Below are 72,089 nucleotides of genomic sequence, written 5' to 3' on the forward strand. Positions count from 1 at the left end.
TTCCCCAAATGCCCCTTTACTACAATCTTATTAATTACATTTTTCTCATTGCACAATACTAGACCTAAAATAACCTGTTACCAAGTTGATTCCAGAATATCAGCCTGTACACTATTACTGCATATTTGATTTGCCCAGTCTATATTTAGATTAAAGTCCCCCATGATTACGGTATAACCGTTATTACATGCCTTTCTAATTTCCTGATTTTATACTGTGCCCTACATTACAACTACTGTTTGGGGCACTATAAACAACTCCCACCAATGTTTTCTGGCCCGTGCTGATTCTTAGCTCCACCCAAACTGATTCTACTTCTTGATTTTCAGAGCTAAGATCCTTTCTCTCTACTGTCTTTAGCCCATCCTTTATTATCAGGGTTACCCCTTCTCCTTTTCCATTTTGCCTATCTCTTCTAAAAGTTAAGTATCCTGGAATATTTAGTTCCCAACCTTGGCCACTTTGCAACCATGTCTCCGTCATGGCTATTAGATCAAACCTATTCAGTTCTATCCACGCTATTATTTCATCTATTTTGTTGTGAATGCTTCTCGTACAGATATAGTGCCTTTAGATCAGACTCATTTCTATTCTTCCCTGATGTCACCTTAGTCACTGATGCCTTATTACCTTTGTTAATTTCTCTGTCCCTATCTGACGCACTCTGTTATATTTACCCAAAACTCTATTCTGCTCTGCTCTAGAGCCTTGATATTTTGCGCTGCTTTTAAATTTACTCTTTCCTGAAACCTCTCACTGTGCCCCCGCCCCTCCCCAGTTCATTAGTTTAAAGTCCTGTTTATTGCCCTAGTTATTCAGTTGAGCAGGACACTGGCCCCAGCCCGGTTTAAGTGGAGACTGTCCCAATGGAACAGTTTGCTCTTTCCCCACTACTAGTGCCAGTGTACCATGAACTAAAACCCCTTCCTCCCACACCACTCTTTGAGCCACGCATTTAAACCTCTAATCTGTTTGTCCCGATGCCAATTTGCGTGTGGCTCGGATAACAATCCCGAGATTATTAGCTTTCAGGTTCTGCTCCTTAATTTGGATCTTAGCTCCTCCAACACCCTCAGCAGAACCTCATTCCTTGTTCTACCTATGTCATTGGTTCCTACGTGGACCATGAGAACTGGATCCTCTCCCTCCCACTTCAACTTCTTACCCAGTGCGAGGCGATATCCTTAACAGTGGCACTGGGCGGGCACACAACCTCCGGAACTCCCTGTCACGGCTGCGCAGAGCAGTATATATCCCCATGACTATACTGTCGCCTACCATTACCACATTCCTTTTTACTCCCACCACTTGAATGGCCTCCTGTACTATGGTACTGTGCCATGGGCAGTTTGCACATCCACCCTGCAGTCCTTTTCCTCATGCATAGAGGCAGCAAATACTTCGTACCTGTTGGACAATGTCAAGGGCTGAGGCTCCTCCTTCACTATATCCTGGATCTCCATACCTGCCTTCTGTGCCTGACTAGTGACAAACTCTAAAACACTACTGTGACTGCCTCCTGAAACAAAGTATCCAACTAATTTTCCGCTTCCCTGATGCCCCGCATTGTCTGCACCTTGTACTCCAGCACAACAACTCTGACGGAAGTTCCTCGAGCTACAGACACTTACAGCAGACGTGGGTGCTCAGGATCGCCATGCTCTCCACAAACTCTCACATACTGCTGTTACAGAACACTGCCTGCCCTGCCATGTCTACTGAACCATATTTATTTATTTGATTAGTTAATTAATAATTTATTATTTTAGTTTTATTACTTAATTGCTTTATCTAGTTTAGTTACTAATTTAATAAAGTAGTTATAGTAATTTACAGTTTCTTAGCTACTGTAGAGGCTACAAAATGGTAGTACTCACCAACCAGTCACCTATCTGTAGTCTATTGATGTCTTTATATCCGCTCCTTTAAGCAGGCTCTCCCGATCATCATATCCACCCCTCTCAGCCAATTCTCCCACTCTTTATATCCACTCCTCTCAACAGAGTGTGTCTTTACACCAAAACTGGTTGCCCAGATATCCAGCCCAGTGATAGGGGTTGTTAACACAAGCAGAAACAACGTATGTTATTGAAACCTCCGAAGACACTTGTGAACATGCTGGTGTGTCAGCAGGTGAGATGATCGACTGAATCCCTTCCCACACAGAGCTGGTGAAGAACTTCTCCCCAATGTGAACTGATCGGTGTATCCTTAGATTGGATGCAGAAGTAAATCCCGAGAGTGGGTGAATGGCTTCTCCTCGGTGTGACTGCGTCGATGAATTTCCAGCTGGGAGGGGAAGCTGAATCTCTTCCCACAGTCTCCACATTTCCATGGTTTCTCTGTGGTGCAGGTGTCCTTGTGTCTCTCCAGGTTGGATGGTCAGTTGAAGCCTTGTCCATACACACAACATGTGTACGGTTTCTCCCCGCTGTGAATGGTAAGATGTTTTTTCAGGCTGTGTAACTGGTTAAAGCTCTTTCCATAGTCAGTACACTGGAACACTCTCACTCGGGTGTGTGTGTCTCGGTGCTTTTCCAGGGTCCACTCTAACCCCCACCTTCTCTCTCTCTCACTATTTATGGACACTGATGCAGTAATTGCTCCTCTGACCTTTCTTCTCTTGTCCCTCCTTCACCCAAATACACGGCCCCACACAATCTCCCTCCCCTTACATCCTTACTGTGCTGGCATCCACACCAATCTCCCCATCTGCTCCTTTTTCTCTCCCTGGATCCTGAAACTACTGAGCTCAGACTTACCCTCCTGAGGTCTACAGGCTCTAAAACTGAAGCTTGGTGTCCCTCAGTCCCTACTCCTTGACTTACCTCCCCTTCTCTCCTCCTCTTTCCCCCTTGGTTGCGTTCCACACTCTGAGCCCTGGCCCTTCCCTGGGGATTCTCAGTATGAACAGGGGGGATGTGTGTTGAGACAAGATTTCCCAGCTCTCCTCCTTTAAAGGGACAAGGAGAGGACCAGCTGGGCTGAATGGCGCTGCTTTATGACATCACTGCAGTGCCTAGCAATCAACCTCCCTGAGCCCTGCTCATTATGGGCTGGGTTTAGCTCAGTGCTGCAATAGGAAGGGAAACAGGAGCAGGATTCGACCCGTGTGGAGCCCAGGATTAATGGGGAGAGGTACAGGATCAATTTATAACTGACTGACTGAGAAATGTCATTGTCCCAGACACTCCCTGTCCCTCAGTATCTGTGTCTGGGGGAGAAGCTGATGGGTTTGTGTTAACTTCTTTAGGTGAATCTTTGTGCTCATCAAGATGATGGATGTCAGTAAAGTTCCCTCTACATTGCCCTGGAGTGTTTGATGGGACACTGTAGAGGGAGCTTTACTCCGTATCTAACCCGTGCTGTACCTGTCCTGGGAGTGTTTGATGGGATAGTGTGCTTTATCTGACGGGAGAGAGTTTATGGCAGACACTCGGTGCTCAGAATACCTGGCACTAAAATCCCAAAGATAAGAGGAACCCATCAGTTCCTCCCCGACACAGATCCGGAGGGACAGTGAGTGTCCTGAACATTGTTGTACAGTGTGCTCGATAGTTCCTCCCTGAGTCTGAGCCTTTTGGTGATGATTTGAATTTGATGCCCTCGAGTTACTGACTCACCGACTGGTGGAAATAGTTTTTCCTCATTTACTTGATCACATTCTGAACACTTCCATCAGATCTCCAATTCCCTTTTGTTCTAATGAAAAGAGCCCCAGTTTCTCCAATCTCCGCTGATAACTAAAGGCTCTTGTCCCTGGTATCATCTCAGTGAATCTCTCTGCACCCTCTCCATGGCCTTGACATCCTTCCTGGTGTAAGATCCCCAAAACTTGACACAATATTTTAACTGCAGCCTAACCAATGATTTGTACAGGTTTACATGATCTCTGCCCTTTTGTACTCTGCACTCCTATTTATATTACCTAGGATCACGTGCTTTTTAACCACTTTCTCAACTTACCCTTGCACTTTTATAGGTTGTGTACATGAACCCTTGGAGGTTTTAGAGATATTAACATTGCATGGCTAAAACACATTGACTTAAAATGTCTAACATAATATGTATTATGGGAAAGAGAAGTTTAGCCTGAGTTAGAAACTCAAACAGGCGCTTCACTGCAGACAGGTCGCCACGGCTAATAAGACATTCCAGTCACTGAACCGGGTAGTTGGAAGCTCTAATCAGATCAGGGAAAAGAACAGGGTTTGTCTGGTACTAACCACAATATAAGCTTAAAGCAGTGAGTAATAGAATAGATTAGATTATAATTTGTGATATTTATACCTCTAATTTTGAAATTATAAGGAATAGCATAATTATCAGTAAGCAGGTAGTTTAGCAACATTGAGAACATTTCTGAAGAAAAGTAACTGCTGGGATCCAGAGAAAGTTTCCTTGTAAAGCACAGATTGGAGAAATTCCTGCTGTCTTTTCCTCACTTCCTGCCCAAACCCAGAAGACAAAGAAGAGACTGGTGCCAGAGACGGATCACTGCAGGGTATAAAAGTGAGGGGAGACTAATTAGCAATCTTGTTGTGTGAGGCCCCTTGGGGAAGAGTGACCATAATATGGTAGAATTCATAATTAAGATGGAAAGTGACACAGTTCATTCAGAGACTAGGGTCCTGAACTTAAGGAAAGGTAACTTCGATGGCATGAGATGTGAATTGGCTAGAATAGAGTGGCGAATGATACTAAAAGGGTTGACAGTAGATAGGCAATGGCAAAGATTTAAAGATCACATGGATGAACTTCAACAATTGTACATCCCTGTCTGGAGTAAAAATAAAACTGGGAAGGTGGCTCAACCGTGGCTAACAAGGGAAATTAGGGATAGTGTTAAATCCAAGGAAGAGGCATATAAATTAGCCAGAAGAAGCAGCAAACCCGAGGACTGGGAGAAATTTAGAATTCAGCAGAGGAGGACAAAGGGTTTAATTAGGAGGGGGAAAATAGAGTATGAGAGGAAGCTTGCTGGGAACATAAAAACTGACTGCAAAAGCTGCTATAGATATGTGAAGAGAAAAAGATTAGTGAAGACAAACGTAGGTCACTTGCAGTCAGAATCAGTTGAATTTATAATGGGTAACAAAGAAATGGCAGACCAATTGAACAAATACTTTGGTTCTATCTTCATGAAGGAAGACACATAATGTTCTGGAAATACTAGGGGATCGAGGGTCTAGCAAGAAGGAGGAACTGAAGGAAATCCTTATTAGGCGGGAAATTGTGTTAGGGAAATTGATGCGATTGAAGGCCGATATATCCCCAGGGCCAGATAGTCTGCATTCCAGAGTACTTCAGGAAGTGGCCCTAGAAATAGTGGATGCATTGGTGATCATTTTCCAACAGTCTATCGACTCTGGATCAGTTCCTATAAACTGGAGGGTAGCTAATGTAAAACCACTTTTTAAGAAAGGAGGGAGAGAGAAAATGGGGTATTATAGACCAGTTAGCCTGACATCAGTAGTGGGGAAAATGTTGGAATCAATTGATAAAGATGAAATAGCAGCGCATTTGGAAAGCAGTGACAGGATCGGTCCAAGACAGCATGGATTTATGAAAGGGAAATCATGCTTGGCAAATGTTCTAGAATTTTTTGAGAATGTAACTAGTAGAGTGGACAAGGGCGAACCAGTGGATGTGGTGTATTTGGACTTTCAAAAGGCTTTTGACAAGGTCCCACACAAGAGATTGGTGTGCAAAATTAAAGCACATGATATTGGGGGTAATTTATTGACGTGTATAGAGAACTGGCTGGCAGGCAGGAAGCAGAGAGTCGGGATAAACGGGTCCTTTTCAGAATGGCAGGCAGTGACTAGTGGAGTGCTGCAGGGCTCAGTGCTGGGACCCCAGCTATTTACAATATATATCAATGATTTAGATGAAGGAATTGAGAGTAATATCACTAAACTGGGTGGCGGTGTGAGCTGTGAGGAAGGTGCTAAGAGGCTGCAGGATGACTTGGACAGGTTAGGTGAGTGGGCAAATGCATGGCAGATACAGTATAATGTGGATAAATGTGAGGTTATCCACTTTGGTGGCAAAAACAGGAAGACAGAATATTATCTGAATGGCGGCAGATTAGGAAAAGGGGAGGTGCAACGAGACCTGGGTGTCATGGTACATCAGTCATTGAAAGTTGGCATGCAGGTACAGCAGGCGGTGAAGAAGGCAAATGGCACGTTGGCCTTCATAACTAGGGGATTTGAGTATAGGAGCAGGGAGGTCTTACTGCAGTTGTACTTGGTGAGGCCTTACCTGGAATATTGTGTTCAGTTTTGGTCTCCTAATCTGAGGAAAGACATTCTTGCTATTGAGGGAGTGCAGCGAAGCTTCACCAGACTTATTCCCGGGATGGCAGGACTGACATATGAGGAGAGACTGGATCGACTGGGCCTGTATTCACTGGAGTTTAGAAGAATGAGAGGGGATATCATAGAAACATATAAAATTCTGACGGGACTGGAGAGGTTAGATGCAGGAAGAATGTTCCTGATGTTGGGGGAGCCCAGAACCAGGGGTCACAGTCTAAGGATAAGGGGTAAGCCATTTAGGACTGAGATGAGGAGAAACTTCTTCACTCAGAGAATTGTTAACCTGTGGAATTCTCTTCCGCAGAGAGTTGTTGATGCCAGTTTGTTAGATATATTCAAGATGGAGTTGGATATGGTTCTTACAGCTAAAGGGATCAAGGGGTATGGAGAGAAAGCAGGAAAGGGGTACTGAGGGAATGATCAGCCATGATCTTATTGAATGGTAGTGCAGGCTTGAAGGGACGAATGGCCTACTCCTGCACCTATTTTCTATGTTTCTATGACTGATGTAAGGGGATAGTTGAGACTGGAGACATTGGAGATCTAGCTCAGGGCACCCGAGGTTCCATCCAGTGGGCTGACCTCGTGTCAGTTATTGTGGACACGCGGGATTTGCATGTTTACTCTGATTGATGGATCAATAAGGTACGGTAGAGGACCGAGAATCTGCTCATTTTCTATTTCTTAATAAGGTATTAAAGGTTCTAACACCGGAATCTCAAACCTACTAGTTAATAAGACAAGGCATTTTCTTTCTCACTGCATTGTGTTATTTCCTGCAATAATCCCTGCTGTCTGTCCTGAATGAATCCATTTCACTACCAAATGCTGCAATGTTTGCTCCAGCTCACAGGGTTCCATCTGTTTATAGCCACAACAGGAAACTCTTTTTGGAGTTTATCTGAAAACATAAAACATTAATCCGTGCCACCCGACCTGGATGACACACCAGACATTTACAAGGCCCTTTTTTTCCTTTTTTGTGTTTTTCTTTTTTTGGTTTTTTTTTGGGCACTAAAATCACATTTTTTTTTTCCAGTGCCCCCTATAAAAGGGGAGGGGGACACTAAAAGCACCGGCAATTAAAACAAATTAAACTTTAAAACGTAAAATCAAATTAAAATTTGGTTGCCGGGCGTGATGATGCACTCCTAGCCACAACAGGAAACTCTTTTAGAGTCTACCTGCAAAACATAGAACATTTATCCGTGCCACCCGACCTGGATGACACACCAGACATTTACAAGGCCCTTTTTTTTTGTTTTTTTTTGTTTTTTTTGGGCACTAAAATCAAATTTTTTCCTTTTTCCAGTGCCCCCTATAAAAGGAGAGGGGGACACTAAAAGCACCGGCAATTAAAACAAATTAAACTTTAAAACGTAAAATCAAATTAAAATTTGGTTGCTGGGCGTGATGATGCACTCCAGTCCCTCCGGTGCCCACCTCTCGCGGAAGGCCGGTGGACACCGCGTGCTCCATCTCCAGGGACACCCTGGCTCGGATGTAAGAGCGGAAGAGAGGCAGGCAGTCAGGTTGAACGACTCCCTCGACCGCCCGGTGCCTGGACCGGCTGATGGCACCCTTGGCCGTGCCCAGGAGCAGTCCTACGAGGAGGCCTTCGGACCTACCCGCTCCCCTCCGATAGCCACAACAGGAAGGTCCCGTTTCCTCCTGGAGTGTGAGAGAAATCAGCTTTAACAATGGGGCAGAGTTTCAGCCAATGAGGGAGACCCGGGCTCAGCCCCGCCCACTAGGTGCTGCAAGGCCCGCCCCTCGCACTCTGATTGGTTGGAGGACCAACCGCCCGCACGGTCCTCCAGCCACGCCCTCGCTCTTTCTATTCGTCGGGAGCTTCCGTCAATCACTCGGGCAGTGTGAGCTGAGCATGCGCGAATTGCGAGAGGCGGAGCGGCGACAGCGGGTGAGAGTTCGGTGGGTGGAGGGAGAGGGTTAATAAATCCCGGGAGGCCTCGGCCTTAACACACACCGTGTGCGGGTCTCAGGCCCCGAACAAGAACCTGCGGCTCCGGCCTTTCACCGAGCGGGGCCCCCGGGGAGCAGCTGCGGGTCTTTCTCCCGGTGACAGGCCCGGGGGACGGCCGCCATCTTGGGAGGCTGAGGGGGCAGTAGGGCGCATGCGCGGCCTTTCCCTGGGCCAGGAACCAGGAGCAGAGAATGTTGTGAATTTCTATCCTGGACTCTCAGTCAGGGCTTTTGTGAACTGCTGTTCCAGGCTGTGAGAGAAGGGGGGCAGCATTTACAGGCCGCTAACTCACACCCAACATCACATCCAGGTCTGACACACTCACTCCATTCATCAGGGACCCAATATCATCGGCCTTTCAATGTGGAAGGACAAATGTTTGTCTGTTCTGTCTATGGGAAAAGATTTCAAACTTCAGTGTGACTGGAAAAGCACTGAGACACACACACACCTGAGTGAGAGTGTTCCTGTGGAAAGAGCTTTAATCAGTTACACAGCCTGAAAAACCGCACCATTCACAGTGGGGAGAGACCGTATACGTGTTCTGTGTGTGGACGAGGCTTCGACTGATCATCCAAACTGGAGAGACACAAGGACACCTGCACAATGGAGAAACCGTAGAAATGTGGGGACTGTGGGAAGAGATTCAATTACCCGTGTGCTGGAAACTCATCGACACCTTCACACCGGGGAAAGGCCATTCAGTTGCTCTCACTGTCTAAAGACTTTCAAAGAATCATCGAACCTGCTGAAACACCAGCAAATTCATGCTAGTAAGAGGCTGTTCGCCTGTGCAGTGTGTGGGAAGGGATATTGTCAATCCAACCACCTGCTGGCACACCAGCGAGTTCACACTCCGGAGAGATTGTTTAGGAGCTCTCACTGCAAAGACATTTGCTCACTCGTCAAACATATTGAAACACCAGCAAGTGCACACCAGGGAGAGGACGTTCACCTACTCTGTATGTGGGAAGGATTCACTCGTTCATCTAACCTGCTGACACACAACGAGTTCACACTGGGAAAAGGCCATTCTCAGGCTTCGTGTGTGGGATGAGATTCACTCATTCATCCAAAGTCAGGACACTCCAGCTTGTTCACACTGAAAAGAGACCATTTAAATGTTCTGATGTTGAGAAGTGCTTTAAAATCACACAGGATCTGTTGACACACCAGCGAATTCACACTGGGGAGCCGTTCACCTGCCCCAAGTGTGCAAAGGGATTCACTAATTTATCCAACCTGCTGAGGCACCAGCGAGTTCACAAGTGAGTACAGGGGTTGGATTCTGCTGTTATTGTTGCTGTTAATCATATCCAGGACTGAACCATGTTCATTCTGGTTGTTGAGGCTTGCTAAAGCTGCTGTTAGTAATCCTATAACTGGGCTGGAGTTTAATCCGTATCAACGTAAAATAAATGAGCTTTGTGTCCCACACATGCAGTGTGTCGGGTCCTTGATGTCTCGACAATAAGATGAGCTGATTGAGCATTTGTTACAAACTGTGTGGAATCTATCTGAGAACTGAGTTTCCACAACTTTTTAAAGGATGGATCTACAAGATGTCCAAATCTGACAGGACAGAAAATTGTATTATATCACATGGGCCACTTCAACCATCCAGGGTAATGAGTCCCTGTAATACTGTATTTAATCTGTTATTGTCACGGGGCAAAGCAGCATTGTTACTTTATTATCAATTTAGTCAAACTCAATGGTCAATCCAATCTCCAAAGTGAAACGTCTCCTGAAAGCTGACGGTGTTGGCTGTTCTGCAGCTTATTTCTCAGCGAGCGAGTCAGAATCAGCAGCTTTAACAACAGCCCATGTTTCACAAAGGGACACCTCACCAGACCAAAGGACATTGGTGGAGTTTAATGGGCTGTCTGTGTCACTGGGCTACAGGAGGCTATTTTTAACAGAAGGAAAGCTGGTCACAGCAAACAGACAGTTTAACAGACTGTCCAGGGTTCACTCTAACCCCCACCTTCTCTCTCTCACTATTTATGGACACTGCTGCAGTAATTGCTCCTCTGACCTTTCCTCTCTTGTCCCTCCGACACCCGAATACATGGCCCCACACAATCTCCCTCCCCCTATATCCTCACTGTGCTGGAATCCACACCAGACTCCCCATCTGCTTCTTATTCTCTCCCTGGATCATAAAACTACTGAACTCGGTCTTCCCCTCCTGAAGTCTACAGGCTCTAAAACTGAAGCTTGGTGGCCCTCAGTCCCTACTCCTTGATTTACCTCCCCTTCGCTCCTCCTCTTTCCCCCTTGGTTGTGTTCCACGCTCTGGGCCCTGGCCCTTTCCCGGGGATTCTCAGTATGAACAGGGGGATGTGTGTTGAGACATGATGTCCCACCTCTCCACCTTTAAAGGGACAAGGAGAGGACCCGCTGGGCTGAATGGCCCTGCTTTATAACACCATGGCAGTGCCGAGCAGCTAACCTCCCTGAGCCCTGCTCATTATGGGCTGGGTTGAGCTCAGTGCTGTTACAGGAAGAGAAACAGGAGCAGGATTCGACCCGTGTGAAGCCCAAGATTAATGGGGAGAGGTACAGGATCAATTTATACCTTATTGAGTGAGAAATGTAATTCTCCCGGACACTCCCTGTCCCTCAGTATCTGTGTCGGGAAGAGACCGATGGGTTCACTCTGTATTTAACCCGTGCTGTGTCCGACTGGAGAGTGTTTGATGCTGGCACAGGGTGCTCAGCTCGATGAGCACAACATTTAACCCAAAGCTGATCAGATAAACCATCAGCTTCTCCCCTGGACACAGGTCCTGAAGGACAGGGAGTGTCTCTAATTTGGCAGGTGTCCTTGATCAAATTTAAACACCTCACTCACACATTCTTTTTCTTTTATTCGTTCATGGAATGTTGTCATTGCCTCTCGTCTCTCATTCATTCTTAAATCCAGAGCATATAGGCCTAGTCTGCTCAATCCTCATAGGATAACCTCCCCATCCCAGAAATCAGTCTGGTGAACCTTCATTGCACTCCCTCTGTGGCAAGTTTATCCTTCCTTGGGTAAGGAGACCAAAACTGTACACAATACTCCAGGTGCGGTCTCAACAGGGCCCGATATAATTGCAATAAGATGTCCTTACTCTTGTACTCAAATCCTTTTGTAATAAAGGCCAACATACCCCTGGCTGGGTTCAGTTCTACACTCACTGGTTCTCCTCCCCTGAAGGTGCTGACTCTGACTGGGCTCAGTTCTACACGCACTGGTTCCCCTCCCTATCCTCTCCTGAAGGTGCTGTCTCTGGCTGGGTTCAGTTCTACACTCTCTGGTTCCTTTCCCTCTCCCTCCCCTGAAGGTGCTGTCTCTGGCTGGGTTCTGTTCTACACTCACTGGTCCCTCTCCCTCTCCCTCTCCCTCCCCTGAAGGTGCTGACTCTGGCTGGGTTCAGTTCTACACTCACTGGTACCCCTCCCTCTCTCTCCCCTGAAGGTGCTGACTCTGGCTGGGTTCAGTTCAACACTCACTGTTTCCCCTCCTTAAAGACATCTTTACTCTTGTATTGCAATTATATAGGGCCCTGGTGAGACCACACCTGGAGTATTGTGTATAGTTTAGGTCTCTTTACCTAAGGAAGGATATACTTGGCATAGGGGGAGTACAATGAAGATTCACCAGACTGATACCTGGGATGGGGGGATTGTCCTCTGAGGGGCGATTGAATAGATTAGGCCTATATTCTCCAGAGTTTAGAAGAATGAGAGGTGATCTCATTGAAACATACAAAATTCTTCCAGGGCTTGACAGGGTTGATGCAGGGAGGATGTTTCCTCTGGCTGGAGAATCTAGAACCAGGGGTCACAGTCTCAGAATAAGGGGTCTGCCATTTAGGACTGAGATGAGGAGAAACTTCTTAACTCAGTTGGTGGCGAATCGTTGGAATTCTCTACCCCAGAGGGCTGTAGATGCTCAGTTGTTGAGTATTTTCAAGACCGACATCGATAGATCTTTGGACATGGGGAATCAAGGGATATGGGGATAGTGCAGGAAAGTGTTGAGGTAGAAGATCAGCCCTGAACTTATTTAATTGCGCAGCAGGCTCGAGGGACTGATTGGCCCACTCCTGCTTTTATTTCTCATACTGAAATCCTCTTGTAATAAAGGCCAACATACTATTTCCTTTCCTAATTGCTTGCTGTACCTGCATGTTACCGTTCAGTGATTCGTTTACAGTGACACACAGGTCCCTCTGAACACCAACATTTCCCAATCTCTCATTATTTTTCTATTTTTCCTATCAAAGTGGATAACTTCACATTTCCCTACATTTATATTCCATTTTACATGTTCTTGTCCACTCACTTAGCCTGTCTATATCTCCTTGCAGCCTATTTGCATCCTCCTCACAATTTACATTCCCACCTATCTTTATATCATTAGCAAGCATGGAAAAATTACATTTGGTCCCGTCATCCAAAACATTGAGAGAGATTGTAATTAGCTGAGGCCCAAGCACCAATCCTTCTGGTACCCCACTAGTTAAAGCCTGCCAACCCAAAAATAACCCGTTTCTTCCTACTTTCTGTTTTTTGTTCGTTAACCAATCCTAAATCCATGTCCAATCCCATGAGCCCTAATTTTGTTTCATAATCTCTTGTGTGGCACCTTATCGAATGCCTTCTGAAACTCCAAATACACCACATCCATTGGTTCCCCCTTTATCTGTTCCACCAGTTACAACCTCAGAAAACGCTCACAGATTTATCAAATAAGATTTCCCTTTCATAAATCCATGTTGACTCTGCCCAATTCTATTATCACTTCCTAAGTGCCCTGTTACCATATCCTGAATAATAAATTCTAGCATTTTCCCTACTACTGATGTCAGGCTAACTGGTCTGTAGTTCCCATATTTTCTCTCTTCCTCCTTTCTTAAATAGTGGGGTTACATTGGCTACTGATGTCAGGACTACCCGACAGCACAGGTTAGATGCCGAGTAAATCTCCCTCTACCCTGTCCCAAACACTCCAGGCAGGTGTACCACATTTCCTCCATTGCAAATAGTAACTACACTTCAAAAGTACTTCATTGTTTCTAAAGTACTTTGAGAGGACCTGAAGGTGGTTCCTGCCTTCTTCACAGCACGGATTAGACACAGAGTAAAGCTTCCTCTATGTGGTTCCATTTAAAACCTCCCAGGCCAGGTACAGCCCGGGTTAGATACAGAGTAAAGTCCCCTCTGCACTGTCCCATCAAACACACCCAGGACAGGTACAGCCCGGGTTAGATACAGAGTAAAGTCCCCTCAACACTGTCCCATCAAACACACCCAGGACAGGTACAGCCCGGGTTAGATACAGAGTAAAGTCCCCTCTGCACTGTCCCATCAAACACACCCAGGACAGGTACAGCCCGGGTTAGATACAGAGTAAAGTCCCCTCTACACTGTCCCATCAAACACACCCAGGGCTGGTGAACCACATTTCCTATATTACAATAGTAACTACGCGTCAAAAGTACTTCATTGATTGTAAAGCACTTTGAGAGGACCTGAAGGCAGGAAAGTCATTATAGAAATGCAAGTTCCTGCCTTCTTCACAGCATGGGTTAGATACAGAATAAAGCTCCCTCTATATTGTCCCATCAAAGAGTCACTGGGCCGGTACAGCATGGTTTAAATACAATGTAATTTCTCCCTCTACACTGTCCCGTCAAACATTACCAGGGCAGGTTCAGCACAGGTTAGGTATGGAGTACATCTCCTTCTACACTGTCTTAAACAATCCCAGGGCAGGTACGGCAAGGGTTAGATACAGTGTAAAGTTCCGTCTACACTGCCCCATCATCGAAACATAGAAAATAGGTGCAGGAGTAGGCCACCGGCCCTTCAAGCCTCACCACCATTCAATAAGATCATGGCTGATCATTCCTTCAGTACCCCGTTCCTGCTTTCTCTCCATACCCCTCTACACTGTCCCATCAAACACTCCCAGGACAGGTACAGCACGGATTAGATACAGAGTAAAGCTCTCTCTAAGCTATCCCATCAAACACTCCCAGGCCAGGTATCGTACAAGTTAGGTACAGAGTAAAACTCCTTCTTGAATGTCCCATCAATCACTCCCAGGGCAGGTATAGCATGGTTCAGATTCAGAGTATATCTCTCTCGAGGAGGTAACCAGGAGGGTCGATGGGGGCAGTGTGTATGATGTAGTGTATATGGATTTTAGCAAAGCTTTTGATAAGGTCCCACGTGGCAGACTGGTCACAAAAGTAAAAGCCCATGGGGTCCAGCACAAAGTGGCAAGTTGGATCCAAAATTGGCTCAGAGGCAGGAAGCAAAGAGTAATGGTTTATGGGTGTTTTTGTGACTGGAAGGATGTTTCCAGTGGGGTTCCGCAGGACTTTGTGCTAGGTCGCTTGCTTTTTGTGATATACATTAATGATCGAGATTTGAATATAGGGGGTATGATTAAGAAGTTTGCAGAAGATACTAAAATCGGCTGTGCGGTTGATGCTGCAGTACTCAGCTTTCTTCTTCATTAAGATGTCAAACAAATTTGGCAGATGGAGTATAATGTGGGAAAATGTGAGGTTATCCACTTCGGCAGAAATAATAGAAAAGCAAATTATAATTTAAATGGAGAAAAGTTGTAAAGTGCTGCAGTACGGAGAGACCTGGGGGTCCTTGTGCATGAAACACAAAAAGTTAGTATGCAGGTACAGTAAGTAATCAGGAAGGCAAATGGAATGTTGGCCTTTATTGCAAGGGGTATAGAGTTCAAAAGCAGAGAGGTCCTGCTACAACTGTACAGGGTATTGGTGAGGCCACACCTGGAGTACTGCGTAGAGTTTTGGTTTCTATATTTAAGGAAGGATATACTTGCATTGGAGGCTGTTCAGAGAAGGTTCCCATTGGTTGATTCTGGAGATGAGGGGGTTGACTTATGAGGATAGGCTGAGTAGGTTGGGCCTATACACATTGTAGTTCAGAAGAATGAGAGGTGATCTTATTGAAACATAAGATAATGAGGGGGCTCGACAAGGTGGATACAGAGAGGATATTTCCACTCATCGGGGAAACAAAAACTAGGGGACATAGTCTCAGAATAAGGGGCCGCCCATTTAAAACTGAGATGAGGAGAACTTTCTTCTCTGAGGGTTGTAAATCTGTGGAATTCTCTGCCCCAGAGAGCAGTGGAGGCTGGGTCATTGAATATTTTTAAGGCAGAGATAGACAGATTTTTCAGCGATAAGGGTGTAAAGGGATATGGGGAGCGGGCATAGAAGTGGAGCAGGCTCGAGGGGCCAAATGGCCTACTCCTCATATTTCTTATGTTCTTATGTTAACTGGTCAAGTGGGCAGAACAGTGGCAAATGGCATTTAGTCCAGAGAAGTGTGAGGTAATGCATTTGGGGAGGGCTAACAAGGAAAGGGAATACACCTTAAATGGTAGGGCACTGAGAAGTGTAGAGGAACAAAGTGACCTTGGAGTGTATGTCCACAGATCCCTGAAGGTAGCAGGCCAGGTGGATAAGGTGGTTAAGTAGGAATACGGAATGCTTACCTTTATTAGCCGACACATAGAATACAAGAGCAGGGGGTTTATACTTGTACTGTATAAAACACTGGTTAGGCCACAGTTAGAGTACTACGTGCAGTTCTGGTCAACGCATTACAGGAAGAATGTGATTGCATTGGAGAGGGTACAGAGGAGATTTACGAGGATGTTGCCGGGAGTGGAGAATCTTAGCTATAAGGACAGATTGGATAGGCTGGATTTGTTTTCCTTGGAACAGAGGAGGCTGAGAGGAGACCTCATTGAGGTGTATAAAATTATGAGGGGCAGGGAAAGTACAGGTTAGATACAGAGTAATTTCTCTCTCTCACTGTCCCATCACAGGGTCACGAGCCAGTTACAGCTTGGGTTAGATACAGAGTAATTCTCCCTCTACACGAACCCATCAAACACTCCCAGGCCAGGTACAGCACGGGTTCGATACAGAGTAAAACTCCCTCTACGCTATACCTTCAAACAGGGAAAGTATGTGTTAGATACAGAGTAATTTCTCTCTCTTCACTGTCCCATCAAAGAGTCAAGGGCCAGTTACAGCTTGGGTTAGATAGAGTGTAAAGCTCCCTCTACACTGTCCTATCAAACACTCCCAGGGCAGGTACAGCTCAGGTTAGATACACAGTAAGGCTCCCTCTACACTGTCTCAGGTCAGTAACAGCATGGGTTACATACAGAGTAAAGCTCCCTCTACACTGTCCCATCAAACACTCCCAGGGCAGGTACAGCACGGGTTACAGGTTAAAGCTCCCTCTACGCTGTCTCACTGTATATTCCCAAGGCAGGTACAGCACATCAGTAAGACAAAGATCCTCCACCAGCCTGTCCTCGCCGCACAGCACTGCCCCCCAGACATCAAGATCTACGGCGCGGCCCTGGACAACGTCCCTTATCTCGGGAGTCTCCTATCAACAAGAGCAGGCATTGACGACGAGATCCAGCACTGCCTCCAGTACAGCCTTCGGCCGCCTGAGGAAAAGAGAGTGCTTGAAGACCAGGCCCTCAAAACTGTCACCAAGCTCATGGTCTACAGGGTCGTAGTAATACCCGCCCTCCTGTATGGCTCAGAGACGTGGACCATGTACAGTAGACACCTCAAGTGGCTGGAGAAATACCACCAACGATGTCTCCAAGATCCTACAAATCCCCTGGGAGGACAGACGCACAAACATTAGCGTTCTCGACCAGGTCAACATCCCCAGCATCGAAGCACTGACCACACTTGATCAGCTCCACTGGGCAGGTCACCTAGTTCGCATGTAACCCCACTTTTTAAAAAAGGAGGGAGAGACAAAACAGGGAATTATAGACCGGTCAGCCTGACATCGGTAGTGGGTAAAATGATGGAATCAATTATTAAGGATGTCATAGCAGTGCATTTGGAAAGAGTTGACATGATAGGTCCAAGTCAGCATGGATTTGTGAAAGGGAAAGCATGCTTGACAAATCTTCTGGAATTTTTTGAGGATGTTTCAAGTAGAGTGGACAAGGGAGAACCCGTGGATGTGGTATATTTGGACTTTCAGAAGGCTTTCGACAAGGTCCCACACAAGAGATTAATGTGCAAAGTTAAAGCACATGGGATTGGGGGTAGTGTGCTGACATGGATTGAGAACTGGTTGTCAGACAGGAAGAAAAGAGTAGGAGTAAATGGGGACGTTTCAGAATGGCAGGCAGTGACTAGTGGGGTACCGCAAGGTTCTATGCTGGGGCCCCAGCTGTTTACACTGTGCATTAATGATTTAGACGAGGGGATTAAATGTAGTATCTCCAAATTTGCGGATGACACTAAGTTGGGTGGCAGCGTGAGCTGCGAGGAGGATGCTTTGAGGCTGCAGAGCAACTTGGATAGGTTAGGTGAGTGGGCAAATCCATGGCAGATGAAGTATAATGTGGATGAATGTGAGGTTATCCACTTTGGTGGTAAAAACAGAGAGACAGACTATTATCTGAATGGTGACAGATTAGGAAAAGGGGAGGTGCAACGAGACCCGAGTGTCATGGTACATCAGTCATTGAAGGTTGGCATGCAGGTACAGCAGGCGGTTAAGAAAGCAAATGGCATGTTGGCCTTCATAGCGAGGGGATTTGAGTACAGGGGCAGGTGGGTGTTGCTCCAGTTGTACAGGGTCTTGGTGAGGCCACACCTGGAGTATTGTGTACAGTTTTGGTCTCCTAACCTGAGGAAGGACATTCTTGCTATTGAGGGAGTGCAGCGAAGGTTCACCAAACTGATTCCCGGGATGGTGGGACTGACCTATCAAGAAAGACTGGATCAACTGGGCTTGTATTCACTGGAGTTCAGAAGAATGAGAGGGGACCTCATAGAAACGTTTAAAATTCTGATGGGTTTAGACAGGTTAGATGCAGGAAGAATGTTCCCAATGTTGGGGAAGTCCAGAACCAGGGGTCACAGTCTAAGGATAAGGGGTAAGCCATTTAGGACCGAGATGAGGAGAAACCTCTTCACCCAGAGAGTGGTGAACCTGTGGAATTCTCTACCACAGAAAGTTGTTGAGGCCAATTCACTAAATATATTCAAAAGGGAGTTAGATGAAGTCCTTACTACTAGGGGGATCAAGGGGTATGGCGAGAAAGCAGGAATGGGGTACTGAAGTTGCATGTTCAGCCATGAACTCATTGAATGGCGGTGCAGACTGGAAGGGCCGAATGGCCTACTCCTGCACCTATTTTCTATGTTTCTATGCTAGACACGAGATTCCCAAAGCAAGCGCTCTACCCGGAACTCGTCCACGGCAAACGAACCAATGGCGGGCAGAGGAAAGGTTACAAGGACACCCTCAAAGCCTCCCTGATAAAGTGCGACATCCCCACTGACACCTGGGTTTCCCTGGCTAAAGACCACCCGAAGTGGAGGAAGTGCATCCGGGAGGGCACTGAGCTCCTCAAGTTTCGTAGCCGAGAGCATGCAGAAACCAAGCGCAGGCAGCGGAAAGAGTGTGCGGCAAACCAGGCTCCCTGCCCACTCTTCCCCTCAACCACTGTCTGTCCCGCCTGTGACAGAGACTGTGGTCCTCGTATTGGACTGTACAGCCACCTAAGAACCCATGCTAAGAGTGGAAGCAAGTCGTCCTCGATTCTGAGGGACTGCCCATAATGATGATGATGACAGCACAAATTAGATACACAGTAAATCTCCCTCTATATTGCCCATTAAACAATCCTAGGGCAGGTACAGCACGGGTTAGATACAGACTAAATCTCCCTCTACATTGCCCGTAAACAGACCAAGGGCAGGTACAGCACGGGTTAGATCATCATGTCATCATCACAGGCAGTCCCTCGGAGTCGAGGATGAACTGCTTCCACACTAAAAATGAGTTCTCAGGTGACTGAAGCGTCCAATGCGGGACCTACAGTACCTGTCACAGATGGGGCAGAGGGTGGTTGAAGAATGGGTGGGTGGGGTGCCTGGGTTGCCCTGCGCTCCTTCCACTGTCAATGCTTGGCTTCAGCTTGCTCTCGGCGAAGAAACTCGAGGTGTTCAGCGCCTTCCTAGATGCCAGTTACAGCGTGGGTTAGATACAGAGTAAAGCTCCCTCTCCACTGTCCCATCAAACACTCCTATGGCAGGTACAGCATGGGTTAGTTGCAGAGTAAAGCTCCCTCTACACTGTCCCATCAAACACTCCTATGGCAGGTACAGCATGGGTTAGTTGCAGAGTAAAGCTCCCTCTACACTGTCCCATCAAACACTCCTAGGGCAGGTACAGCATGGGCTAGTTGCAGAGTAAAGCTCCCTCTACACTGTCCCAACAAACACTCCTAGGGCAGGTACAGCATAATTTAGATAAAGGGTAAATCTCTCTCTAAACAGCCCAGTGAAGCACTCTCGGGGGTTCCACCAGACATTCCCAGGCCAGGCACAACATGAGTTAGATACAGAGTAAAGCACCCTCTACACTGTCCCATCCAACACTCCCAGGTACAGCAAGTGATCAGGAAGGCAAATGGAATGTTGGCCTTTATTGCAAGGGGATGGAGTATAAAAGTAGGGAAGTCCTGCTACAACTGTAAGACCACACCGATAATACTGCGTACAGTTTTGGTCTCCTTATTTAAGGAGGGATATACTTGGAGGCAGTTCAGAGAAGGTTAGCGAGGTTGATTCCTGAGATGAAGGGGTTGTCACATGAAGAAAGGTTGAGCAGGTTCAGCCTATATGCATTGGAGTTTAGAAGAATGAGAGATGATCTTTTTAAAACGTATAAGATTCTGAGAGGGCTTGACAGGGTCGATACAGAGAGGATGTTTCCCCTCGTGGGGGAATCTAACACTAGGGGGCATAGTTTCAGAATAAGGGGTCGCTCATTTAAAAGGGAAATAAGGAGGAATTCCTTCTCTGAGGGTCATGAATCTTTGGAATTCTCTGCCTCAGAGAGCTGTGGAGGCTGGATCATTGAATGTATTTAAGGTGGAAATAGACAGATTTTTGAAAGATAAGGGAGTGAAGGGTTATGAGGAGCGGGTGGGGAAGTGGAGTTGAGGCCAGGATCAGATCAGCCATGATCTTATTGAATGGCGGAGCAGGCTCGAGGGGCCAAGTGGCTGACTCCTGCTCTTACTTCTTATGAGACTGGCACCAGTACTGGGACAGGAGGGAGCTGTATCGTTGGGACAGGCTGGGACCAAGATCCGAGCGGAAAGGGTAATTAGGGAGGTAAAAGGACTTTACACTACTAGAAATCATAGTTTAAATATAAAAAAGGGAAAAGAGCAGAGTTCACTCACAAACCGTGATATAGATTCTCCGGGTGAAGGGAATACTACAATAACTGAAGTAGTTGCAGTATGGGTGACAAATAAGAAAGGTGTTAAGTTAAACGGAGAGAGAAAGACAGCTTCAGGGCAGAGGGACAGGTTAGGATCTCTTGCCCAAATAGAGTTTTATATACTAACGACAGAGTACAAGAAATAAATGGTGTGAATTGGAGGCTCAAACACAGCGTAGAGGGTACGACATGGCTGCAAGCTGGTCACGGTTGAGAGTTACATATTCCAGGTTATAAGGTCTTTAGAAAGGATAGGGAAACTGGAAGAGATGGGGGGAATATCTTTATTGATTAAAGGTACTATTGCAACATGAGAGAGAGAGGATATTGGTGCGGGGGAAGCACTCAGCGGATACTCTCTGGTTAGAATTGAGGAATAAGAGGGATTCAAGTGGTGGGAGAAAACACAAGGTGTCTCTTTATACAGAGTGTGTCCTTCTTACACCTGATTCAGGTTCAAGGGCTGGAGGTGAACACAGGGAAGGGAACAAGCAACGGGACAATGGGAAGAAACCACACCCAGGGGGCAATGTTTGGGAATTCCAGGGGCAGTGCAGACACACCCGGAAATATCCCGGGGCAGTGAAAGCCCACTGGGCCCCAGCACATGCTCAGGGGAAAACCCCGGGAAAGGGCAAATTTAAACAGGTTTGCAGGCGTGATGCTCTATTCAAACACGGAAGGTGGGAGAGATTACAGAGAATTTACAGCACAGAAACAGGCCATTCGGCCCATCTGGTCTATGCTGGTGTTTCTGCTCCACACAAGCCTCTTCCCACCCCACTTCATCTAACCCTATCAGTATAGCCTTTTATTCCTTTCTCCCTCTCATGTTTATCTAGCTTCCCTTTAAACTATGCATCTATGCTACTTGCCTCAACTCCTCCACATTCTTAGCACTCTCTGGGTAAAGACATTTCTTCCGAGTTCCCTATTGGATTTATTAGTGACTATCTTATATTTATGACCCCTAGTTTTGGATTCCCCCACAAGTGGAAACATCTTCTCTACGTCTACCCTATCGAACCCCTTCATAATCTTAAAGATCTCCATCAGGTCACCCCTCAGCCGTCTCCCAGCTTGTTCAGCCTTTCCTGATTATAATCTCTCGGTTCTGGTATCATCCTTGTGAATCTTTTGTTGCATTTTCCCCACTGCCTCTCTTGCCTTTTTGTGATACAGAGACCAGAGCTGTGCACAGTGTATCTGCGCAGTGCCCTTTTAAAATCTCCCGAGAGCTGAGTTTGCCTCCAGGTGTTATCTAATTAGTCACTTTGTTTCCGGTGTGTTTGGGCAGATTGTGTGGATAAAACAGTGTTTGGCCTGTCGGTATTGCCGAGATTTTACAATGAACTGCAGATGGAAGGAATGCGTCACAAGGCAAGCTTCTGCTTGTCAGGGGAGGGTTGACTAGAACTAGCAACTCACTAAAAGAAGCAACGAAAGGGCTGTGGGGCACACACTAAGTCCAGTAACTGAAAGTGATTAACAGACTGGGTTTTGTGTTCAGTGATCCCGGGCATGTTACCGATACCTTCCCTGGATACCAAAGCTCTGGAAGGTATGGGGAGCTGGGACTTGTCCATGAGAGTAACCGAAGATATCAAAACTGAAATAGTCTAGAGTTAGAAAGGAGAAAATGCCCAAAAATGGAAGAGTCAGTAAGAGGACATTAATTAGTCTCCTCTTATCTCGTGTTTAAAGGAAAACTGATTTATTTGACATTTGAACAGAATATTAAACTAGCCCAGCTATAAAAGTTATTAACATCAGTAGAAACAAACTCCAACTGCCAGAATAAACATGGTTCAGTCCTGGATGTGATTAACAGCAGAATGCAACCCCTGCAGTCACCTGTGAACTCACTGTTGGATCAGAAGGCGGGATGATCGAGTGAATCCCTTCGCACACACTGAGCAGGTGAACGGCCTCTCCCAGTGTGAACTCGCTGGTGGTTCCGCAGATCTTGTGATCTTTTAAAGTTCTTTTCACAGTCAGAACATTTAAACGGTCTATTATCACGGTGAACTCGCCTGTGTTCAGTGAGGTAGGATGACTGAGTGAATCCCTTCCGACACACAGAGCAGGTGAACATCCTCTCCCCAGTGTGAACTCACTGGTGTCAGCATCATCATAGGCAGTTCCTCGAAACGAGGATGACTTGCTTCCATGCCAAAAAAAGGATGAGTTCACAGGTGTTTTAATGAAGCACCCGAACTACATCCTTAAGGGTGGGAGATGCCTGTGCGTGGATTTTTTTAACGTGTGGTGGCTGTTGCACACCAGCCACAACATGGGCTTGACAGCTAGGTCTTGTTCCAGTGACAAGGATTACCCAAGACGACTGGAGACCAGCTCTGCTGCACGGACCTCGTGTGTGCACGTATCGCAGTATGGGCTGGCCCGCGCTGCCCCTGGCCCCGAACTCACTCCTCCCCTGGGCCCCGATCACATCCCTCTACAGTCTCTTGCCGCTCCTTCACCCCGACCTCGCCGCTCCTGTTGTATCTGCCCACGCTCCAATCACTGACCTGGACCTTGATGATGTCACTCTTCGCTGCCGTCGCCCTCCTGCACCAGCTCGCACTGCTCCCTGGAGTTGTATGGTGCACAATGAGGGTTGATGACTGCCTGAAGCTCTTCCCACAGTGCGAGCACCTGAATGATCTTTTATCAGTGTGAATAAGCTGGTGTTTACTCAGCTCATCTGAGCATTTAAAAGCTCTTTCCCCAGTGTGAACTCGCTGGTATTTCCGCAAGGTGGATAACTGAGTGAATCTCTTCCCACACACGGAGCAGGTGAACCGCCTCACCCCAGTGTGAGTGTGTTGGTGTGCAAGCAGATTATTTCTGCTTTTAAAGCTCTTCTCACAGTCAGAGCATTTAAAAAGTCTCTTACCAGTGTGAACTCGCTGGTGTTCATTGAGGTGGATAACTGAGTGAATCCCTTCTCACACACGGGGCAGGTGAACAGCCTCTCCCCAGTATAGTGTGTTGGTGTGCCAGCAGATTATTTCTGCTTTTAAAGCTCTTCTCACAGTCACAGCATTTAAAAAGTCTCTTATCAGTGTGAACTCACTTGTGTTCAGTGAGGTGAAATGGCCGAGTGAATCCCTTCTCACACACGGGGCAGGTGAACGGCCTCTCCCCAGTGTGACTGCGTCAATGAATTTCCAGATCAGACAGATAATTGAATCTCTTCCCACATTCCCACGGTTTCTCCGTGGTGCGGGTGTCCTTGTGTCTTTCCAGGTTGGACGATCAGTTGAAGCCTCGTCCACACACACAAGTGTACAGTGTCTCCCCGCTGTGAATGGAACAATGTTTTTTCAGGCTGTGTAACTGGTTAAAGCTCTTTCCACAGTCAATGCACTGGAATACTCTCACTCGGATGTGTGTGTCTCAGTGCTTTATCAGTCACACTGATGTTTGAAATCTTTTCCCACAGACAGAACAGACAATCAATTGTCCTTTCACGTTCAAAGGCCGATGATATTCAGGTCCTGGTGAATCGAGTGACTGTCAGATGTTGACGTGATGTTTGGGTTAAGATTCCCGTCTGTAAATCCTCTCCTAACACTCTGTAAAAGGATTCTACAAAAGTCAGCACTGTAAGTACAGGACAGAAATTCGGAACAGACAATTCTAGTTGCTATGGAACATTCTTTCCTCTCTTGTTCCCCTCAAGCTGTAAATCCCTGTCCCACAAACTCTCCCTCCTCCCTGTGCTGAAATCCAGACCCATCGCACATCTCCAACATTTCTTTCCTCCACTCCCAGTTTTCTCTCTCCCTCTGCTCTGGTTGGGTTCAGTTTTACACCCGCTGTGTGCAGAGTGAGAATAAAATCGATCAGTCAATGATTTTCTCTCCTGGTCACTGGAACCCTGAAGCCCCGCCCACTCGCTGCTCCTGCACCAAGATGGCCGCGCATGCGCCGTGCTGCACGGGGAATCATTCTGTCTTTCCTCCACCAAGATGCCGGCGCGTAACCCGGGCCTTTCACCGAGAAAAGGCCTCACAGCCGCCGTCTGGCAGAACACAGATCGGGCCGCTGGATCACATTTGAGCCCTTAGGCCGTTCTCCGGCTTTATAAACTGTGCGGCGCGGCCTACCCGCAGTTTATTAATCTCCCAACCCTGCTCCCGCCAAACTTCTCTATTATAAATAAAAACAGGAAATACTCAGCAGGTCAGGCAGCATCTGTGGAGAGAGAATCAGATTTAATAGACAGATCTTGTCTAACCAACTTCTTAAACCTTTTTAGATAATCCAAGTTATCTAGTGGGGCATATCCCAAATTAAATGGAGCATTGTACCTGGACATCCAAAGGCCTTTGATAAAGTATTGCTTGAGAGACTTCTTTACAAACTAAGGTCAGTAGTTTACATGGTGAAATGTCATCTTGATTAATTACTGTCGATGTGAAGCTAGGTTGCAAAGGGAGAATACTGAGTGGGTTACCCCAGGGGTCCATGCTGGAAATCCCTTCCGGTCTTGGTCGACAAAAGTGACCTTGACTCATAATCATAATATAAAAGTTAAATTTGGAGACGACACCAAGTTAGGAAAGAATGTGAATTCAGATGAGGCAACTAGGATCTTACAAAGGGAGTTTTCAAAGAATGAAATGGCAGATGAAACTCTATAGAAAAAAGCTCATCAGGGAAAAATAGAAATGTGTGTGAAAGAACTCGACAAGTGGGAAGGGTGTTAGTTGAGTCACCACTCATCAATCCTAAAAGGTGTGGCTCATCAATAAACAAAGGAAGCAGCATGTTGGATCATATTGTCAAATCAGTTCAATTCCAATACCCAGAGGTAATGCCGAAGCTGCCTGGTCACATTACACTTGGTATGCTGCATGTAGTCCTGGTCACCGGGATATTCTGGGAGCCATCCAGGTCTTACTGGAAATTGAGACGAAAGCAACAAGCTCCGATCCATGGTGTTAGAGGGAAGAGTTATGATGTACACAAGAGTGTAATCAGTCAAATAATGACATCGAGCCAAAGAAGGAGACATTAGGACAGGTGACCAAAAGCTTGGTCAAAGATCTAAGGGCCTCGGCAATTGAAGATACAGCCGGAAATGGTGGAGCGAGGGAAGTGGGAGTTGCACAAGAGGCCGGAGTTAGAGGAGCGCAGGGTCCCAGAGGGTTGCAAGGCTGGAGGATGAGAATTTTAAAGGCTGAAGCCACCAAAATAGAAAGCAGTCTCCCCAGAGAATGTGACTCAGTATTAATAGGAAGGATGTTACTTTAACTACTAAAGGTGCAGAAAGGTGTGCCATTGTCCATGTGTCAGTCTGTGGCTCAGTTGGTAACACCCTTGCCTGAGTCAGAAGGGTTGTTGGTTTTAGTCCTACTCCAGAGATGTCAGCACAAAAATCTAGGCTGAGGGAGCGCTGGACTGTCGGAGGTACCAATAAGACGTTAAACTGAGGTCCCATGTGCTTGCTCAGGTGGAGGTAAAAGATCTACTTCGAAGAAGAGCAGGGGAGTTATCAGAATATAAGAAATAGGAGCAGGAGTGGGCCGTACGGCCCCTCGGGTCTGCTCCACCATTCAACAAGATCATGGCTGATCCATCATGGACTCAGCTCCACTTCCTTGCCCGCTCTCCATAACCCTTTATTCCCTTAACGTTTAAGAAACTGTCTATTTCTGACTTAAATTTATTCAATGTTCCAGCTTCCACAGCTCTCTGAGGCAGCGAATTCCACAAATCCACAACCCTTTGAGAGAAGAAATTTCTCCTCATCTCAGTTTTAAATGGACGGCCCCTTATTCTAAGATCATGTCCTCTAGTTCTAGTCTCCCCTATCAGTGGAAACATCCTCTCTGCATCCACCCTGTCAAGCCCCCTCATAATCTTATACGTTTCAATAAGATCACCTCTCATTCTTCTCAATTCCAGTGAGGTAGAGACTCAACCTACTCAACCTTTCCTCATAAATCAACCCCCACATCTCCGGAATCAACCTAGTGAACCTTCTCTGAACTGCCTCCAAAGCAAGTATATCCCTGTGTCCTGGCCAAAACTTTGATTAGCCTGCTCCTATTTGTTATGTTTTTATGTTCTTATTCATCCATCAATCAACATCACTAAATAAACATTATCTGGCCATCATCACATTGCTGTTAATGGGATCTTGTTGTGCATAAAATGACTGCCGCGTTTCTTACATTACAACTGTGACTACACTTCAAAAAGTACTTCCTTGGCTGTAAAGCATTTGGGACGTCCAGATGGTTGTGAAAGGTGCTCTATAAATGCAAGTCTTTCCTTCTCTAAATATCACAAACAGATGCATAGTGAGGGAAACCAATCTCTGTACCTTAAACTAACAGCAACATGGGACGAGGGAAATGAATGACCTTTAAACGCCTGGTCCACTTGGCATTGAGTGTCTGAAACTCCGAATAGGAACTCCAGGGAAACACAATGCAGAAAATGGCGTATGCTCTTACCAGAGTGCTCCGTACATTGGAATACGCCCTATCTCCATCAGCAGGGGGGCAGCACGCAGGCTCGGGAAGGGCTGGTCCCCAGGGACTGCCTTCCTGCAGGGAGCATGCCCGGTGCGGCTCCGGGAGACTGAGCGGAGCGAGCGCGGCCTCAGCAACACCGAGTGTGGGTCTCAGGCCCCGAGTCAGAGCCGGCGGACGTGTGGCCAGGGCCCCGATACCAGGAAACCCCGGGGGAAGCGAGAGCCTCCCCCACACAAGGACAACAACAAGTTGCATTTATACAGCAGGCCCAGCAATTCTGGGCCGCCACTATCGGGGTGGGCGCTGGATGTGGCAGTCAGTGTCGGGTCTCCTGTGTGGGTCTGTTTGTTGCATCAGTTTGAGCTGGAGTGGGGATGGAGGAGAAGCTGCTGGGTTTAACCCCCAGTATTTCTGGGCCCAGTGGGACCAACAATTCCCCATGTGGGACTGTCGGGGGTGTTGGGTTCTGGGGGAGATTAGATTGTTAAACAGACACTGTCCACACAATATAAAAGAGTATTGTTTTTGGAACAAGTATTTCTGTTGAGACCTTTAGTCCATTTTACATATATACAGATTTTCAAAATTCATTCGATGTGGGCATATATTGCCAATTCCCAGTTTCCCGTTGAGAAGGTGATGGTGAGCCACCACCTCGAACCGCTGCAGTCCATGTGCTGAACGTGCTCCCACAATGAATTTTTCGAGGAGGGTAGGTGAGGGCAGTGCGTATAATATAGTGTATGTGCTTTTTAGCAAAGCTTTTGATAAGGTCCCACATGGCAGACTGGTCACGAAAGTAATAGCCCATGAGATCCAGGCAGACTGGTCACGAAAGTAATAGCCCATGGAATCCAGGGCGAAGTGGCAAGTTACGTCCAAAATTGGCTCAGAGGCAAGAAGCAAAGGATTATGGTTGATGGGTGTTTTTTTGACTGGACGGCTGTATCCAGTGGCGTTCCGCAGGGCTCAGTGCTGGGTTCCTTGCTTTTTATGGTATATATCAATGACTTGCACTTAAATGTTGGAGGTATGATTAAGAAGTTTGCAGATGATACAAAAATAGGCTGTGTGGTTGATAATGAAGAAGAAAGCTGCGGATTGCAAGAAGATATCAATGTACTGGTCAGGTGGGCGGAACAGGGACAAATGGAATTCAATCCAGATACGTGTGAGGTAACGCATTTGGGGAGGTCTAACAAGGCAAGGGGATACACATTAAATGGTACGACACTGAAAAGTGTAAAGGAACAAAGGGACCTTGGAGTGCATGTCCACAGATTCCTGAAGGGAGCAGGCCAGGTAGATAAGGTGGTTAAAAAGGCATATGGAATACTTACCTTTATTAATCGAAGCATGGAATACAAGAGCAAGGAGGTTATGCTTGAACTGTAAAAAACACTGGCTAGGCTGCAGCTGGAGTACTATGTGCAGTTCTGGTCACCACATTACAGGAAAGATGTAATTGCACTGGAAAGGTGCAGAGGAGATTTACAAGAATGTTGCGTAGACTGGAGAATTTTGGTTATGAGGAAAGATTGGAGATGCTGGGTCTGTTTTCTTTGGAACAAAGGAGGCTGAGGGGAGACCTGAATGAGGTGTATAAAATTATGAGGGGCCTGGATAGAGTCAATAGGAAGGACCTGTTTCCCTTGGCAGAGGGGTCAACAACCAGGGGGCACAGATTTAAAGTAATTGGGGGGAGGTATAGAGGAGATACGAGAGCAAATTTCTTTACTGTGGTCTGGAACTCGCTGCCTGAAAGGGTGGTAGAGGCAGAAACCCCACCACATTTAAAAAATAATTGGATGTGCACTTAAAGCTGGAAAGTGGGATTAGGCTGGATAGCTCTTGTTTGGCCGGCATGGACACGATGGGCCGAAATGGCCTCCTTCCGTGCTGTAAATTTCTGTGATTCTATGAATGTCAGGAAAGGAGTTCCAGGACTTTCACCCAGTGACGATGAAGGAAAAACGATATATATCCATGTCAGGGTGGTGTGAGACAGAGAGGGGAACTTGGTGGTGATGGTTTTTCCATGCACCTGCTGTCCTGGTCCATCCATCTGGAGGTCGCAGGTTTTGGAGGTTCTGTCAAAGTTCTGGTAAAGTTGCAGATGTATAAAATCCCTCCATTTTGCCCCGCCCACCTCGCTCTCCCCTCCCATAGAGACCAGAGTCTTGTGTAGACCCAGACCGGGTGGTAGGTTCCCTTCCCTGAAGGACATTAGTGACCAGTAGGGTATTAATGACAATACAGCAGCTTTCATGGTCACTTTTTATTGATGCCAGCCGCACAAATAACCAGATTAGTTCAGCTCAATTTCACAACCTGCCTTTGTGTTTTTCTCTCTCACCCTCCCCTTTTCCTGTTTGTAATTCATTTTACAGTGTGTTAAAATGGGAGGATTTGTAGACTGGAAGCTCAAACCAAACATCACATCAAGATCTAATAGAGTCATTTGATTAATCAGGACCAGAATATCATCGGCATTTGAATATAGAAGCAGAAAGCACCGTTCACAGTGGGGGAAAACTACGCGTGTTCTGTGTGTGGACAAGGCTTCAGCCGATCTTTCAATCTCGAAATACACAAGCGCAGTCACACCATGGAGAGGCCGTTCACCTGCTCCGTGTGTGGGAAGGGATTCACTCAGTCATCCCAACTGCTGATACACCAGCGAGTTCACACTGGGGAGAGGCCATTCATCTGCTCCACGTGTGGGAAGGGGTTCACTCGGTCATCCGACCTGCTGAAACATCAGCGAGTTCACACTGGGGAGAGACCATTCACCTGCTCTGAGTGTGGGAAGGGATTCACTCAGTCATCCACCCTGCTGACACACCAGCGAGTTCACACTGGGGAGAGGCCGTTCACCTGCTCTGAGTGTGGGAAGGGATTCACTCGGTCATCCAACCTGCTGACACATCATCAAGTCCACACCGGTGAGAAGCCGTTCACCTGCCCTGAGTGTGGAAAGGGATTCACTCAGTCTTCCACCCTGCTGAGACACCAGCGAGTTCACATTGGGGAGAGACCATTCACCTGCTCCGAGTGTGGGAAGGGATTCTCTAACTCATTCAACCTGCTAGCACACCAGCGAGTTCACACTGGGGAGAGGCCGTTCACCTGCTCTGAGTGTGGCATGGGATTTACTCGGTCATCACATCTGCTAAGACACCAGCGAGTTCACACTGGCGAGAGGCCGTTCACCTGCTCTATGTGTGGGAAGGCATTCACTCAGTCATTCACCTTGCTGAGACACCAGCGAGTTCACAAGTGATGCAAGATTTGGATTCTGCTTATTGCTGCTGTTAATCACATCCCGGACTGAATCGTGTTCATTCTGTCAGTTGGAGTTTTTTTCTGCTGATGTTAATAACCCCTATAACTGGGCTGGAGTTTAATATTTTGATATTTCAAATAACACAGTGTGGATATTTGATGTCTCCAAGATAAGAGGAGACTAATTGATGTCCTGTTACCGACTGCTCCATTTTTGGGCCTTTTCTCCTTTCTAACTCGAGATTATTTCAGTTCTCAGACCTTCAGTTACTCTCAGGGAAAAGTCCCACTTCCCCATACCTTCCAGAGTGCCTCTCCTAGCCTTGGTATCCAGCGAAGGTATCGGTAACACGCCCGGGATCACTGAACACAAAACCCAGTCTGTTAATCACTTTCAGCGACTGGGCTTAGCGTGTGTCCCACAGCATCTCTCACCTTCGATGTGTGAATAGAGCATCACGCCTGCAAACCTGGTTTCAATTTAAATTTGAATCAATTCAGGAAGTGTCTCCGTTTCTGTCTCTGTTTATATTACACTAGACCATGACTCTGTTTATATTACACTAGACCCTGTCTTATAGAAACACAGAAAATAGATGCAGGAGTAGGCCATTCGGCCCTTCGAGCCTGCACCACCATTCAATATGATCATGGCTGATCATGCAACTTCAGTACCCCATTCCTGCTTTCTCTCCATACCCCTTGATCCCTTTAGCCGTAAGAGCCACATCTAACTCTCTTTTGAATATATCTAATGAACTGGCCTCAACAACTTTCTGTGGTAGAGAATTCCACAGGTTCACAATTCTCTGAGTGAAGAAGTTTCTCCTCATCTCGGTCCTAAATGGCTTACTCCTTATCCTTCGACAGTGACCCCTGGTTCTGGACTTCCCCAACATCGGACACATTCTTCCTGCATCTAACCTGTCCAATCCCGTCAGAATTTTATATGTTTCTATGAGATCCCCTCTCATTCTTCTAAATTCCAGTGAATATAAGCCTAGTCGATCCAGTCTTTCTTCATATGTCAGTCCTGCCATCCCGGGAATCAGTTTGGTGAACCTTCGCTGCACTCCCTCAATAGCAAGAATGTCCTTCCTCAGATTAGGAGACCAAAACTGTGCACAATATTCCAGGTGAGGCCTCACCAAGGCCCTGAACAACTGTAGTAAGACCTCCCTGCTCCTATACTCAATTCCCCTAGCTATGAAGGCCAACATGCCATTTGCCTTCTTCACCACCTGCTGTACCCGCCAACTTTCAATGACTGATGTACCATGACACCCAGGTCTCGTTGCACCTCCCCTTTTCGTAATCTGTCACCATTCAGATAAAATTCTGTCTTCATGTTTTTGCCACCAAAGTGGATAATCTCACATTTATCTACACTATACTACATCTGCCATGCATTTGCCCACTCACCTAATCTGTCCAAGTCACTCTGTAGCCTCTTAGCATCCTCCTCACAGCTCACACTGCCAGCCAGCTTAGTGTCATCTGCAAACTTGGAGATATTACATTCAATTCCTTCGTCTAAATCATTAATATATATTGTAAATAGCTGGGGTCCCAGCACTGAACCTTGTGGCACCGCACTAGTCACTACCTGCCATTCTGAAAAGGACCCGTTTATTCCTACTCTTTGCTTCCTGTCTGCCAACCAGTTCTCTATCCACGTCAATATATTACCCCCAATACCATGTGCTTTCATTTTTGCACACCAATCTCTTGTGTGGGGCCTTGTCAAAAGCCTTTTGAAATTTTAAATACACCACATCCACTGATTCTCCCTTGTCCACTCTACTAGTTACATCCTCAAAAAATTCTAGAAGATTTGTCAAGCATGATTTCCCTTTCATAAATGCATGCTGACTTGGACCGATCCTGTCACTGCTTTCCAAATGCGCTGCTTTTACATCTTTAATAATTGATTCCAACATTTTCCCCACTACCAATGTCAGGCTAACCGGTCTATAATTCCCTGTTTTCTCTCTCCCTCCTTTTAAAAAAAAAAAGTGGTGTTACATTAGCTACCCCCCCAATCCATTGGAACTGATCCAGAGTCTATAGAATGTTGGAAAATGACCACCGCTGCATCCACTATTTCTAGGGCTACTTCCTTAAGTACTCTGGGATGCAGACTATCTGGCCCTGGGGATTTATCGGCCTTTAATCCCATCAATTTCCCTAACACAATTTCCTGACTAATAAGGATTTCCTTCAGTTCCTCCTTCTTGCTAGACCCTCGGTCCACTAGTATTTCCGGAATGTTGGTTTGTGTCTTCCTTAATGAAGACACAACCAAAGTATTTGTTCAACTGGTCTGCCAATTCTTTGTTCCCCATTATAAATTCACCTTATTCTGACTGCAAGGGACCTACATTTGTCTTCACTTATCTTTTTCTCTTCACATATCTATCGATGCTTTTGCAATCAGTTTTTATGTTCCCTGCAAGCTTACTCTCATGCTCTATTTTACCCCTCCTAATTAAATCCTTTGTCCTTCTCTGCTGAATTCTAAATTTCTCCCAGTCCTCAGGTTTGCTGCTTTTTCTGGCCAATTTATATGCCTCTTCCTTGGATTTAACACTATCCCTAATTTCCCTTGTTAGCGACAATTGGGCCACCTTCCCCGTTTTATTTTTACGCCAGACAGGGATGTACAATTGTTGAAGTTCATCCATGTGATCTTTAAATGTCTGCCATTGCCTATCCACCGTCAACCCTTTAAGTATCATTTGCCAGTCTACCCTAACCAATTCATGTCTCATACCATCAAAGTTACCTTTCTTTAAGTTCAGGACTCTAATCTCTGAATTAACTGTGTCACTCTCCATCTTAATGAAGAATTCTACCATATTATGGTCATTCTTCCCTAAAGGGCCTCGCAAACAAGATTGCTAATTAATCCTCTCTTATTACACAACACCCAGTCTTGGATGGCCAGCTCTCTAGTTGGTTCCTCGACATATTGGTCTCGAAAACCATCCCTTATACACTCCAGGAAATAATCCTCCACCGTATTGCTACCAATTTGGTCAGCCCAATCTATATGTAGATTAAAATCACCCGTGATAACTGCTGTACCTTTGTTGCACGCGTCCCTAATTTCCTGTTTGATGCTGTCCCCAACCTCATTACTACTGTTTGGTGGTTTGTTCACAACTCCCACTAGCGTTTTCAGCCCTTTGGTGTTCCGCAGCTCTACCCATACAGATTCCACATCATCCAAGCTAATGTCCATCCTTACTATTGCATTAATCTCCTCTTTAACCAGCAACGCTACCCCACCTCCTTTTCCTTTCTGTCTATCCTTCCTGAATATTGAATACCCCTGGATTTTGAGTTCCCAGCCTTAGTCACCTTGGAGCCATGTCTCCATACTCCCAATTACATCATATCCATTAACAGCTGTCTATGCAGTTAATTCATCCACCTTATTACGAATGCTAAATGCATTGAGACACAGAGCTTTCAGACTTGTTTTTTTTGTTTATATTACACTAGACCCTGTCTCTGTTTATATTACACTAGACCCTGTCTCTGTTTATATTACACTAGACCCTGTCTCTGTTTATATTACACTAGACCCTGTCTCTGTTTATATTACACTAGACCCTGTCTCTGTTTATATTACACTAGACCCTGTCCCTGTTTATATTACACTAGACTCTGTCTCTGTTTATATTACACGAGACCCTGTCTCTGTTTATATTACACTAGACCTTGTCTCTCCATGCAGTCCTGATGGAGTGCTGCACTGTCAGAGCTACTCTTTCCATTGAGAAGATAAGCCAAGGCCCCGCCTGGCCCCTCAGGTGAACATAAACATGCCATGGCATGATTTTGAAGAAGAGCAGGGGGATTGGTCCCCATGTTTGGGCCAATAATTATCCCTCAACCAACAACACTAACACAAGAAATAGGAGCAGGAGTAGGCCATTTGACCCCTCGAACCTGCTCCGCTGTTTAATAAGATGATGGGTGATCTAATCATGGACTCAGTTCCATTTCCCTGTCTGCTCCCCGTAACCCTTTATTCCCTTATCACTCAAAAATCTGTCTATCCCCGCCTTAAATATATTCAAAGACCCAACCTCCACAGCTCTCCCAGGCAGAGAATTCCACAGATTTACAACCCTCTGAGAAGAAATTCCTCCTCATCTCGGTTTTAAATGGGCAGCCTCTTATTCTGAGACTATGAGCCCTAGTTCTAGATTCCCCCTATGAGTGGAAATATCCTCATTGCATCCACCTTGTCAAGCCCCCTCATTATTTTATATTTTCGATAAGATCACCTCTCATTCTTCTGAACTCCAATGAGTATAGACCCAACCTACTCAAACTATCTTAATAAGTCAACCCCCTCATTTCAGGAATCAACCTAGTGAACCTTTTTTGAACAGCCTCCAATTCAAGTATATCCTTTCTTAAATACGGAGACCAAAACCGCACACAGTACTCCAGGTGTGGCCTCACCAATATCCCGTGCAGTTGTAGCAGGACTTCTCTGCTTTTATACTCTATCCCCCTTGCAATAAAGGCCTTGCTGTATACAACCAGCGCCTCACTGCTAACCTGATGACCCTTGATGACCCCGAGATGCAGAATGCCCACAGCGCTTGGTCTGCCATCCAGGCCACCATAACCAGTGCCTGAGAAGAGACGCTCGGTCACTCAACCAGGAAACACCAGGATTGGCTTGATGAGAATGACTAGGAGATCCAAGAGGTAATAAATCGCAAGTGCAGGGCATTTCTGAACCTAAAACAACAACCCAACTCGGAAGCAGCAAAGCAGCATTGCAGACGGCTTAAGGCCGATGTCCAACAAAAAACCCGCGAGCTCAAGAACAGATGGTAGGCGGAGAAAGCACAGGAGATTCAGCAGCTGGCCAACAGCCATGATGTGCAAGAATTCTTCACCGCAGTCGAGGCTACCTACTGCCCATGCATCCAAGGCCCCACCCCACTGCTGGCCAGGAATGGGGAGATACTCATCAAGGACACCGAGGCAGTCAGGATCCACTTCGAAGATCTCCTTAACCGACACTGTCTTTGACTTGAGTGTCCCCGCAGCATGCTACCCCCCACCATCTCAGCAAAACCCCAGCCCTGCACGTGGTAGAAAAGGCCATGCACCAGCTCAAGGACAACAAGGCAACGGGAGCGGATGGAATCCCCACTGCGGCACTAAAGTATGGCGGAGAGGCACTATTGGCATGAATGCATGACTTCATCTCTCTCATCTGGAAGGAGGAGAGCATGCCGGGAGATCTCAGAGATGCAGTAATCGTGACCATCTTTAAAAAAAGGGGACAAGTCTGACTGCGGCAACTACTGAGGAATCTCCCTTTTATCAGCCACTGGGAAAGTTATCGCTAGAGTCCTCCTCAACCGTCTTCTTCCTGTGGCTGAGGAGCTCCTCCTGGAGTCACAATGTGGATTTCATCCATTACGGGATACAATGGACATGATCTTTACGGCGCGACAGCTGCAAGAAAAATGCAGGAAACAGCACCAATCCTTGTACATGTCCCTCTTTGACCTTACAAAAGCCTTTGACACTGTCAACTGCGAGGGACTATAGAGTGTCCTCCTCCGTTTCGGCTGTCCCCAAAAGTTTGTCACCATCCTCCACCTGCTCCACGACAACATGCAAGCTGTGATCCTGACCAATGAATCCAATACAGACCCAATCCACGTCCAGACCGGGGTCAAACAGGGCTGCGACATCGATCTTTCTCGCTGTCATGCTCCACCTCACACTCAACAAGCTCCCCGCTGGAGTGGAACTAAACTCCAGAACCAGTGGGAACCTATTCAACCGTCAGCGTCTCCAGACCAGATCCCAGACCATCCCAACCTCTATCGTCGAACTACAGTATGCGAATGATGCTTGCATCTGCGCACATTCAGAGACTGAACTCCAAGTCATAGTCAACATCTTCACTGAGGCGTACGACAGCATGGGCCTTACACTAAACATCTGTAAGACAAAGGTCCTCCACCAACCTGACCCCACCACACAGCACTGCCCCCCAGCCATCAAGATCCACGGCGTGGATAACGTGGGCCACTTTCCATACCTCGGGAGCCTATTATCAGCAAGGGCAGACATCAACGACGAGGTTCAACACCGCCTCCAGTGCGCCAGTGCAGCCTTCGGCTGCCTGAGAGAGTGTTCGAAGATCAGGCCCTCAAATCTGCCACCAAGCTCATGGTCTACAGGACTGTAGTGATATACGCCCTCCTGTATGGCTCAGCGACGTGGACCATGTACAGTATCGCTGGAGAAATACCACCAAGTATGTCTCCGCAAGATCCTGCAAATCCCCTGTGAGGACAGATGCACCAATGTCAGCGTCCTCGATCAGGCCAACATTCCCAGCATCGAAGCACTAACCACACTCGACCAGCTCCGTTGGGCGGGCCACGTTGTTCGCATGCCTGACACAAGACTCCCAAAGCAAGCGCTCTACTTGGAAATCATACACGGCAAGCGAGCCCCAGGTGGGCAGAGGAAATGTTTCAAGGGCACCCTCAAAGCCTCCTTGATAAAATGCAACATCCCCACTGACACCTGGGAATCGCTGGCCAAAGACCACCCTAATTGGAGGAAGTGCATCCGGGAGGGCGCTGAGTACCTCGAGTCTCATCACCGAGAGCATGCAGAAAGCAAGCACAGGCAGCGGAAAGAGTGTGCGGCAAACCAGTCCCACACACCCTTTCCTTCAACGACTGTCTGTCCCACCTGTGACAGAGACTGTAATTCCCATATTAGACTGTTCAGTCACCTAAGAACTCGCTTTTAGGGTGGAAGCAAGTCTTCCTCGATTTTGAGGGACTGCCTATGAGAGTGATTATGACCCTGTGCAGTTATAGCAGGACTTCTCTGCTTTTATACTCTATCCATCTTGCAATAAAGGCAAAGATTCCATTTGCCTTCCTGATTACTTGCTGTACCTGCATACTAACTTTTTGTGTTTCATGCACAAGGACCCCCTCTGTACTGAAGCACCTTGCAATTTTTCTCCAATTAAATTATAATTTGCTTTTCTATTTTTTCTGACAAAGTGGATAACCTCACATTTTCCTACATTATACTCCATCTGCCAATTTTTTGCTCACTCACTTAACCTGTCTATATCCCTTTGCTGATTTTTTGTGTCCTCACAATTTGCTTTCCCACCCATCTTTGTGTCATCAGCAAACTTGGTAACATTACATTCGGTCCCTTCATCCAAGTCATTAATATAGATTGTAAATAGTTGAGGTCCCAGCACCGATCCCTGTGTCCACTAGTCACTGTTTGCCAACCGGAAAATGACCCATTTATCCTGATTCTCTGTTTTCTGTTAGTTAGCCCATCCTCTATCCATGCTAATATATTACCCCCAACCTGGTGAACTTTTATTTTGTGCAGTAACCTTTTATGTGGCACTTTATCAATGCCTTCTGGAAATCCAAATATACCACATCCACTGGCTCTCCCTTATCTACCCTGCTCGTTCCATCCTTGAAGAACTCCAGCAAATTTGTCAAACATGATTTCCCTTTTGTAAAACCATGCTGACTCTGCTTGATTGAATTATGCTTTTCCAAATGTCCTGCTACTGCTTCCTTAATAGCGGACTCCAACATTTTCCCAACGACAGATTTTAGGCTAACCGGTCTATAGTTTCCTGCTTTCTGTCTGCCTCTTTTTTTAAACAGGGGCGTTACATTTGTGGTTTTCCAATCTGCTGGGACCTCCCCAGATTCCAGGGAATTTTGGTAAATTACAACCAATGCATCCACTATCTCTGCAGCCACTTCTTTAAGGACCCTAGGATGCAAGCCATCAGGTCCAGGGGATTTGTCCGCTTTTAATCCCATTATTTCACCGAGTACTACTTCTTCAGTGATAGTGATTGTATTAAGTTCCTCCCTCCCTATAACCCCTTGATTATCCGCTATTGGGATGCTTCTAGTGTCTTGTACGTGAAGACCGATACAAAAGATTTGTTCAAAATGTCTGCCATTTCCTTGTTCCCCATTATTAATTCCCCAGTCTCATCCTCTAGGGGACCAACATTTACTGCTCATTCATCACATTGCTGATTGTTGGATATTGTGCCCAATATGGCTGCCGCATTTCCTACATTACAACAGTGACTACATTTCAAAGAACTTCATTGGCTGTGCAGCACTTTGTGACCTCTCAGGTGGTGAAAGGCGCTATAGAAATGCAAGACTTTCCTTCCTTCTTATTGATGGATGAGATTTGTTTGGAATGATGCTCGAATGATGCATTTCCATGCCTAAGAAGGAGAAATATGACGCACATGGAGAGAAACAGACACACAACAATGTGCTCCACACACAATGAATGGCTTTGAAATGTTACTAATCAACAAAAGGGGCAGTCAGGTTTTTGACAGGGCAGTGAAATAAATGAGTTTGCGATGGTTGAGAGAATGATGTTAATCGGGATGTGTGAATAAGTCCTTTCCCTTCCTCTAATGGTACCACAGAATCTTAGTAGTTCACTGCACAGAAAGAGGCCAATAGGCCCATCATCCGTGCTGGATCTGTGCTGGAAGAAACTAAAGCTAATTGCACTGGTCCGCTCTCTCCGCATAGCTCTGTATCATCCTTGCCTTGTTCCAATGGTCCCTTAAAAGATGTAATGGTCTATGTCACAAAACTGCAACCTAACTCACTTCACCTCTCTTCTCTTTCTGTCTCAGACAGTACCTAACTCACTTAAATCCTTCTATTTTCTGATCTCCCTCTTTGGGAGAAATAACAGTTTTACTTCCCTTCATTTCTCCCAGTGATAAACCCTCAGTCCGTCTCCTCCTTAGTGAACGTGTGAAAACTCAAATATTCTTTAAAATGAGAATTGGGAATAGTCATATTGAGATGCTGAGTTCTTGGTGCTGTCAGGGTGAGGCCTGTGTGTGGGTCTTGGTGCTGTCAGGGTGAGACCTGTGTGTGGGTCTTGGTGCTGTCAGGGTGAGACCTGTGTGTGGGTCTTGGTGCTGTCAGGGTGAGGCCTGTATGTGGGTCCTGGTGCTGTCAGGGTGAGGCCTGTGTATGTGGGTCTTGGTGCTGTCAAGGTGAGGCCTGTGTGTGGGTCTTGATGCTGTCAGGGTGAGGCTGCCCTCACAGACAGGAAGCCTGTTCATGGCGATAACATCAAACTGACGCCTGCTATTTCATTCTCAGGCAACACGACTTCCTGCTGCCGGCTCCAAACCGCATCTATTTATGAAGCCCAGAAAGATGAAAAAGAATGAAATAAAGAGACTTAAAAGTGAAGGAGACACAAGGTGATGAGAGACAGAAAATAAATCCAGGGACCACAATCTGGTGGAAACATCTGAGAAGGCGGCCTGTATCTGGCCACACATTGTGGTGACATTTGTAAATGAGCCTATTGTTTGTGTTTGGAGTCTCCATTCCCGGACAGGACTGGCGCTGTGTGTGGATCAATCACTCAGCTCCCTCTGCTCTCTGAAGCCGGGAGATGGGAGTTTGCTCCCTGTCAGTTTATATGAGGATATTTTTTTTTATGCAACAAGTTGTGATCTGGATTGCACTGCCAGAAAGGGTGGTGGAAGCAGATTCAATAATAACTTTCAGAAGAGAATTGTATATTGACTTGACTGAAAAATAACTGACAGTGCTATGGGGAATGATCAGGGCAGTGGGGTAATTGGATTTTCCTTTCACAGAGCCAGTACAGGCACGATGGGCCGAATGGCCTCCTTCTGTGATGTATCATTCTGTCTCTCACCACCTTGTGTCACCTTCCCTTTTAAGTCTCTTTCCCTATTTATTTCACTCTTTTTCATCTTTCTGGGCTTCATAAATAGAGGCAGAGACTGCAACATTGGACAGAATACACCAGCTGGGGCCTAATCTGTGAATTATAAAGCTTTAGCAATAACATCCTTGCTTCAGTATGAAAACAGTGGGCAAAATAAACAGGTATTTACTCTCAGTAGAGTTTCTGTCCCTTCTGGAGAAGGCAATGAACTGTCTATTTTAACACCAGAACCTCCCTTTGTTGCAGTGACACTAAAAACCCAGGGAGTAATTTCCACCTTCACTCCCGGGCAGTAATCCTGCCCCAGGATCAATGACCTGGAATCTGCTAAAGGGTCCGGGGCCTTACTTAGGGCCTGAACAGGGCTCACGGCAACTTTCAGCTTTCAGTCCGCTTCAGCCCCTTTATTGTTACACCAGACCTCGCTTCTGTTGTTACCACTTCCCCATGTTATTCTTCAACCAGATCCCATTTCCACTCTTGTAACACTACACACCCTCCTGGTTAATATTACACCAACCACACATCTATTGTATAGGAACAGGAAGAGCCTGTTCAGCCCATCGAGCCTGTTCCGCCAATCAATAAGATCATAGCTGATCTGTTCCATAACTCCATCTATCCTCCTTGGCTTCATATCCCTTAATCCCTTGACTAGCAAAAATCTATCACTCTCAGATTTAAAATGATTGATTGAGTATCTACGGCTTTCTGTGAGGGAGTTGCACGCTTCTACCATATCATCATAGGCAGTCCCTCGGAATCGAGGAAGACTTGCTTCCACTCTTAAAATGAGTTCTTAGGTGGCTGAACAGTCCAATACGAGAACCACAGTCCCTGTCACAGGTGGGACAGATAGCCGTTGAGGAAAAGGGTGGGTGGGACTGGTTTGCCGCACGCTCTTTCCGCTGCCTGCGCTTGTTTTCTGAATGCTCTCGGCGATGAGACTCAAGGTGCTCAGCGCCCTCCTGGATGCACTTCCTCTACTTAGGGCGGTCTTGGGCCAGGGACTCCCAGGTGTCAGTGGGGATGTTGAACTTTATCAGGGAGGCTTTGAGGGTGTCCTTGTAACGTCTCCTCTGCCCACCTTTGGCTTGTTTGCCGTGAAGGAGTTCCGAGTAGAGCGCTTGCTTTGGGAGTCTCGTGTCTGGCATGTGGACGATGTGGCCTGCCCAGCGGAACTGATCAAGTGTGGTCAGTACATCAATGCTGGGGATGTTGGCCTGGTCGAGGACGCTAATGTTGGTGCGTCTGTCCTCCCAGTGGATTTGTAGGATCTTGCGGAGACATCGTTGGTGGTATTTCTCCAGCGACTTGAAGCTTCTACCACCCTTGGTATGAATAAGTGTTCCCTAACTTCTCCCCTGAATGACCAGGCTCTGATTTTAAGGCTAGGTCCCCTTGTTCTAGACTCTCCCACCAACAGAAAAGGTTTCTCTCTGCCCTATCAATTCCTTTCAAAATGCTAAAAATCTCCGTCAAACCACCTTCTATATTCCAGAGAATACAAGCCAACCACACATCTATAGTTATTGGACAAACAGAAAGACTTGCATTTGTACAACACCTATCATAACCTCTGCACCTTTACAACTATTTTTGTTGTAAATATTAATCAAGTGACCCCTGATTAAAGGGGGGTAGAGGCACTAAAACCGACAAAATAAACCAATTGAACTTTGGACGGTAAACTTAAATCAAATTAAAATTTGGTTGCCGGGGGTGATGATGCACTCCAGTGCCCACCTCTTGCGGAAGGCTGTAAGCATACCGGTGGACACCGCATGCTCCATCTCCAGGGACACCCTGGCTCGGATGTAACCACGGAAGAGAGGCTGAACGACTCCCTCGACCACCCGCTGCCTGGACCGGTTGATGGCCACGCCCAGCAGCAGTCCTACGAGGAGGCCCTGCGACCTACCCACTCCCCTCCGCACAGGGTGCCCAAAGATCAGGAGTGTGGGACTGAAGTGCAACCAGAATTTGAGGAGCAGCCCCTTCAAATATTGGCAGAGGGGCTGCAACCAACATTGTACATTAACATGGAATGTCCGCACCTTTACATCCAATGAAGTGAAGTCACTGTTGTAATGTAGAAACTTAGCAGATATTTTTTTTCCACAGTAAGATCACACAAAGGGCAATGTGAGATGACAAGATAATCAGTTTTTAGTTAATTTGGGTGCAGGGTAAATGGACGCAGAGGAGGCCTTGGTTCAACATCTCATCGGAAAGATGACACTAGTGCAGCACACCCTCAGCACTCAGGGAGTGTCGGCCTAGGTTATGGGCTCGGGACTCTGGATGGGAATTGAACCCACGATCCTCTGACCCAGGGGCGAGAGTGCTACCACTGAGCCAAGGCTGACACAAACTGTTCCCTGTTCCCATTACACTAGACCGTGCCTGTGTTATTACACTAACCCCACCCATTCATACTGCAGTGGGCCTTCACTCTGTTATTAGACACTCGGCAAACAATTTGCAGTTATAACAATAGGCCCTGATTTGCACGTACTATAAGATGAAACCCAATCTTTGTTTTGTTGCACTAGATCCAGCATTGTGTTCAGTGTAACACTCGAGTCTGCCTGTTATTCATCATAGGCGGTCCCTCGAACGAGGATGCCTTGCTTCCACAAGAGTTCACAGATGTTTGAATGAAGGACCCGATATTCCAGTCCTGAACTCCAATTGAAGGGTGGGAGATGTCTGTGCGTGGATTTTTTTTAATGTGTGGTGACCATTGCACATCAGCTACCACACGGGCTTAACAGAGCTAAGCCTTTATCCAGTGACAAGGATTGAACCAGGGCGACTGGAGACCTGAACATAACAATAGTTATAATAATAGAGGCATGCACTAGAACTGGAATAACAGGGGCAGGTTATTTTTCAATCAAAGCAGAAGCCGTGTCTAGTGGAACAATTCCAGAGACACTTCTGAGCCCTGTACCCTCATTCGTCGCACCATTATTATTGGATCAAGCACTGTCTATGTTACTCTCACAGTGAGCCATGCATTTGCTGTTATTACTCTGGACCCTGTCTCTGCTTTTGTTGTATGAGACCCTGTCTCTGGAATTGTTCCACTAGACACGGCTTCTGCTTGGATTGTAAAATAACCTGCCCCTGTTATTCCAGTTCTAGTACACGCCTCTATTATTATAACTATTGTTATGTTCAGAATAACTCCACAAGACAGTATACTGTAAGCTCAAAATGGTGTGACCTTAGTCTCTTTAATAAAACTCCAGAGTGCCAAAGCAGCATGGCAGACAACCTTTTATACTTGCTTGCACGAGGTGTGCAGGTGATCCTTGGGCTCCAACAGGTGCGCCCTCTGGTGGCAAGTCTTACACAATTATAAAGTTTACAGACATAACAATTATAGATCTTGTCTCTGTTGTATTCAATAGAGTATGTTTCTGGTATTGCTAAAGCAGACCCGGCTTCTGTTAGTGTTTCACCTCTTTCTTTTATTATTACACAAAATATCGTTTCTTTTATTATCTCACCAAGATTGGTTTCTTCTCATTTTACGCTGAGCCCAGTCTCAGTTATTACTGCACTAGACCATTCCCAAAAATGTTGGAAGTAGTTGGGGAGGAAACAGTGAAGGTAGCAGTCAAGAAAAGAAGACTGGAGACAGAAATAGAGAAATACTCTGGAGAGTGGCAAGTGTTTCATTCCTTTCCAAACAAAGGACATAATAAGTCAGAGAATTACAGATTTATTAACCTCACATCAGGTGTAGGTACATTTTCATTTCTACCATCACTTGCACCAACCATCCCACACTGGAGGTAAATAAGAACCTATGAACATAAGAAATAGGAGCAGGAGTAGGCCACACAGCCCCTCGAGCCTGCTCCGCCATTTAATACAATCATGGAAGATCTGATCATTGACTCGGGTTCACTTCCCTGCCCGCTCTCCATAACCCCTTATTCCCTTTTCATTTAAGAAACTCTCTAATTCTGTCTTAAGTTTATTCAATGTCCCAGCTTCCACAGCACTCTGAGGGAGCGAATTCTACAGATTCACAACCCTCCGAGAGAAGAAATTTCTCCTCATCTCAGTTTTAAATGGGGGGACCCTTATTCTAAGATCATGCCCCTTAGTTCTAGTCTCCCCTGTCAGTGGAAACATCCTCTCTGCATCCACCTTGTCAAGCCCCCTCATAATCTTATATGTTTCGATAAGATCAGCTCTCATTCTTCTGAATTCCAATGAGCAGAGGCCCAATTTACTCAACCATCCCTCATAAGTCAACCCTCTCATCTCCGGAATCAACCTTGTGAACCTTCTTCGAACTGCCTCCAAATCAAATATATCCTTTCGTAAATATGGAAACCAAAACTGCATGCAGTATTCCAGGTGTGGCCTCACCAATACCCTGTACAACTGCAGCAAGACTTCCCTGATTTTATACTCCATCCCCTTTGCAATAAAGGCCAAGATTCCACTGGCCTTTCTGATCACTTGCTGTACCTGGATAATAACCTTTTGTGTTTAATGCACAAGTACCCCCAGGTTCCACTGTATTGCAGCACTTTGCAATCTTTCTCCATTTAAATAATAATTTGCTCTTTGATTTTTTTTCTGCCAAAGTGCATGACCTCACACTTTCCAACATTATACTCCATCTACCAAATTTTTGCCCACTCACTTAGCCTGTTTATGTCCTTTTGCAGATTTTTCGTCTCCTCCTCACACATTGCTTTTCCTCCCATCTTTGTATCATCAGCAAACTTGGCTACGTTACACTTGGTCACTTCCTCCAAGTCGTCAATATAGATTGTAAATAGTTGGGGTCCCAGCACTGATCCCTATGGCACCCCACTGGTTACTGCTTGCCAACCCGAGAATGAACCATTTATCCCTACTCTCTGTTTTCTGTTCATTAGCCAATCCTCTATCCATGCTAATATATTACTCCCAACCCTCTGAACTTTTATCTTGTGCAGTAACCTTTTATGTGGCGCCTTGTTAAATGCCTTCTGGAAGTCCAAATATACCACATCCACTGGTTCCCCTAACAGACTCGAGGGACTGAATGGCCTCCCCCTGTTCCTTATGTAACAGACTCGAGGGACTGAATGGCCTCCCCCTGTTCCTTATGTAACAGGCTCATGGGACTGAATGGCCTCCTCCTGTTCCTTATGTAACAGGCTCGTGGGACTGAATGACCTCCTCCTGTTCCAATGTAACAGACTCGAGGGACTGAATGGTCTCCTGTTCCTTATGTAACAGACTCAAGGGACTGAATGGCCTGCCCCTGTTCCTTATATAACAGGCTCGAGGGACTGAATGGCCTGCCCCTGTTCCTTATGTAACAGGCTCAAGGGATTGAATGGACTCCTCCTGTTCCTTATGTAACAGGCTCAAGGGATTGAATGGTCTCCCCTGTTCCTTATGTAACAGACTCGAGGGACTGAATGGCCTCCTCCTGTTCCTTATGTAACAGGCTCGAAGGGATGATTTGCCTCCAGGTTCCATGTGCTGAAAGGCCTCCTCAAGTTCCCAGATCCAGGGACTGTTCTTCCCCATTGTTTTGGAAATAGCATCGGGCAGTAAACAGGAGCTCAATGCTTCTTGCCCACCAGCTCTCTGATCGGGCTCCTCGCGCTGATTATGTTTTCTCATCTCGCTCAAACGTCCCAAAATATTACTTTCTTTTCCATCACCTCTAGAGTTATTACCCAAGTTTGCATCAAGCAAATCGTGATCTCACCAGTAACAGCACTTTCCCGACGGTTATCCACGAGGATGCTTCTGACATTTTCTTCTGTGTAATTGTTAACTACCGTAAGTAACTGAAAAGCTTAATTTCTACAGCAACAGCAAACACTTGCATTTATGACAGATACAGAATGAATCCCTCACTCACTCATCATCATCATAGGCAGTCCCTCGGAATCGAGGAAGACTTGCTTCCATTCCTGAAGTGAGTTCTTTGGTGGCTGAATAGTCCGATGTGAGAGCCACAGACTGTCACGGGTGGGACAGACAGTCGTTGAGGGAAGGGGTGGGTGGGACTGGTTTGCCGCACGCTCCTTCCGCTGCCTGCACTTGACCTCTTCACACTCTCGGTGTTGAGACTCGAAGTGCTCTACGTCCTCCCGGTGAACTTTCTCCACTTAGGGTGATCTTTGGCCAGGGACTTCCAGATGTCAGTGATGATGTCACACATTATCAGGGAGGCTTTGAGGGTGTCCTTGTAAGGTTTCCGTTGCACACCTTTGGCTCGTTTGCCGTGAAGGAGTTCCGTATGGGGCACTTGTTTTGGGAGTCCCGTGTCTGGCGTGCGAACTATGTGGCCTGCCCAGCGAAGCTGATTGAGTGTGGTCAGTGCTTCAATGCTGGGGATGTTAGCCTGGACAAGGACACTGATGTTGGTACATCTGGCCTCCCAGGGGATTTGCAGGATCTTGCGGCGACATCGTTGGTGATATATCTCCAGCGACTTGATGTGTCTTCTGTACATCGTCCATGACTCTGAACCATACAGAAGGGCAGGTATTACTACAGCCAAGTAGACCATGAGCTTGGTGGTAGGTTTGAGGGCTTGGTCTTCGAACACTCTTTTCCTCAGGCGGCCGAAGCCTGCACTGGTGCACTGGAGACGATGTTGAATCTCCACATCAATTTCTGCTTTTGTTGATGAGAGGCTCCCGAGGTATGGGAAATGGTCCACGTTGTCGAGATCCACTTAGATCCACTCGTTCACTGTACCCCTGACTGACAGAGATAGAATGAATCCCACACTCACTCACTGTACCCCTGACTGTCAGATACAGAATAAAACCCACACTCACTCACTGTACCCCTGACTGACAGATACAGAGTGAATTCCACACTCACTCACTGTACCCCTGACTGTCAGATACAGAATAAAACCCACACTCGCTCACTGTACCCCTGACTGTCAGATACAGAGTGAATTCCACACTCACTCACTGTACCCCTGACTGACAGATACAGAATAAATCCCACACTCACTCACTGTACCACTGACAGATATGGTTCATGTAATGTACTAATAGCTCGTCTCAATTCCAAATATTTCTGAATCGCATTCGTCCAATATAATGTGAAAAACTATTGTCTGTTGGGATCGTCTCTGATCTATAAATTTCACAGATATAGGATAAAACACACTCTCACATACCAGAAACTGACAGATACAGAATGAATCCCTCACTCACTCACTGTATCCCTGACTGTCAGATACAGAGTGAATTCCACACTCACTCACTGTATCCCTGACTGTCAGATACAGAGTGAATTCCACACTCACTCACTGTACGCCTGACTGACAGAGACAGAATGAATCCTTCACTCACTCACTGTATCCCTGACAGATATGGTTTATATAATGTACTAATAGCTCGTCTCTATTCCAAATATTTCTGAATCGCATTCGTCCAATATAATGTGAAAAACTATTGTCTGTTGGGGTCGTCTCTGATCTGTAAATTTCACAGATATAGGATAAAACACACTCTCACATACCAGAAACTGACAGATACAGAATAAATCCCGCACTCACATACCAGAAACTGACAGGCACAGAATAAATCCCGCACTCACTTACCCCAGAATGAGAGATACAAAATAAAACACACACTCACATACCAGAAACTGACAGGTACAGAGGAAACACCCACTCACTTACCCCAGAATGAGAGATACAGAATAAAACACACACTCACATACCAGAAGCTGACAGGTACAGAGGAAACACACACTCACTCACCCCAGATTGAGAGATACAGAATGAATCCCACATTCACATAGCACAAACTGACATATAAAGGTAAAAATCCACACGCAGATACCAGAAACTGACACCCCACACATCTACCACAAACTGATGGTACAGAAAAAAAACACAATCACATCCCAGAAACTGACAGGTACATATTAATTCCTACACTCACACAGCAGTAACTGACAAGTACAAAATAAAACCCACATTCACATAGCAGAAACTGACAGGTACAGAATGCAATCCACACTTAGATAACAGAAAGTGACCGATTCAGATTAAAAATACAGTCACATATCAGAAACTGACAGGTGCCGATTAAACCCCATACTCCCATACCGGAATCTGACAGGTACAGAATAAAATCCATACTCCGATCCGAAAAACTGACAGATACTGGTCAATATCCAACACTCACATACCAGAAGCTGACAATCTAGTTTAAAGTACACACTGAAGTACCAGAAACTGACAGGTACAGAATAAAACCCACACTCATATATCAGAAACTGACAGGTACAGAATAAAACCCACACTCACATATCAAAACTTGACAGGTACACAATAAATCCCAACTCACATAGCAGAGACTGACAGGTACAGAATAAATCTCACATTCACTTCACAAAAACTGACAGGTAGAGTATGAAACCCACACCCATGTATCTGAACAATAATATGCAAGTAAAACCCATACACCCCTGTCGGAAACTGACAGGGAAACACACGCCAGAGGCTGACGGAATGAGTAAAACAGTTTAGGCACTCGTACTCCAGTGTCAGGCTCACACAATCGTTTTTTCAGTTATTCGGATAATAACTAACATGTTCTCAAGGTGGCCCATTAAATTAGTGCTAAAAGCAACTTGTGAAATAATCCTATTTTTGCTAATTTAATTTGTGACAAAAAGATGGTCTGAGCATGCGCTAAATACATGCTGCTCCTCCCCTCCCCACACAGTGTTTAAACCGACGGGAAGGGCCCATGTGAGCTCCCCTCCCCCAGCTCTGTCAGTCGCTGCCGTTTCCTCTGTGCTGGGCTGATGATCATTTAACTCAGATATCCCAGGCCCGAGTAAGGGAGCAAACAGCAGCCTCCTTACAGCAGCTCATCGCATTGGGACTGTGTCCGCAGATGGGCTTTGAGTCGGGGTAAGTTCAGCGGCAGTCGGGGGCTGTTTGTAAGAGGTGGAGTGGAGCAGGAACTAGTTCTGGAACATGGAGTGAGTGGGGGAAGGGGGAGCCCATTCTCGGGCTGTGTGTACGGTGTAAGGTAACAGAGAAAGTAAATCACCTCGCTCTTTCAAATCATTGCTGCTTTCTTTCCCCAAATCAGTAATGAATGTTCCTGATTCAGTTCCAATTTCAGTGTCTGTTGTTCTTGGACATTGAACAGTGGAAACACAGCCTGAGAGTGAGGATGTGAGGAGTTTCACAAAGTGCATCTATTGCAGGCACCAGAAGAGGAATGTGACAGGAGACATTTCAAAAATGGGTTATTTTGTTTTGGTGAGTTGAATTCTCCAGAATCGTGTTGAAGGTGATCGAGAGATACATTGTCGCCCCCTCAGAAACATCAGGATTCGGTCACTGTGACATTCTGTTAATGACACAGGCCCTTAACTCAGTTCCAATAGACTGAGAACAATTGTTGTACAGCCCAGGTAGCTGTGGTTATATTCCAGGAAGCGATTCAGAATTTTACAGGTAATCCCATGGGAGTGGGAGATATAAACCTGGACTGTGCCAATCGGGTGTTCCCATTCATGGACCAGTGCTGGGTTTGGGTTGTGTCTGGATGCTGATAACTTACTATAGAACCGTCCTACACACCTGGTGTGGTGAATCTGAGTGTTGTTGTACTGCAGTGAGGTCAGACAATGTCACTGTTTGTATCACGGATTCCTCTCTCCAGATACTTTACTTTATTATAAACATATACTTTCATTACAACTTTATTTTTATATTCTCTCCATCACCTGTCCATATCATAACTAATAGTGTTTTCCTATTATTATTCTCAGAGCAAAATACTTCACCAAGCCAGAATAAATGTGATCTTTCCTCCACCCGGAACACAAGGAACAGTGCAGGCAGCTCCTTCTCACACACAGTAAGTACATTATCACTCACAGAGCGCAGAGACACAGAACTGACCTCAATCATATTGTCACAGGCAGCAGAAGCTGTCAGTCCCACAGTAATCCAAATTTCCAGAGTTATGTTATGAATCCCACAGTCACTTGGAGCAGTACAATAATGTGTTGTTTCAAAGTCCAATCATATTGCACTGAACGGCAGATCCAATTTCACTCCCTTACTCACACACATGAACAGATAGACACTGACACAGTGTCAATCCATATTGATGTCTGTACAATGACTCTCAAACCCAACAGCTAACATACAAGAGAAGAGAAATGGACGAAATGGATTGAACCAAAACTCCTCCTGAGACAGTCATCGATAATCGCAAACTATCATCCGCCTACAGCAGGTGGAGAAGGAACTAAATCCAACAGTTACACAGAGCAAGAATAGCTCAGTACAAGAGACTGTCAATTACATAATGAATCTCACATTCACACACATCACCAGTCTAACAGATACATAATCAATCCCACACTCACATATCACCAGTCTAACAGATACATAATCAATCCCACACTCACACACAGTACCAGAGACTGAGAGAAACATAATGATACACTCGGACACATTGAATGACAGATTGAGAGAGAATCACAATCACCTCCAGTATCTGAGATTGACTGACTGACTGATAGTGAAACCCACATTCCCATACCAGGCCCTTACAGCTACAGACAAATACTCACACTCACATTCCAGAGACCGATAGATAGAGTAATACCCACACTCATATTCCAGAGACCGATAGATACAGAATAAAACCCACATTCACATATCAGAAAATGACAGGGACTGTGTAAATCTGACACTCACATACCAGAGAATGAAAGATACAGAATGAAACCCACACTCACTTACCAGTAATTGACAGGTACAGAGTGAAAACCTCTCTTCCATACCATAAACTTACAGGTATAAAGGAAAAGCCACACTCGCTAACCAGAGACTGACAGATACAGAATAAATACTACACTCACTGGTGGGCATAGTCTACAGGCCCCCTAACAGTAGCTACACTGTTGGATGGAGTATAAATCAAGAAATAATGGAGGCTTGTAAAAAAGGAACGGGAATAATCATGGGCAATTTTAATCTTCATATTGATTGAACAAATCAAATAGGCCAAGGTAGCCTTGAGGAAGAGTTCATCGTGTGTATCCGGGATAGTTTCCTTGAACAGTACGTTGCGGAACCAACTAGGGAGCAGGCTTAGATCTGGTACTGTGTAATGAGAACATAAAAACATAAGAAATAGGAGCAGGAGTAGGCCATTTGGCCCCTCGACCCTGCTCCGCCATTTAGTAAGCACATGTCTGATCTGATCATAGACTCACCTCCACTTCCCTGCCCGCTCCTCATAACCCTTTATTCCCTTATCACTCAAATATCTGTCTATCTCCGCCTTAAATATATTAAATGGCCCAGCCGCCACAGCTCCCTGGGGCAGAGAATTCCACAGATCTACAACCACATGAGAGAATAAATTCCTCCTCATTTCAGTTTTAAATGGGCAACCCCTTATTCTGAGACTATGTCCCAAAGTTCTAGTTTCCCCTATGAGTGGAAATAGTCTCATTGCATCCACCTTGTCGAACCCCCTCATTATCTTTTATGTTTCAATAAGACCCGCCTCTCATTCTTCTGAACTCCAATGAGTATAGGCCGAACCTACTCAACCTCTCTTCATAAGTCAACCTCCTCATCTCCGGAATCAACCAAGTGAACCTTCTCCGAACAGCCTCCAATTCAAGTATATTCTTCCTTAAATACGGAGTCCAAAACTGTACGCAGCACTCCAGGTGTGGTCTCAACAATACCCAGTACAGTTATAGCAGGACTTCTTTGCTTTTATACTCCATCCCCCTTTGCAATAAACACCAACGTTCCATTTGTCTTCCTGATTACTTGCTGTACCTGCATACTAAGTTTTTGTGTTTCATGCACAAGGACACGCAGGTCCCTCTGTACTGCAGCACTTTGCAATTTTTCTCCATTTAAATAATCTGCTTTTTTATTATTTTGCCAAAGTGGACAACCTCACACTCTCCCACATTATATTCGGGACGGACTCCACTTGGAACGTGCTGAGGCTAGGGTCCTGGTGAATCGAATAACTAGGTTTGCCGAGAGAGCTTTAACTAATCAGTTGTGGGGGTGGAGGGTTCAGGTGAGCAGAAACCTAAAAGCTCAAAGAACAAGATGAAGGCAATAGAGCAGGGTAGCATTGGGGGAAACAAAAACCAAAGCATGACAGGAAAGGACATAAGAGTGTATCCGAAACTGGGGCCATAGCAGGAGAAAAACCATGCTGACGCTGCTTGACTGAATTATGCTTTTTCAAATGTCGTGCTACAGATGTTAGGCTAACTGGTCTTCTGACTCTGTTGTGAAGCACCTTGGGATGTTGTACTACATTAAAGGTGCTATATAAATAAAAGTTTATTTAATAATAATGGAAAGCTGCAGGTTTGTGCGCTGCCACCAAGATTCATCGAGATGTAGAGTGCATGTGTGGCCATCTTTGCAGAGGAGCAAAGTGTGGGCGGGGCTACAGGGTCCCAGTGAACCCAGCCAGGGTCAGCACCTTCAGGTGAGGGAGAGGGGAACCAGTGAGTGTAGAACTGAACCCAGCCAGAGTCAGTACCTTCAGGGGAGGGAGAGGGGAACCAGTGAGTGTAGAACTGAACCCAGCCAGAGTCAGCACCTTCAGGGGAGGAGAGGGAGGGGAACCAGTGAGTGTAGAACTGAACCCAGCCAGAGTCAGCACCTTCAGGGGAGGAGAGGGAGGGGAACCAGTGAGTGCAGAACTGAACCCAGCCGGAGTCAGCACCTTCAGGGGAGGGAGAGGGGAACCAGTGAGTGTAGAACTGAACCCAGCCAGAGTCAGCACCTTCAGGAAAGGAGAAAGCGGTGAACCGGAGAGTGTAGAACCCTGACAAAGTAGATGGTGAAAACTGGGAGTGGAGGACAAGCTGTCTTCAGACGTGCGATGTGTTTGAATTTCAGCACAGGGAGGACGGAGAGTGTATGGGATAGGGAATTTACAGCTTTGGAGGAACAAGAGAGGCAAGAATGTTTCATAGAATCTAGAATTGTCTGTTCTGAATTTCTGTCCTGTAATTGCAGTAATGGTTTTTGTAAACTCCTTTTCCATGGTATTAGAAGGGAAGGATTTGCAGACGGGAAACTCAAACCAAACTTCGCATCAAGTTCTGACCGAATCACTCGATTCCTCAGGACCTGAATATCATCGGCCTTTGAATGTGGAAAGAGAAATGTTTGTCTGTTCTTTCTGTGAGAACAGATTTCAAACATCAGTGTGATTGGAAAAGCACCGAGACACACACAGCCGAGTGAGAGTGTTCCAGTGCACTGACTGTGGAAAGAGCTTTAACCAGTTACACAGCCTGAAAAAACATCGCACCATTCACAGCGGGGAGAAACTGTATACGTGTTCTGTGTGTGGACGAGGCTTCAACTGATCATCCAACCTGGAGAGACACAAGGACACCCGCACCACGGAGAAACCGTGGGAATGTGGGGACTGTGGGAAGAGATTCATTTGCCCGTCTGATCTGGAAGTTCATCGGCGCAGTCACACCGGGGAGAGGCCATTCACCTGCTCAGTGTGTGGGAAAGGATTCACTACCTCATCCGACCTGCTGGTACACCAGCGAGTTCATACCGGGGAGAGACCGTTCACCTGCTCTGAGTGTGGGAAGGGATTCACTACCTCATCCGACCTGCTGGTTCACCAGCGAGTTCACACTGGGGAGAGACCATTCACCTGCCCTGAGTGTGGGAAGGGATTCATTCGGTCATCCTTCTTGCTGGTACACCAGCGAGTTCACACCGGGGAGAGGCCGTTCACCTGCTCCATTTGTGGGAAGAGATTCACTCAGTTATCCCACCTGCTGAGACACCAGCGAGTTCACACTGGGGAGAGACCATTCATCTGCTCTGAGTGTGGGAAGAGCTTCACTCAGTTATCCAACCTGTTGACACACCAGCGAGTACACACTGGGAAGAGATCATTCATCTGCTCTGAGTGTGGGAAGGGCTTCACTCAGTCATCCTACCTGCTGATACACCAGCGAGTTCACACTGGGGAGAGGCCATTCACCTGCTCTGAGTGTGGGAAGGGATTCACTGTGTCATCCCGCCTGCTGAGACACCAGCGAGTTCACACTGGAGAGAGGCCATTCACCTGCTCCGTGTGTGGGAAGGGATTCACTCAATCATCCAACCTGCTGAGACACCAGCGAGTTCACAAGTGACTGCAGTGTTTGGATTCTGCTGTTATCCCAGACTGAATTGTGTCCATTCTGACAGTTGGGGTTTCTTTCTGCTGATACTGATTACCCCTATAACTGGGCTGGAGTTTAATATTCTGGATATTTGACCAATTAATCAATGGGAAATGGGTCAGATAAAAATAATGCTGATTGTGTTTGCATCCTGTTTAACTGTTTAAATAGCTTTCTTCAAATACTGAAAGCTGCAACAAATGGAGCTAAACTTTGTTGAACAATTGATGATAAAATGAATTGAATCTGCTGGTTGGTTTTGAATTTCTCTGGGATGGAGCTGGACATGATGTGCCTTGAAATACCGCTGGTGTCCAGTAGATGACGCTGTCCCTCCAATTAACCTCGACTGAGAGGAGCGTGACTGCCCCCGAGAGCAGGAGGAATGAGGGCAGCTCAGCGTCAGACACTGAACATACTGCACCCCACAGGGACATCACACACTGCCCCCTCCCTGGGGCAGATCAGGATCAGACACTGATCTCACTCTCCCCACAGGGACATCACACACTGCCCCCTCCCTGGGGCAGCTCAGGGTCAGACACTGAACATACTGCACCCCCACAGTAACATCACACACTGCCCCCTCCCTGGGGCAGATCAGGATCAGACACTGAACATACTGCACCCCACAGGGACATCACACACTGCCCCCTCCCTGGGGTAGCTCAGGGTCAGACACTGATCTCACTCTCCCCACAGGGACATCACTCACTGCCCCCCTCCCTGGGGCAGCTCAGAGTCAGACACTGATCTCACTCTCCCCACAGGGACATCACACACTGCCCCCTCCCTGGGGCAGCTCAGAGTCAGACACTGAACATACTGCACCCCACCGGGACATCTCACACTGCCCCCCTCCCTGGGGCAGCTCAGAGTCAGACACTGAACATACTGCACCCCACAGGGACATCACACACTGCCCCCTCCCTGGGGCAGCTCAGAGTCAGACACTGAACATACTGCACCCCCACAGTAACATCACACACTGCCCCCTCCCTGGGGCAGCTCAGAGTCAGACACTGAACATACTGCACCCCACCGGGACATCTCACACTGCCCCCCTCCCTGGGGCAGCTCAGGATCGGACACTGAACATACTGCACCCCCACAGTAACATCACACACTGCCCCCTCCCTGGGGCAGCTCAGAGTCAGACACTGATCTCACTCTCCCCACAGGGACATCACACATTGCCCTATCCCTGGGGCAGCTCAGGATCAGACACTGAACATACTGCACCCCACAGGGACATCACACACTGCCCCCTCCCTGGGGCAGCTCAGGATCAGACACTGAACATACTGCATCCCACAGGGACATCACACACTGCCCCCCTCCCTGGGGCAGCTCAGGGTCAGACACTGATCTCACTCTCCCCACAGGGACATCACACATTGCCCCCTCCCTGGGGCAGCTCAGAGTCAGACACTGAACATACTGCACCCCACAGGGACATCTCACACTGCCCCTCTCCCTGGGGCAGCTCAGGATCGGACACTGAACATACTGCACCCCACAGGGACATCACACACTGCCCCCTCCCTGGGGCAGCTCAGGGTCAGACACTGATCTCACTCTCCCCACAGGGACATCACACACTGCCCCCTCCCTGGGGCAGCTCAGAGTCAGACACTGAACATACTGCACCCCACAGGGACATCTCACACTGCCCCTCTCCCTGGGGCAGCTCAGGATCGGACACTGAACATACTGCATCCCACAGGGACATCACACACTGCCCCCTCCCTGGGGCAGCTCAGGGTCAGACACTGAACATACTGCACCCCCACAGTAACATCACACACTGCCCCCTCCCTGGGGCAGCTCAGAGTCAGACACTGATCTCACTCTCCCCACAGGAACATCACACATTGCCCTCTCCCTGGGGCAGCTCAGGATCAGACACTGAACATACTGCACCCCACAGGGACATCACACACTGCCCCCTCCCTGGGGCAGCTCAGGATCAGACACTGAACATACTGAACCCCACAGGAACATCACACACTGCCCTCTCCCTGGGGCAGATCAGAGTCAGAATTTGGAGGGGAGGATCCAGTTTTTGTGGACGATGTAGGAACCCACAACATAGGTAGGACTAGAAATGAGGTTCTGCTCAAAGAATTGGAGGAATTGGGGTCTAAATGAAAAGGCTGAACCGCTAAGGTAATAATTTCTGGATTGTTACCTGAGCCACACGCCAAATGGTGCAAGGATAAGCAGATTAGAAAGTAAATGCGTGGCTCAAAGAGTGGTGTGGGAGGCATGGGTTTGCTTTACGGGCACTGGCACCAGCATTAGGCAAAGAGGGAGCTGTTCCACTAGGATGGGCTTGACATGAACTGGGCAGGAACCAGTGTCCTGGCGAATCGAATAACTAGGGCAGTAAACAGGGCTTTAAACTAATGAAGGTGGGGCAGGGAGATCCAGGAAAGTACAGCACGGTTTAGATAGAGAAAAAGCAACAAAAGACATGCCAAGACTCAAGAGCAGAGCAGAGTTTTGGGTAAAAACAAACAGAGTGGGTCAGGAATGGACAGAGAGGCATTACTGACTGAGGAGACATCAGAGAAAAATAGAAAAAAGCCTTGCTCTTGAGTCTTGGCATGTCTTTTGTTGCTTTTTCTCTATCTAAACCGTGCTGTACTTTCCTGGATCTCCCTGCCCCACCTTCATTAGTTTAAAGCCCTGTTTACTGCCCTAGTTATTCGATTCGCCAGGACACTGGTTCCTGCCCAGTTCATGTCAAGCCCATCCTAGTGGAACTATATCTGAATGTACAAAGCATTCGCAACAGAATAGATGAATTAATAGCGCTGATAAAAATTAATAGGTTTAATCTAATAGCCATTATGGAGACATGGTTGCAAAGTGACCACAGTTGGAAACTAAATATTCCAGGATATGGAACTTTTAGAAGAAATGGAAAAGGAGGAGGGGTAGCCCTGATAATACAGGATGGGCTAAAGACAGTAGAGGAAAACGTTCTTAGCTCGTAAAATCAAGAAGTAGAATCAGTTTGGGTGAAGCTAAGAAACAGCAAGGGGCAGAAAACATTGGTGGGAGTTGTTTATAGGCCCCCAAACCGCAGTGGTAATGTAGGGCACAGTATAAATCAGGAAATTAGAGGTGCATGTAACAAAGGTAATACAATTATCATGGGGGACTTTAATCTGCATATAGACTGGGCAAACCTGTTATATATGTAGACTATAGATATACTCTCTGTGTAGTCACTGTATAGTTGCATAAGTTGGAGACTTTACCTGATGTACTATGCTGACACCACTAGAAGGTGCAACTGGTGGAGACCGGGGTTTCCTGCCCTAGTGGCAGGGGCTGTATAAAAGCAGAGCCACCATGCAACTGCCTCACTCTGCAGTTTGGAATAAAGGACCAACGTCACTACAGTTTGAGTACAACACATTGCCTCGTGGAGTCATTCATAAGTGCATTACAAACATAATAACTGATGACGAGTATACAGACTTTCATGCGATTATGGCTATCTTTGGCACACTAAGAGGGTGATGATTGGGATGCCTTCTCGGAAAGGCTCAAGCATTGTTTCGTGGCAAACGACTTGGCAGGGGATGTGTACTCATTGGCGGAGAAGCGCAAGGCTATACTGCTGACCAGTTGTGGGCCTGAGGTCTCCCGCCTCATCAGGGACTTGCTGGCACCCACGAAGGCCAAGGATAAGACATACGATGAACTGAGTGAACTAATTCGCGACCAACTAAAACCAAAGGAGAGCATCCTCACGGCCAGGTACAGATTCTACTCTCACCACAGACCTGAGGGCCAGGAGATTGCAAAATATGCTGCGGACCTCAGGAGACTTGCGGCACCATGTGATTTTAGCACGCACCTCAACGAAGCATTGCGAGACATCTTCGTTATGGGAATTGGCCACGAGGACCTCCTTCAAAAGCTATTATCGGCCGACACCACAGTAGACCTGCAGAGGGCCATCAGCATCAGTCAGGCGTTCATGACCTCAACCTGCAGCACCAAGCAAATTATTCATCCTGTGGACTCAAACCTGACAAGTACTGTACACAGAATTGCGCCTTTCACAGGCAAGACTGTAGAATGTGGCTCTGCCCAGGGCAGAGAGCACAGACCTCAGGGTTCCAGAACTCAGAGTCCGCCAAGGGGTGCTAATCGAGTAGCATCATGCTGGCATTGCGGAGGAAACCATAGGGCTAACCAGTGTCGGTTTGCTGAGTACGTATGTAAAGCCTGTATCACGAAGGGCCACCTCCAGTGTATGTGTAAAAGAAATACAACTTACCCAGTGGGCATATGATAATTTGGCCAGAGTGGCAGCTCAACCCCAAGAAGAAGTGTATGAAGTGTATACCTGCACCACCAATTGTCCTCCAGTGAAAATAGAAGTCGAGATGAACGGCATTCCAGTCTTCGGAGCAAGCCAGTCGGTGATGAGCCAGGATGCCTTTGAGAGTTATGGAACAAAAAACGACCCGAGCTGGTTTCATTACAGGAAAAATTGCGCACCTACACCAAGGAGCTGATCCCAGTCCTTGGTAGTGCAGTTGTAAAGGTAATCCATAATGGCGTGGTGCACAAGTTACCTCTGTGGATTGTTGCAGGTGATGGTCCAACACTACTCAAAAGAAGGTGGATGGGGAAGATATAGTGGAAATGGGAAGATCTCTTCACTCCGGCAATCGATGTCCCCCAAGCTCAGAGGCAGAGCAAAACCTCACTGTCGCTCGGGCCAGGCACCAGAGAACAGACCAGCGCAGCGCCTGAGGCACAGACCATCCATCAAGACTGCGTGACAATGATCCGACCAGAACGATCTAAAAGCACCTTCCCGGCTCCAGTGGCAGGACTCCTGGGGAGGAAGATCGAATTTACAGGCACTCTTCCAGCTTTTGTGGCAGAATCGCGGGAGAGAAGGATCAAGGCAGTCGACCTTGAGGACAGAGGCAAGATAGCGTCCCTGCTGCAGTGAGGTGCAGCATGGCTGAAAAAAAAGAAGACCATGGCCATACCACGAGGACTTGATTGGGGTAAAGCCAACAGGGTTCTCTTAAAGGAGACCTGCAACCAACTGAACTTAAAGAGACATTGCATGCATGGTAATCAATGTAATGAACTGATTAAGATTTTGAACAAAATGTTGCAAAATATCGGGAATAGAGTGTCCCCAAAAGTAGCAAACAAGCGAATTCGGGAGGGTAAAGGTGCTGTTCCTGATACCCTGCCCCAGGTCCATCCCATGCTGCAGGCACCCCGAATGGCACTATTCATCATGGACCTGGAAATGGAAATGGCGCCAATACGCGCAGTCAGCCGCCATTGCCCACCACTCGGGTGGAGACAGCGCAGCCCCCAGACCCAGTCGCTACCTCGGCCATGTCCGGGAGCGAAAGGTCAGAACCAACGAGTTCCCCGAATGGGAACTGGAACAGCCAGGTTCAAAACACCATTAGAGAGCAGGCAGAAGATTCTGCAGCCCTCAAAGGAGGACAGGAAGGCCACACACATCTGTGGCTCTGCCCACCATTAGGCAATGGCAAAGGCCCTGAGTCGTGGCAAAGTGAGCGAACCAAGCCCACCCCAGTAGCAGGGGGTGCAGCGCCACCATCAGACGACCAGGACCCCATCCAGTTTCTCTGGAACCAGCGTCCTTGCATACCTGTACTGCTACCTGAGTACTGACCGTGACTGAACCATGAATGCAATCTACCCAATCCTGGCGCATGACCGTAAAACGTAACTATGTAAGTCCCTGAACCAATTAAAAAACTTTTCTGTAAAAACCTTTCTTTGTACTTTCACTGTGTCTAATCCTATATGTTAATGTAATGGGCCAGCTGCATGATCTCGCTGTGGGGGGCGGGGGTGGGGAATGGATGTTTGGACACACACATGGATCACACACACAACTCACTGGAATCACCACTGCATCATCGGACCATCCAAACTGGTAACCACTACCCAAAGTTGTGGCAAAAGGACTTGGGGGTTAACAGGGCGAGAGCCAAGCCAAAGCACAGCCAAGGTGCAAGGGCTACTGGCACTTAAGTCTGGGGAGAGCTAAGCCAGAGCACACAGTGCAAAGGTAATTGGCAGAAAGGACTTGGGGGAGAATGATGTTATATATGCACACTATAGATTTACTCTATGTGTAGTCACTGTATAGTTGCATAAGATGGAGACTTGTTTACCTGATGTACTGTCAATAAGGTTTACAATGTGTACATACTATGCTGGCACCACTAGAGGGTGCAACTGGTGGAGACCGGGGTTTCCTACTCTGGTGGCAGGGGCCGTATAAAAGCAGAGTGACCATGCGGCTGCCTCACTCTGAAGTTTGGAATAAAGGACCAAGATCACTACAGTTTGAGTACAACACGTTGCCTTGTGGAGTCATTCATAAGTGCATTACAAATTTGCAGTAATATTGTGGAGGACGAATTCATGAAAGGTATACAAGATGGTTTTCTAGATCAATATGTTGAGGAACCAACTAGAGAACTGGTTATTTTAGATCTAGTATTGAGCAATAAGAAAGGGTTAATTAACCTTGTAGTAAAGGGGCCCTTAGGGAAGAGTGACCATAATATGACAGAATTTTACATTAAGTTTGAAAGTGATTTAGTTAAATCTGAAACTAGGGTCTTAAATCTAAACAAAAGAAACTATGTAGGGGAGAGTTGGTTAAGGTAGATTGGGAAACTACATTAAAAGGTATGACGGTAGAAAATCAATGGCTAGCATTTTAAAAATTAATACATAATTTACAACAAACATACATTCATTTAGGGCACAAAAACCCCACAGGAATTGTGATCCAACCATGGCCAACAAGAGAAGTTAAAGACGGTATTAGATCAAAGAAAGATTCTTATAATGTTGCCAAAAAGAGCAGTAAGCCTGGGGATTGGGAAGATTTTAGGATTCAGCAAAGGAGGACCAAGAAATTGATAAAGAAAGGGAAAATAGAATATGAGAGTAAACTAGCAAGAGACAAAATAACAGATTGCAAAAGCTTCTATAGGTATATAAAAAGGAAAAGATTAGCAAAAGTAAATGTGGGTCCCTTACAGGCTGAGACAGGAGATATAATGGGGAACAATGAAATTGCAGGGAAATTAACGCATACTTTTTGTCTGTCTTCACAGAAAAAATGCAAAAAACTTGCCGGAACTACTGAAGAACCAAGGGTCTAGCGAGAATGAGGAACTAAAAAAAATTAGTATGTAAAAAAATGGTACTGGAGAAATAATGGGACTGAAAGCCAATAAATCTCCTGGACCTGATGGCCTACATCCTAGGGTATTGAAAAGGGTAGCTGCAGAAATAGTGGATGCATTAATTGCCATCTTGCAAAATTCCATAGATTCTAGAATGGTTCCCGTGGATTGGAAGATAGCAGATGTAACTGGGCTATCTAAGAACAGAGGGAGAGAGAAAATGGGGAACTACAGATCAGTTAGCCTGACATCAGTCATAGGGAAAATGCTAGATTCCATTATTAAGGACGTGGTAACAGGCACATAGAAAATAATAAGATTAGGTAGAGTCAATACAGCTTTAGGAAAGGGAAATCATCTTTGACAAATCTGTTAAGAGTTTTTTGAGGTTGTAACTAACAGAATAGATAAGGGGAAACCAGTGGATGTGTATTTGGAGTTTCAGAAGGCATTCGATCAGGTGCCACATGAGATAATTAAATTATGGCTCATGGGATTGGGGGTAATGTACTAGCATGGATTGCGGATTGGTTAACGGACAGAAAACAGAGAGTAAAAATAAATGGTTCATTTTCAGGTTGGCAGGCTGTATCTGGTGGGGTACCACAAGGATTGTGCTTGAGCCTCAGCAATTCACAATATATATCTTTGATTTGGATGAGAGGACTAAATGTTATATATCCAAATTTGCTGATTATAGAAAGCTAGGTGGGACCGCAAGTTGTGAGGAGGATGCAAAGAGGCTTCAAGGGGATATACAGGCAGGCTAAGTGAGTGGGCAAGAACATGGTAAATGGAATATAATGTAGGTAACTGTGAAGATACTCACTTTGGTAGGAAAAATAGAAAAGCAGAGTATTTTTTAAATGCTGAGAGAAGTTGGTGTTCAGAGGGACCTGGGTGCCCTCATACAAAAATCACTTGCAGGTACAGCAATCAATTAAGAGAGCAAATGGTATGTTGGCCTTAATTACAAAATGATTTAAGTATAAGAGTAAATGCGTCAGTGTAATTATATAGGATCCTTGTGAGACCACATCTGGAATATTGTGTACAATTTTGATCTCCTTACCTGAGGAAGGATGTACTTGCCATAGAGTGAGTGCAATGAAGGTTCACCAGACTGGTTCTTGGGATGGGGGAATTGCCCCATGAGGAGAGATTGAGTAGTCTACAGTTTAGAAAAGTGAGAGTCAATCTCTTTGAAACATGCAAAATTCTTACAGGGCTTGATAGGGTAAATGCAGGGAGGATATTTCTCCAGGCTAGGGAGTCTAGAATAAGGGATCAGCAATTTAGGACTGAGATGAGGAGAAATTTCTTCACTCTGATGGTGGTGAATCTTTGGAATTCTCTGCCCCAGAGGGCAATGGAAGTTCAGTCTTTGTGTATATTCAAGACAGACATCGGTACATTTCGATGCTGATGTCGATGGCAGACTGGATCATTGGAGATGTCCAGCTGTGTCATAAGAACATAGGAGCAGGATTAGGCCATTTGGCCCATCGAGCCTGCTCCACCATTTAATAAGATCATGGCTGATCTGATCATGGACTCAGTTCACTTCCCTGCCTGCTAAGGGAATCAAAGGATATGGTAATAATGCAGGGAAGTGGAGTTGAGGTAGAAGATCAGCCATGATCTCATTGAATAGCGGAGCAGGCTCGCGGGGCCAAATGGCCTACTCCTGCTCCTAGTTCTATGTTCTTATGGTGACAGTAAGTAACAGGATAGGTCAAGCCGAACTGCAGGTGTACAGGTACAACCAAGGGGTCAATCTACCCAGTGACCAGAGGACACATGACTTATGAAGATGGGTTGAGTAGGTTGGGCCTATACACATTGGAGTTCAGAAGGATGAGAGGTGATCTTATCTAAACCTATAAGATAATGAGGGGTCTCAACAAGGTGGGTGCAGAAAGGATATTTTCACTGATAGGGGAAACTAAAACTAGGGGACATAGTCTCAGAATAAGGGGCCACCCATTTAAAACTGAGATGAGGAGGAGTTTCTTCTCTCTGAGGGGTGTAAATCTATGGAATTCTCTGCCCCAGAGAGTTGTGGAGGCTGGGTCATTGAATATATTTAAGGCAGAGATACAGATTTTTGAGCTATAAGGGTGTAAAGGGAAATGGAGCTGAGTCCATGATCAGATCAACCATAATCTTATTGAACGGCAGAGCAGGCTCCTATTTCTTATGTTCTTATGACATCTCCAATGATCCAATCCGCCATCGACGTCAGCATCGCGTTGGATCAATTGCTAAAAATGGTTCCTCGTTGGTTAACTGACAAAAATGGAAAAGAAATGCTATAGCTCGTTATGAAATAGTCTGTGTCCGGTTCTATGCTGAGATGCAGCTCCCCACCTCCCATTATATGAAGAGAGTTCGACGTGATCTAACCGAGCACTTTGAACCTCATTGATGCCAAGATAGAAACAGTCTATAATTTATCGAGAGCCGAAATGTGGAAGGAGAAAGATCTGGCTATTGCTATTTATCTGTGTGTCTTCCATCTCTTTTGTCACCTCTCCTCAACCCCTCTGCCCCCTTCTCCCTCTCTATCTCTTTGGGGGGGGGGTTGTTCCTTTTTCTGATCAGCCAGCTCTCTCTGTGACAGTCATCCACTTTCTATCCGTCTGTCCCTCTCTACCTTTCCTCCTTTCTCTCTTTGGTCTCTCCCTGGCGTGTGGCCACTCCCTCTCAAACGCAGCCATACCAGGCCACAGTCCCTCAAAAAGGCAAAGTCAGGGCCGTGAGGGATCTTCTTATTCGTTAATGGAATAAGGACATCGCTGGCAAGGCCAACATTCATTGCCCATCCCTAATTGCCCATGAGAAGATGGTGGTGAGCCACCTCCTTAAACAGCTGCAGTCCGTTTAGTGAATATACTCCCACAATGCTGTTAGATAGGGAGTTACAAGATTGTGAACCAGCGACCATGAAGGAACGGTGATATATTTCCCAGTCAGGGCGGTGTGTAACTTGGAGGGGAACTTGGAGGTGATGGTGTTCCTATGCGCCTGCTGCCCTTGACCTTCTATTTGCTGGAAGCCTTGGCGAGTTTCTGCAACTGTAGATGGTACACACTGCAGCCACGGTGCGCCGGTGGAATGTCACCAAATAGACAAAAACAGGTTTGTTAAAACATATAAACAGCAACCAACAGCAATCCCAGCCGCTCAGATCAGGTGTAACTGCGTGGACTCTGGGTTGTAACGGCCCACATTAAGGACACAAATGAGATAATAACAAGGCATTGTTGTATGTATTGTACCACATTGTAATGCCAGAGTCCAGGAGAGTTTGGAGGGAACATGATGAATGGTCTGAGAATAATTGTATTATGGGCAGGAGGTTAAGACTGACCAATGGCTGTGCTCCTGGAAGTGCAAATACGTCCCGCTCATACAGCTGTGTGGGGCAGAAGAAACAGACAGAAGGGCGGATATAGAATGACAGACTTTCCAATCTGCTGTCCATTCGATTACAACCACGGACCGCGACCTCTGCTGCAGACCCGGGATCACAGGATGGGGAAAATAGCAACCATCGCAAAGAAATGAAGGGACACCTGATCAGTGGACTCCTGGTAAACTAGGGGAGTGAGAAGGAGCTGGAACTCCAAATAGAGACATACTAATGATTAAAAAGGGTTAGATTCCAGAACTTAATGTTCATGTGAGGCTAAGGACACAGGAGTTAAACTGTGAGTAAATCCTTGATGGTTGTGACTGCTCCCGTGAGACCCGCAGTGGATCCCAGCAGAGGATCCGGCTGTAGATCCCCACAGACCATGTAGGGAGTGCAAGATACTGAAGGATTCTATTATGGCTCTTTAAAGAGAGGAAACATCCCCGATAAACCATTATACACAAAGGTATAGTCCCAGAGATTCAGAACACATGGGAACAGCTCTTGTAGTCTGTCCACAAGTGAATGAGACCTTGAGGTCCGGTATCGATTGATAGAAATTCAGCGCCAGGATCAATTGCTCTGAGACCCTCTTCCCCGAATTCACTGATCTTCGGTCACTCTGAGCAAAGCCGAGCCTCTCCCCGCCATGGCGGTGATTCCGGCAGGAAATAGTTTGTAAAGTTAGCTTATACCTCACCTGGGAGTGCGTGATCCTTACATGTACCGGGATTTCTGTCCCGTATTCATACCATGCTGTACATTGTGTGTTTCATTTGATGATGTCAGTGGAGCTGCAGGCTGCTTTGGCCACATGCTGTATCTGAGTTCGTTCTGCTTGATGAACGACTACACAGAGAGATTTACACTGTATCTAACTCCTGTCTATCTGCTCTGGAAGATTTTGATGTGACTGTGTCGAGGGAGCTTTACTCTGTATCTGAAACGTGCTGTTTCTGTCCTGGGAGTGTTTTATGGGGCAGTGTAGAGGCAGCTTTTCGCTGTATCTAGCCCGTGCTGTGCATGCTCTGGGAGTGTTTGTTAGGAGTTTATAGAGGGACCTTTACCTGACCTGGGAGGGTTTCACGGGATAGATTAGAGGGAGCTTTACTCAGTATCTATCTTGACTTGACGTGTGAGTGTTTTATGGCCACTTTAAACATGCTTTACACTGTATCTAATATATATTGTATCTGACCTGGGAAGTATAAATATGCTTTACACTGTATGTAAGCCAAGCTGTACGTGACCTGGCTGTGTTTGAAGGGACAGTGTAGATCAGTGATGGGCAAAATACGGCCCGTGGGCCATATCCGGCCCGCTGGATGGGACAGAAATAGAACGCGAGCCGGAGCTCGAGCTGTACATTCGTCTATCCATTTTCATTTGTCATGGATCAGAGAACCGAACTGCAGCCAAGGAAAAACAACAGCAATACTTAATTCAAATTAATAATTCGCAAAATCGATTCTCCCCAGCACGATTAAAAGGATCCGTTCCGTGAGTCTGGGCCCCAATGGCGGACGTGCCTACCCAGAATGCACTGCGTACTAGAATATGCCCTATACATTTTAGAGTGCAGTCATGACTGCTCATCTCCACAGATCTTTTACCGAAGAAAGTGACCGGCGCTGCATCTTTCCTCTCCCTGTATCCAGAGTATGACGGCAGGGGAGTTCTCATCTGTCACCAATTGGGCCGGCATTAGTAATCTTTGCAGAGGGACATAAGGATGCCTGAGGTGGGGAATTGAAGCTGACACAGGCTCTAAAGAGGCTACAGTTCTATTTCACAGCACTGATTTACAGAGACCAGAAGATACCACAACATTTTCAAATTTTTATCTTTGATTCATTTCTAGGCGGTATCGAATTCATGTTGTGTATCTAAGATAGCATCTGACTATTATCTGAATTTATGTTTATGCAATGTTCTTGTTTATCAAATATTCCATCGAATTCTTTTCCGCACACGGTCCCTTTAAATTTGCTGCTCGGCCACTAGGCAGCTGCACATGCGCAGTGTCTCTTCCAGCGGCAGGAGCTGGGGAGCAGCCTGCGCGGGACCACACGATTGTTGCTGACCGTGCGGCCACGCACCTCAGGACCAACATTGGTGGGCGGCCCTCAACAGCTCAACAAAACTTAAGTGGCTTTCAGCCCATATAATTGCCCAGCCCAGGTCTAGGTGATGGAAGCCATGGCAAGTTACTGCATCTTGTAGATGGTACACACTGCAGCCACGGTGTACCAGTGCAATGTTAACAAATATAAACAGCAATCCCAGCTGCCCAGATCAGGTGTAACTGCCGGCTATTCTGGGTTGTAACGGTCCACATTAAGGACACACATGAGATAATAACAAGGCATTGTTGTGTGTATTGTACCACATTGTAATGCCAGAGTCCCGGAAAGTTTGGGCGGAACTTGATGAATGGTCTGAGAATAATTGTGTTATAGGCAGGAGGGTAACACTGACCAATGGCTGTGCTCCTGGAAGTGTAAATACATCCCGCTCTTACAGCTGTGCGGTGCAGAGGAAACAGGCAGAAGGGCGGATATAGAATGACAGACTTTCCAATCTGGTGTCCATTTCATTATAACCACGTACCGCGACCTCTGCTGCAGACCCGGGGATCACAGGATGGGAAAATAACAACCATCGCAAAGAAATGAAGGCACACCTGATCAGTGAACTCCTGGTAAACTAGGGGAGTGAGTAGGAGCTGGAACTCCAAATAGAGAAATACCACTGATTAAAAAGGGTTAGGTTCCAGAACTTACTGATCATAGACTTAAACCTGTGGGCTCAGGAGTAAAACTGTGAGTAATGCCTTGCTGGTGTGACTACTCCCGTGAGATAACGCACTGGATCCCAGCAGAGGATCCGTCTGCAGATCCCCACAGACCATGTAGGGAGTGCAAGTCACTGAAGGATTCTATCACAGCTCTTTAAAGAGAGGGAACATTCCTGACAGACCATTATACACAAAGGGATAGTCCCAGAGATTCGGAACACATGGGAACAGCTCTTGGAGTCTGTCCACAGCTGAATGGGATCTTGAGGTCCGGTGTCGCTTGGTGGAAATTCAGCACCAGGATGAAAGGGCCGCCCATTTAAAACGGAGATGAGGAGAAATTTCTTCTCTCAGGGGCTTGTAAATCTGTGGAATTCGCTGCCTCAGAGAGCTGTGGAAGCTGGGACATTGAATAAATTTAAGACAGAAATAAACAGTTTCTTAAACGATAAGGGAATAAAGGGTTATGGGGAGCGGGCAATGAAGTGGACCTGAGTCCATGATCGAATTAAATGGCGGAGCAAGCTCGAGAGGCCGTATGGCCTACTCCTGTTCCTATTTCTTGTTATGTAAGATTGGTCTTTCCCGACCGCTGGGCCTCTGTACTTGCCTCAGACTGGCGCGGCTCTCTCGCGCCCTCTCCTGGCCCGCTGTATAATGTATGATTGCTGGTTGAGGGCCTTTCTTTAGTCTGCTCACCACATCCTCCCAACCTGACACCGCCGACTCAATGCCCATTTTATTATATTGTTTGGATTGCCGGAAAGCACACAATGGTTTGTTCTGAGTTTTATCGATTCACTGAACATTGGACCCTATAGGTTCTCGTGAATGACTTGGACAGGTTTCATCATGACATGTAATCGACCAATAAAACTGGAGCTGATGGGTTTTTTTAACTCCCAGGCGAGGTTTCAGTGTCAACTCATTCTTGCCACTGGACCAAGACCTAACTCTATCAAGCCCATGTGGTGGCTGGTGTGCAACGGCACCACATGTTAAAAAATCCATGCAGAGGCATCTTCCACCCTTCAGCATGTGGTTCAGGACGTGGAATATTAGGTCCTTCATTGAAACACTTGTGAACTCATTCCTTTTTGGCATGGTAGCAAGTCATCCTCGATACGAGGGACCACCTATGATGATGATGATAGCCTTCCCTAAATGCATTACCTCACACTTCTCCAGATTGAATTCCATTTGCCACTGTTCTGCCCACCAGACCAATCCCTTGCTATCTTCTTGCAGTCTGCAGATTTCTTCTTCTTTATAACTGCACAGTCAATTTTTATAACACCTGAAATCTTTTTAATCATACCCCCGCCATTCACGTCTAAGTCATTGATATAAAACTCAAAAAGCAAGGGACCAAGTTCTGGGAAGATCATGGGGATGGAGGAGATTTCATAGATAGGGCAGGGGTGGCCATATGGAGGGATTTGAACATGAGAATGAGAATTTTATAATCTAGAGATTGCTGGACAGAGAGCCAATGCAGTTCAATGGACAGTGACGTGTGAAAGGGACTTGGTGCGAGTTAAGTTATGGGCAGCAGAGTTTGGGTGAGTAAGTTTTTGCAGGGAGCAAGATGGGAATCGGGACAGGACAACATTAGATTGGTCCCGCCTGGAAGGGACAAAAGCCTGGAAGATTTTAGTGGCAGAAGGGGCGGAGCATGGAGAGGGAGCTATGCTGTACCTGCCCTGGGAGTGTTTGATGGGACAGTGCAGAGGGAGTTTTGCTCTGTACCTAACCGGTGTTGTACCTGCCCTGGGAGTGTTTGATAGGATAGTGTGGCAGGTGGGATGGAGAGAAAGAGGGCAGGAGGGAAGAAAGGAATGAAGGAAGGGAATGGGAGGGAAAAAAAATAAAGGAAAGCAGGAAAGAAATAAAGAAAGAAAGGCTCTTCATGTTTTTGTGAATGAGTTGAAAAGAACAGGTTGGTTTCTCACAACACCCAACCTCCTGTTCTCACTCCTTTACTCATTGAGAGAACAGCTTAAAATAAAAGATGTATCTTTCTGTATTTCTCCCATCCCCAGAATGCCCATGCTCACTGATCTTCTCCTCCTCCTCCTCCTCCTCCTCCTCTCCCCATCTCTTTCCCAGATGCGAGCTCAGAGTATCCGCTAGACTCCCGCCGCTGTCTCCAGATTTTTCAGGAAGGGCATGGAACTGAAGTGTGATGTCACGGGCCCCAGTAACCTTGACATGTCCTGGTACAGACAGGGCCCGGGGAGGGAGTGGGACTGAAGTGTGATGACACGGGTCCCAGTAACCCTGACATATCCTGGTACAGGCAGGACCCAGAGAGGAGCTGTAGTTGATGTTTTACTCACTAACTGTACCAAGTGTGAATCCAGAGGGGACAGTGGACAGTTTTACCGCCGAGCGACCGAGTGGCAACGAGTTGAAGCTTAAGTGCTCCAGCCTGTGGGCGGAGCAGTCGGCCATGTATTACTGTGGCTGGAGTCTGCACAGTGAGTCTAAGAGATGGAGGTGCTCGACACAAACCCCAGAGGGGCAGAGAGCACCTGTGGGACATAAAATCTCATGGTGCCTCGTCCTGTTGGGTTTATTCTGCAGAGCGAATGTGTTTTGACCAGAAGGGATATAAAAGTGAATAAAAATGAGAAATTAGGTTTTAAAAAAGGCAATGGAAAAGGTGCAAAGAATGATTAAGTTAGATGTAGAGAAGAACGATAGAACGAAAGGAAGGTTAGAAAGGAAGATAGAAAGATCGATAGAAAGAATAAAAAGAACAATTGAAATAAATAAATTAAGAAAGATAGAAAGAATGATATGTAAGGAAAGAAGGCAGAGAAAAAAAAGGATAGAAAGAATGAAAGAAAGACAGAAAGGAAGAAAGAAAGAACGAATGAAAGAAGAAAGAAAGGGAGAAAGAATGTAAGAAACAAGGGAAGAATGATAGAAAGGAGGAGGCCATTCAGTTCCCTCGAGTCTGTTACTTAGGAACAGGAAAAGCCCATTAAGCCCCCTTGGGACCATATGCACAGGAACCGGAGGAGGCCCATTCAGCCCCTCAAGTCTGTCACCCGGGAACAGGAGGAGGCCCATTCAGCCCCTTGAGTCTGTTGCATAGAAATAGGAGAAGGCCCATTCAGCCCCTCGAGCCTGTTACATCGGAACAAGAGGAGGTTATTCAGCCCCTCAAACCTGCTCTGCCAGCCATTGAGATCATGGTTGACATGTTGATCTTCATTCTATCTGACCGCATTTGCACCATATTCCTTGATACCCTTACCAAACAAATATCTGTCAATCTCAGTCTCAAAGGGGCAGGGGCAGGGAGGTGTTGCTACAGTTGTACAGGGCCTTGGTGAGGCCACACCTGGAGTATTGTGTACAGTTTTGGTCTCCTAACTTGAGGAAGGACATACTTGCTATTGAGGGAGTGCAGCGAAGATTCTCCAGACTGATTCCCGGGATGGTGGGACTGACCTATCAAGAAAGACTGGATCAACTGGGCTTGTATTCACTGGAGTTCAGAAGAATGAGAGGGGACCTCATAGAAACATATAAAATTCTGACGGGGTTAGACAGGTTAGATGCAGGAAGAATGTTCCCAATGTTGGGGAAGTCCAGAACCAGGGGTCACAGTCTAAGGATAAGGGGTAAGCCATTTAGGACCGAGATGCGGAGGAACTTCTTCACCCAGAGAGTGGTGAACCTGTGGAATTCTCTACCACAGAAAGTTGTTGAGGCCAATTCACTAAATATATTCAAAAAGGAGTTAGATGAGGTCCTTACTGCTAGGGAGATCAAGGGGTATGGCGAGAAAGCAGGAATGGGGTACTGAAGTTGAATGTTCAGCCATGAACTCATTGAATGGCGGTGCAGGCTAGAAGGGCCGAATGGCCTACTCCTGCACCTATTTTCTATGTTTCTATGTTTCTATCTGACCGCATTTGCACCATGTCCCTAGATACCCTTACCAAACAAATATCTGTCAATCTCAGTCTCAAAGACTCCAACTGACCCCAGCCTGAACAGACTATTGAAGGAGAGTGTTCCATATTTACACTACCATTGTGTGAAGAAGTGTTTTTTGATGCAGCGCCTGAATGACCTAACTCTAATTTTAAGGTTATGCCCTCTTCTACTGGACCAGAAGTAGTAGTTTCTCTCTATCTACCCAATCA

General features: G+C 46.4%; 1 protein-coding gene across 8 annotated transcripts; it reads left to right on the forward strand.

Annotated features, from left to right (window-relative positions):
* Positions 1–8,196: 8,196 nt before the first annotated feature.
* LOC139273455 (oocyte zinc finger protein XlCOF20-like) lies at positions 8,197–53,624 on the forward strand. Of its 8 annotated transcripts, none has more exons than XR_011595126.1 (4): positions 8,253–9,575; positions 24,098–24,260; positions 50,043–50,131; positions 53,332–53,624. XR_011595126.1 is itself a non-coding variant. In XM_070890361.1 (2 exons), exons 1-2 carry the CDS (start codon positions 29,752–29,754, stop codon positions 39,709–39,711), a joined length of 408 nt encoding a protein of 135 aa, XP_070746462.1. In that variant the 5' UTR covers positions 29,581–29,751; the 3' UTR covers positions 39,712–41,195. The 8 variants fall into 8 exon arrangements, 1 of the variants encoding a protein (XP_070746462.1); XR_011595127.1 differs by lacking the exons at positions 50,043–50,131; positions 53,332–53,624 and adding exons at positions 24,917–25,026; positions 39,641–39,724; XR_011595129.1 differs by lacking the exons at positions 50,043–50,131; positions 53,332–53,624 and adding exons at positions 24,917–25,026; positions 29,534–29,582.
* Positions 53,625–72,089: the final 18,465 nt, after the last annotated feature.

This window comes from Pristiophorus japonicus, chromosome 9 (assembly GCF_044704955.1).
Source record: "Pristiophorus japonicus isolate sPriJap1 chromosome 9, sPriJap1.hap1, whole genome shotgun sequence".
Taxonomy (NCBI): domain Eukaryota; kingdom Metazoa; phylum Chordata; class Chondrichthyes; family Pristiophoridae; genus Pristiophorus; species Pristiophorus japonicus.

Bases quoted from the DNA above. Each gene is read 5' to 3' on its own strand.
- LOC139273455 (XM_070890361.1), top strand. From the start codon at position 29,752: ATGGAGAGGCCGTTCACCTGCTCCGTGTGTGGGAAGGGATTCACTCAG. The intron at 30,089-39,640 runs GTGAGAAGCCGT...TTTCATTCTCAG, and splicing joins ACATCATCAAGTCCACACCG to GCAACACGACTTCCTGCTGC.